Source organism: Diadema antillarum, unplaced genomic scaffold, assembly GCF_040938485.1.
Source record: "Diadema antillarum isolate AM-2024a unplaced genomic scaffold, OU_Dant_1.0 seq00001503_RagTag, whole genome shotgun sequence".
NCBI lineage: Eukaryota > Metazoa > Echinodermata > Echinoidea > Diadematoida > Diadematidae > Diadema > Diadema antillarum.
Window position 1 is genome coordinate 206727 of NW_027272237.1, and position 65774 is coordinate 272500.

A 65774-nucleotide genomic window follows, 5' to 3' on the forward strand; every position below is an offset into this window, starting at 1 on the left:
TCATCGGGGACAAGATCGCTGAAGCTTTCGCTCCCATGGTTCCGTTCGGGATGTTTGAAATAATATAGATCTAATCAAGCACTCATGGATTAGTATGAGTATTATTGTTGGTAGATTAAGACGACCATGAAGCAGAGAGATAGAGAGAGCGAGAGAGACAGAGTTTTAGGGAGACCGTAAAAAAAAAAACCCAAAAGAGACATCAAAATGAAAGGATGAGAAAATTGATTCGTCGTTCTAATGAGAGGGGTAGAGGAAACGGGCCCCGCCGGCGTCCGCCCGTGGGTTCGGGGGGCACAGACGGGGGAGTGCTCTCGAAAAATAACCCGTGGCTACGGATAGCGTCACCGCATGACTGAAGTAAGAAGTAATTAATGCAAGAAAGAAGTAGAGCAATAATTGCGACGGATATGAATTGGTTAATGCATATCGCCCGTCGCATACAGCAGTATTAACCGATTCGCGTGCTGAGGTCACCCGCAAGTGGATTTATGAAAATTGCTCTGAAAGTGAATAACGGAGCTTTCTAGACGAAATGCGAAAAAAAAGAGAAGACGATAAACTAATATAAGAATCAGACGTCTGTCAATGCGGTATACCTACGATATGTAATGCTTGTACTGTGTGTGTGTGTGTGTGTGTGTGTGTGTGGTGCGTGTGTCTACGTCTTTGTGTGTGTGTATGTGTGTGTAATGTATTTGAAAAGATGAATACGTCTATTGCTGGATAGATCTTGTAGATTTATTCATTAGATAAAGTGAGAAATGAACGTTTGACCTTAATGATTTGAATAATATCCTTACTGATGAATACTATTCAAAGTATATAGAATACATAGGAAACGTGATATTTTTTTTTTATCCTAACGACACGTGCATTTTGCCTTGGCCTAGCGTTATGTCGAAACATATTACACGGAAAAGGAAATGGCAGTGTTTAATAAGTTACTTTGATTTTCTTCATCGCTATAAATGCAAACGATCATTATGCACCTTTTGCCAGAGACCGCCTCGTTTTAGGTAATTTAAGTGTTGTATATACGAGCCGTGCGGTTGATTTGACTCATTATCTATTGACATGTCATTTGGCGTCTGAGACTAATGCATTTTACAGGTATTATCAGTTCATGCAAATCCAACCATTTCAGTTGATGGAGCAGTTGCATTAATGCGTCATTGTCACCTCGCCTTAACCGACTGCCTGCCACAGGAACGTATACTGTAATGGATCCTACGTAAAGTTTGTGGTGATGACGGCTTCAGGTATTTTGACAGTTAATGGATTAAGGGACCGAACACTTTATACGACCGAAGGAGGGAGCGTATATGGGATAGGATATATTGCGTTTCATACGTCATCAAACTTTGGTGGAGTGGTGATGACGCCAGTTGGAGTGTGATAAAGTTATCTGTGATTTTCATACACTGGATGAGCGTGACATTGTGCTGGCAAAACACATTATGTAAACTGTATGATGTAAAGTCGCCCTCGTGGCCAAAATGAATGTAATGTGCTCATATGGGAATAGCAGACCTAATAACGTTACACTGGTTTACGTTGTAGTATGGGTGCACGTGTTTGTTTGTGTGTATGTGTGTGTGTGTGTGTGTGTGTGTGCGTGTGTGTGTGCGCGTGTACGTGTGTGTATGTGTGTGTTTGTATGTGTGACAAGCTGTGTCTGCTTGTGAGTTTACCCGTTTGTGTGGTCCATGTGTACAAAAGTTGCCAAATTTTTGTGATCTCTCATCTTCATAAGATGATGACATATTGCGTATGCACAACAAAACTTAGGATTCAAACGTTTTCTCTATTCTTTCTTCTTACCGTTTGACAGGCCAGTGTAAAATGCCTGTATAGGCATTCAAATCTCTTACCCAGGGAAATTTACTCCAAATACGTATTATGAGGATTCACTTAATGCAGACATACTGTATATAGTCCGATATTCTTATAACTTCACTGATACGTTCTGCTACTGTTTCTGCACTCACGGAATATGCATACTATATATTCTTGGGGTAATTCCCTTTAGCATCTCACTATCTTTGACTTGATGCATGTAGCCTATCTCCAGGATTGATATTTATGAACATGGGTCGAGAGCTTCAAGGAAAGCGAAATTAATCTCCTTGGACATACATTGCACGAGCTAAATTAAGTTGATTTGAGTTGATTACTTTCCTTATGATTATTTATGTGACCCTGCATCACAAATCCACCAAAAAGTCACCAGACGTGGATTCTTAGTTCAGGGCGGATTCTGAAAAAGCAGACTGTGAGCTTGGAAATGACATGTACTGCAATACAAAGGGACTTTCCAAACCCATCTAAATAATGGGAAATAAGTACACACTCTGGAAAAGTGTGTACTGACAAAAAGGCTTGAAGTTTAGGGTCTAGCTGAATGCGTAATTTCACCCCGCGGTGCTCAATGCAATGAATGTAACAAGGATATAAAACTCCATGGCAACCACTATAAAGGGGTTATTCAACTTAACTTAAAGTTTGCACATCATTAAGTACATCATAGTCATGACCGATACTATCTAACTTACAAAGCAACAGCATCATCCTTTCCAAAAATATAAAAGTTTAAAGTGATAAGTGTTTGAAGAGTTTCTGGTGCCCCGAATCCTTAAATCTGAGTAAGCCTATCCAATGTCAGACCGAATCAAAGTGTTTTAGAAAAAACTGTAAGAAGATAATTTCCGTTCGTTCTATGATCCCACATTTTGGAAATATATTGAAGAAGAATTGCTCTTTCAAAAAATATCAAAAACTAAAAACTGACCAGGCTTTCCCGTTTCCATATGGTTTCATCTGTTTTGAGTCCTCACGGAAGATCAAGTCGTTCGACTCTTTGTTGATTTTTCGATGCACGGTAACACATATTGTGATCGCTGAATTGAATGATAACAACAGCTGTGATTATAATGCAAAAATCACTTACAACAATGGTCATAAACGACTATGATAAAATGCAAACACTGAAATCAGATTTAATCTCTACAGCAGATTTTTGTTCTTTTTGAATGTTATATGTCCAGGTACATTGCTTTTGCCTTGCACCGCGGCAAGTTCATTACTGAGTATAACAGGGAATAAATATATAGATGTAATAGCCAGTGTATTCTCATCAATGCGATTACTAATGTCTGTCCATACAGTGCTTTGTCCCTATTTACGTCTAAGCTGATTTGTTTGTTTGTTTGTTTCTGATAATGCTTGTTCGAAAGCGAAGATGTACGTTTTGATATGAATTTTCACCATCACTGTCAGAAAACAGCAGAGCGGCTGCAAAATCATCTCAGTGGTAAGCCTGAGCATTAAGTTTTATAGGAGTAGTCCGGATGAAAATCAGAAACCCTGGGAGACACTTACCTCTTTCTCACGCTCTCTTTCTTCATCTAACCTCTCTCCTCCCCCCCCCCTCTCTCTCTCTCTCCCAACTGCTTCGTATGTTTAAATTTCCAATCGTCCTATCCGTCTTCCGATACGATATGATGATCGATCCATCATTCGATTTATCAGGGCGCGCCTGGATAAAGGCAAGTTTCACCCGTTATTATTCGACCAACGGCGCATTGATTTACATATACGTTCCGGCCGCGGCACTGGCAAATGCCAAATCTTTAATTCGTGAAGTGTTGGTTTCGTTAAAAAAAAAGAAATCAATGACAAAAAAAAAAGGAGAAGAAATGTCTGAGAATCTTGCGCAGCCAAGGGTATTAAAAACCCTGCTGTTGTATGCGATACGCTCGTTCAATCCACAGGATTACATCTCTAGTAAAACACACACAAACATCACACTAATCTTTCACCATCTGTCATACATAATATCTTTCCAGCTGTACATTTACATAATGTTTTAATGGTCTTATACCCTGGGAAGCCTCTTAAGTATAAACACTGCTTTCCAAGAGGGCCCTGCCGTTATTATGAATTATACATTACATTATGTCATATATGATATATTATATATTATGTATTATATATTGTACATTTTATATTATATATTATATGTTATATATTACATACTATATATTATTTATTATTTAGTATATATTATACATTATATATTATATATTACATATTAAAAATAATGTATTATATTTCACATTGATATATTGTGTATGACATATATACGCAAATATATATGCAAAACATACATGCACGCACATACATCTATCATTTAATGTTTTTCTCTCACACTGTTATATTTATGAATCAAAACACCCTCAAACCGACATGAGTACGTTGGGATGGAGGTATCCATCAAAGTATACCTCCACGCGTCCACGGAGCGGCAGGTGCAGCTACAATGGCATCGCCGCGGATGCTTCATAAATGAATCATTTTGGACCCCAGATTGACAGACAAATCGATGGATCATTTTCTTCAATTCGTTTTTTTTTTCAACATACATATATAGGACAAACTCTGGATGAATGAACGGTTAAAAACGAGCGTTAAAATGTCAACGACCGTCTGTATTTTATAGACACAGCACAAAGCTAACACTGCGCATTCATAACGCCCGGACTTTTTTTTTTCTTTTTTTTAAAGAAAAGCTCCGGCACAAATGCGTTCAACTGGGAATTCAACTTGGCTGTGTGAAACTACACTGTCGTCTACAGATTACTATCGCATCGTAAAAGCTCGAGATTTGTCAAAGCGTCGAAAAGACGACCGTGTTTTGCTGCATTCTAAAAGCTTTCTCGACACAAATACGTGTATAGTTTTGTAAAGCTGCCAACCACACACGGATAAATAGATTGATTGATTGCTCAATTGTTATCCGTCGCTGCACACATCAGGATTTCATTGCAATTCACACCAAAAAAAAAAGTTTCGCTGAGATAGACCCATGATTGATGATATCAACGGGTTTAACGGACAACGAACGAGACCATAATCATGATAATGACTCAATACCTGTAAATGACGTGTTAAATTCTCTCGAATTTCACAAAGTTGACTCGTCAAAATAACTAGAGAGCCAGTCTTTGTTCACATCTCCTGTATTATATATAATATATATATATATATATATATATATATATATATATACTTATACATACGTAGCGTTTGAATGCAAAATCAGATAAACACCGTTTTCATTTTTTTTTCAAAGTGAGGTCATCATCAACTATCATCAACGTGCGTAAGTGTGTGTGTTTTTACGTGTGAGTTGTAATTTGTCACTTCTATTCAAGAAAACTTGCATCTCTGAAATATTTTTTCAAAGCAAATTATGCTGCAGGAGAGGTTTTAGTCATCTTATACAGCGGATGTGCCTATGGCGGTGATGTTCATTGTCAGTCGTCATTAATGGAGAAGTATTTTCAGTCATTTGATTTTATTGAGCCAGCCATGGAAATGTCGAGATCATGGGTAGTCCTTGTCGAAATCCCTTTTTATAAACTCAAAGCCATCAACGGCAATCATTTTTACTTCTGTCTGTGATACTGTAAGTCTACAGCTTAGTATGGAGTATCATTGATATCCATTTCCAATCATGCCGAATAAACTATTGATAAAGACGAACTATCGACGAAATTAGAAATTGCAAGATTTGTTTTATTTCCATCATTTTTTCCCTATGTTTACTCATTTTGTGGTGATTACAAGCTGATAGGGGTGATTATGACAGCGATATGCAGCCTGAACGGTTATAGGGAATCGACTGCAAGCGTTGTTTCATTTAAATCATTTGCAAGTGCCCTGGCATATACAGATGGATGTATAACGCAAAGGTTAACATCTTGCAGCTGATCAGACTAATTATTGTATATTTACTTTAGTTTTGTGTCTGTCCATGTCTGTTCATCAAAACGTAACCAATGAGGTGAAGGAAAAGCCATGATATGAAATCAAGAGATGGAGTATGTTATGTGCCCTCATTTAATACTTTACAGTTACTTTTCGAACGAAAAAACAAAAACAAACTATTACTTGCAATAGCAACTTCTTGGACATGTTGGAGCATTTCAGCCATACGGCAAAAGGCAAGTTATAGCGGGGCGCACAAACCATAGGCGCTGTGTCTCTATATGAGAAGCATAATCGTCCGCCTGTTTATCTGCAAGAGAAGCGCGTAGCGTATCGAGGTATGCCAAGAATGATGCGAAATGTGTAAGACAATCTTCCCGCCAGTATCGTGTGAACGTCTGCCAGGGCCCAAGGATCTCTCACCCGAGGCGTTCCCCGCCCGGCGATACGATTATGACGGAGTCACCGGAGACGGCGCTCAAGTTCGCTTTACACCCAATTAAACTATCCATCATTCTTTTTCTCGGCAGAGAAGTCGCAGTTCATTAGTGTGTATATGCCAATCTGTTTCCTTTTTCTCGTCTCATTTCGTTTCAAAGAGTAAACATTTTCTTAAGTTGTTATTGACAAGGAAAACTGGGGAGGGGTGTTGGTGGTGGAGTTGTCAGGGGAGGGGAGCGGTACTCAGAATGTCAGCGTGGCCACCGCTGAGTGACAGTAATCACTATTTCCTCGGGTTTTCCGCTGGAGATATGAAAGTTGTCATTTGTATTTTCTGAATACACGTAGATAATGAATAATTGAATAATGATTCCATTCCCTCGCGGTTTTTCCCCCGTGATATATTCCCCCCTGATAAGGGCAGTATCCCCTCTTTGCGATTCATCGTGAATTTATCTCGGGCTCATATGGTAGGACAAAACTGACAGTTCAGGTAATGGATGTTTATATCAAATCCTGTTTCATGTTCATAATTGCATGATATAGCAGTTGTCTTTTGTAGTCGAGCAGCATGTATGCAGAAAGAAGCTTTGAACATCACGCTAACGGAATTCAAAGACTGCTTTGTATAATATACTATTCTTGCTTTTGAATCAATTGAGGTAACATTTTTTTGCCCATTATTTGGACATCAAACGTCATCGTCATAGAGATAATTTTCAGCAGAAAAGAAGGCTCTTGCAAAAGATGGAGCTAAAATGCTTGTCTTTGTGCATATAAATGAAAGAGGAAGGAAGAGTATACCTATTCAATACAGTGTCAAAGTTGCAATCAACTTGAACCGACGGCAATATCATGTTCCATATAGGTCCATGCCCTTGCACTACGAAGTCTTTGGGGGATATGATCTTGTAGATAAGGGGAGCGGGTTAATAGTCAAGATTTTCCGTATTTTCTCAAAATGTATATGTAATGTTTTAAGAAAGATATAATCATAATCGAATGCCACATTTTTTTTTTCAAGTGCACGTACAGAACAAATAGGTAAACCTTTTAAGGTGGCGTCACACTGTCCTGAAATTGACATCAGATGATAGTAATATGAATTTTAAATGTTCAATTTCGTGCGAAGTTGGCCCCGAACATGGTCGAAAGCCAGTCAACAGCCGAAGCAAGTACGATGCCAATAGAACGTCACACGATGCCATCCGAACTACGCACGAAGGCTGCACGAAGATGTGAATCTTTATTAAGAAGTTTACCCGAACACTACCGAAAGACAAACGAATGAAACACGAAGGCTACACAAAAATTTTGCCACCGCTAGCGAAGTTGCTGCTGCAGCCTGAGAAACTCCACCAGAGGTCGTACGATGGTTTAAGATGCTCCTACTAATGACGTGATGTTTATACGATGAGAGCCGAATTTAAACATTTTCTTTATCGTGTTCCCATCTTCACTCAATTTCGGGACTGTGTGACGCCTGCATATTATTACGGAGTGACAAACTGTATCCTGTGTTCATGAATGTGCAGGACTAGACTATGCTGCCTTCTGCCTGCAGACAAGAGTTTAAACGGGATAATAATATGTCTCCAGCGGAGATAGCCGAAAATGAGTGTAATTCAAGCAATGATGTGGCCGGCGTCCTCCGCAGTCAGTGAAAATCACTTGCTCCAAGTCCTTGGGAACTTTACATTTTAATTTCTCAGTCTCACCGGGAGTCGAGGAGGGGAGGGGGTGGGGGAGGGGAAGGGATGGGGAGGGGAATATGCTCAGTGCAGCTTAACATTTCACTTTAGCATATACACATTTCTCGACATCGAAGATATTCAGATTATCTGTTAACCTGTATTATTATACGGTAAACGGAAGACACCTGCCAAACTGCTGTATTAGACGGATAAAATAATATGCCTAAGGAATTAATGAACACTTGCGTTTGTCATTCCGGAGGCGGGAATTCAATTTGACCGAAAAATTGGGACTTCTGTTTCTTAAATGTCAGGTGCAACTGCATTTTGTCAAGGATTAAGAATGCTTGTCGAAGACGGCTATGCATTTATTCATGTCGCTATGAAACCAGAATGAATTCAACCCCAACGTGCTTATGATAGAGGCAATAGGCACGGTTCATTATTTGCGTGAAAGTTAGTAACGCGCTATCAATTGATCGTTGAATGACACCGGTATGTTAATCACGACATTGGGACCATCAGACCAGTCGCTCATGCCACCGCGCTGATTAAAATTTTTCTGGGACGAATTATTCCAGTTGATTAGTGACCTGCGCTAACTTGTCTAAAATGCCAAGCACCTCTGACATTTTGTTTAACTCCTTTAGAATTAGAGAGAAGCACACCCCCTGCGACGGCTTTCAAATTGAGGTTGACTTCTTTTTCGGGAGAATCGTGTGCGTGGTTGATATCGCCGAACCCCTCCTACGCATAGCAGAGCACTTCCTTTAAAGGTAGATTCTGTCTTATCTGCAACCAATCCAGGCAACTTAATCTCTCAGTAGGCGACAACATTCATTGCTTTGCGTCCACATCAGACTTCGTTTGGACATGTGTGGCAGTTCCCCGACTTTTCGCTGATGCAATTCGGATACTGAGGACATCCTTCAGGTCGCAATCACCAGAGTTAGGATGCCTTGATTTGTTTACGTCAGTGCTTCTTTTTGAGAAAATCGACGAGAAATTGCAAACATGGAATTGCAGCATTCAAGGACGACGGCTTGTCCCTGTCGTGTCTCTTGTGAATCAAACTGTCCCGACGTGCGGTAATTACAATCTAGGCGTCTTCCTGGAAGTTTTTTTTTTATTTATTTATTCTTCTTGCTCGCGACAACTTTGAAGCTTGTCAATAACTGAGAGCAGGGTCCATTCCTTAAAAGTTAGAATGTCTCGTACTCTGAAATTTGTATTGGGTTCTCGAGCAGAAATTGACTTGATTGGAGAAGTGGGCGTTTTTGCAACTTTCGAGTCGTGGTCTTGCGACACATAACATTCCCGTGAGGATGTAGAAGTCTTGCTTTTGTTTTACGTTGTTTATTTACCGCGAGATGTCGCCACGGCACTACGAAGAAATCCATGACAATCTTTTATTTCTCATGGCATTTTTCATTTGTCGACACTTGCCGCTGTGCTATCGAGTCTCTCTCCACTCTGCCTTTTGCCTAGAAAGTTTATAAGATGCTTTCAAACAGCTTGATTCCATCTTATATAACTGCACTACCAGTACCTTGACAAGTGCATACACATAATCTCGCATAGAATCATCAGTGATATGGCGACTTCATCTGAACGCGCACTCTGTCCAAAACCTATCTGCGGGCACACACGTTTACAAATAAGAACCCATCCTCCATCCTTGCACAATTTTTTTGCACCTCCTTCAGTAACATATCTATGGTACAGTGGTGTAAATGTATATGCGACGGTATAGTCATCACTGTAAAAAATGCGACATGCGACATGTTTATGAACTAAACACAGTGTTAAGAATATAAACACTTTGTTTAACATTTAAACACCCGGTGTGTATAGCACGTTTAAAGTATTGAGAGTTAAAGTGTTTAGCTTGGAGTGTTTAGTTGGAGTGTTTATTCTGGTCACGCTATGTTAATCTCAATATGTGCATATAAAATTATGTAAAAGTGTTGGAAATGGTGTGTAAATTGCAATTTCTAGTTTCCTTTTATCACGAGAAAGTGGAAACTGTTACGACATCAAGATGCACTATGAAATAATTCATGTTTTAGGCCTTTCATGGAAATGCCTAATCACTATTAGGAAAAAGGATAACCTAAAAATATGTAATACAACTGTAAGAAATTTATATTTTGGTTTCGCATGTACAGTCCTATACTTTAACTGCTAGAAAAAAATGGGAATTGCCTTTGTTAATGATTTCGTTCATGGTTTAGGGCATTACCCAAATGTTTGTTGGTTAGGCCTAAACACTTCTACTGTCAGGGTAAACAGACGCGTTTACATTTAGAACGCCTCGTAAACACGTTCTAAACACCGCACATGTTTAACATAAACACTGTGATACTCGTACTCTACAAGTCAGCAGCGCATGGACGGCCGCGGCCACAACGCACGCAGTGGTGCCCTGTGCGTGCGCTTCTAGCGCACACTCGTGCTATGCATATTATGACCATAATCAATGCACAATTGGCGGGAAAGGAGATGTGCGCGTACGTACCTGTACGGATGGATCTGTCTGATTAGCTGGCTGGTGCTGCCCTAGCAGCGTGATGTGCGTAGGCCTACAGTACGTGCCCATTCGTTCTAGGCTTGGTACACTATACGACTCGATCGACTGCATGCACTGACTGTTGTACTGCATAAAGCTAAAGGCCAAGGAGCGGATCTAGCTAAGATGGCGTCGAAGCGATAAAGTTCTAGCCTGGCCGGCCTGCATGAAAGCGGTAAGTCTGCTAAGCGTGCTAAGTCGGTGAATAACAAGATTTATTGCAAAATTGCCCTCGTTTAATGTAAAACTGTAGTAGGCGTAGAAATAGGCTACGCCCTTAAAGATTTTGCTCGTTTGTTTTAGTTTTCTATTTCTAAATTTAATGGTTAACGTTTATAGAACGGGGAACGCTCTAACTGTATTAGTAAACGTGTTAGTGCTGTTAACGTTACAATAGGCCTACACTCTACAGATTACCGGTACCGTAGTTATGGGTAAACTCGGCCTAGCGGGTAAACTCACTGTACCGTATCTTTTACGAAGTTATGAAGTATCTTTCATGTGAATGACGATGGGTTAGTGACTATATTTTGAGTGAAATTCAGTTTTATTCCCTGTAAATTCTTCATAACTCAACAGGTGGTGAAAATTGAATGTAAAGCCCGTTAAGATGTCTTGGAAAGGGATGCCGATGACACCAAAGTGGGTGATGATGACGTCCTGACGACTGTATAAATTCTGCAAGACATTACCTCTGCTGGCAGAGAACGAGGCATGCTGCAGTCAGCAGAGTAAATCAACTGGGGATAGTACATCACTGTATACTACCCATGTGGAAAGTGGGAATCAAGTAAGTACTCAAAATTGCAGAGCCAAATCAATGAATATTATGTACTTAAAGGGCATGTAAATGATTTTCTATAAAATGCAGATTTTAGATGCTTTAAGTTCTTCTGTTTGTTTGTTTGTTTTGTTTTGTTTTGTTTTTTTTTTTTTTGGGGGGGAGGGGACCTACTCCCGACTCCTGAATCCATTCCATTACCTAAAATAAATATGGAAAATTGATTTATTGCAAATATTTTTGAAAGTGTAAATTACAGATGTGAAAATCTTCACCCAAGAGACAAAGGATACAGTAATGGTCGTAACTCTGCTTGATAATGATGATGAATAAGAAAGAAGCAACAACAACAAAAAAGACTTGACCTATGTCGAGAAAATTCAGCAAAGTAAGTAAAAACTGACGCAAGACACTAAGTGCTAATGTGACGAAGGGATTCTGTCATTCCTTTTAATTTGAACTTGCTTATGGATTCAGTCAACTTCTTCGCTACCCATTCATTTTCAGAATCTATGGGAGCAGTTAAGTCCATTGTATTGCAAAGCCAACTGATTTGTTTTCCTTGTGTAATCATTTCTTTTTACCAGCACCAGTACGTCATGGAAGAATTGATCAGGGATCACGCCAAACCTGTCTGGATTAGAATGAAAGATGCATGCGCTTACTTAACAACCCGTCTAAAAGTGCAAACATCTGAGGATTACAAGGACATCGCAAGATATACTGATATACAGTATATCTATAGGCCTACATGCCATATGAAGGAAATGAACCATGGATAACAATTTTGAATATTAATAATCTTTTTCTCGCTAGCCGTGTGATGTCCCACATCGTCATGACGGACTACAGACCTATTAGGAGGCATCCCACCTGTTAGAGCAACCTTTCTATTGTTTTTTTTTTTCTTCACTGACACTGTGCATGTAAACCTGTATACTAGAATAAAGAAAATCATATGGGGGATGATAGGGTTTTGTATGCGATAGGGCTTCAGTTCTCCGTGTGTGTGTATGCGTGTGTGTATTACATAATGACGAACCTCTAAAGAAATATGAAGGTAGGGGGCCTATATAATTCGAAGAGGAATTCAATGCTTATTTGATGAAAATTGGTTTTGAAATGGCAGGGATATCCAAAACAAAGCGATTCTATTGTCCTCTGTGCTTACGATAATGGCCACCTTCATTCTTATTGCTCATTGATATGTGTAATTGTCTTTTTTTAACAGCTGGTACGTAAAATTGTAATTTTATCTAATATGTAAAGACACTTGCTCGAAATCGTTTTGCACTATTAAGAAAAACAGTTTTATTCACTTCATTTTATTCATCAACCAATGTCCTTGTAATTCACTGTTAAGATATTACTCAAGAACTTTGTTCGATTGGCTTTCTCTTATATTCTTGTGCAAAAAGGAATATAGAAATCAAAACAAATCAAATCAAAATATCTGCCATTTCATTTTTTTCCCTCAGGTGCTTCCTATACAATCAGCAGATATTGGACGCAAATAAGAGGCCAGTAGTTGTATTTGTTCGGAATTCTTTGCAATTTTCTTTTAGACCTGATAGGAAATGCAGTATTTGGTAGTTAATATTTTCTTTCTGAGATATTCTTGAAATCGGTCACATGGAGAGAGGTATTAGAAATGTAGTACAATATGTATGGAGAATAGGGAGGAGTCTTGCAGCTGACTGACAAATTGACAACGGAGGAGTCTTGCTGATCACATTGCGTGTTCATTACAGCCTTGCATACCCTCCCGCCTCCAGTTGCAATGCATTATTTTTTCTTTGTTCATATCCTCTTGTCTTTACCAAAAATTCTGCTGCGTCAAGATTGAAAGTAGCCCTCCATACCATGATTATGTGGAGTATGATGAGACTGATTAGACTCTAATAGACTATTCATGTATACCCATTGAGTTTGACTTCGTTCTCCAAGGTTCTAGCAAGGTACAGTTGTAGAAGTTTTTTCTCACTCACCCCTTGAAATCCACTAACATTCTAATATTTCTCTCAAAATAGCAAAAGTGAAAAATCCATACAGTACTGTTAGCCTTCATGTACTTTCTGTGATCGTCGCAGTGAAAAGAACAATATCATGTATGTATTTAAGTTCCATTATTGGTACTGATCAGGGAGTGCAGATGTTCACCACAGGCTAAATACAGTGAAAACATTTTTTTTTTTTTTTTTTTTTTGGGGGGGGGGGGGGGTCTCTTTATGATGGAGTGCATCATCTATACTCCCTGATCAGTACCAATACGACCATAGTGTTGTGCATGGTAATTTGCCGTGAGCCTAATCTGGTTCGGGTACCCAAAGCACTTTGCCAATAATTGATGCAATCTTGGATTTGTTCACAGACTGCAGTTATGTTCCTGGAGGTGTTACATATATGTCAAGCTTCCGAAGCGTTGAGTTGCAATTCACAATCAACAAGTTTATTAGTTTGTTTTACAATACTAAGAATTAGTTCTGAATACAGTAGAAAGACGGCAATTCTTGAAAGTAGGCCAAGAATTACATGTGACTGAAAAGTAATTGTTAAATGCAATATTTTTTTTCTCCAAAATGAGTTGTGTGCCATTTCCTGCATATACAAACTTTACTGTCTGTATAGGAGAGAATTTCATTTACGTCTTCGTGTACAGGCCAGTGACTCCCAGGTATCTTGCATTTAACTCAGTATGGTGTCGTATAGCAAAACATGGCAATATCTCAAGGGGAAAATCCAGTCCAAATACAAGTTAGTCTGATAAGAAAGAGTAAAATATTATGAGTTCATTGGTAAAATTTTGATCGAAATCGGACGTAAAATAAGGAAGTTATGACATTTTGAAGTTTCGCTAATTTTTGAGGAAACAGTTCTTGAATGGTTAATATGAATATGCAAATGGCAACGTGGGCATGTCATTCCCTCACAACTTACTTAATTTAAAGTTTTTCATCCAAACGCAATTATTCCCGAGGCTCAAGTCCTGATATATTTAACTGATCACTTTCTGAAGTTATTCAACCAGCAATACCATAATGTTTCACATTTCATTAACATAAACATTGAATTTCATCGTTGTTTTTTTTTGTACACAATCAATGGAAAATGGTGAGGTTATGACATGGTCAACTCACTCATTTGCATATTCATATCCACTTTTAACTGCTTTGCAGAAATTAGCAAAACTTCAAAATTCTATGACTTCCTTATTTTTCATCCGATTTCATTCAAATTTTTACTGTTAAACTTGTAAGATTTTACTCTTTTTTATCAGACTATCTTATTTATTGGACTCGATTTCCCCTTTAAAGGATTTAAACTTATTATTCATCAGATATTGCCCAAGCTTTGACTGATGTTTTGATAGCTTACATTTAGAGAATTGCCTTTGACTCTTGTAGCCAAAATGTTTGTGAAAGCTAACCCAGGTCTTCCCTGGTATTATGCGATGTAAGTGTGCTGATGATTTGGTACATCACTGGGTAAATTCTATATAATGTTATGCGTTTATCTCATTCCATGCAAAAGTGGAAACAATCCACTTTACATTAATAATTACATGGGAATTAACATGCATGATGAGTAACTTGTCTCATTTAAACACGTAGAAATTAGCATGTATGAATGTATGTGTATGATGTGTAAACATGTCTCATATAAACACGTGGAAATTACCATGTATGATGTGTAAACATGTCTCATATAAACACTCAGCATGTATAAGGTGTAAACATGTCTCATATAAACACTGAGAAATTGCAATGTTTAATATGTAAACATGTCACATGTTTAGTGTATGCAATTTTGTGATCGATCTAAAAATCAGACATGTGTTCTGAGAATAAACACTCAAATGGCAAATAAACATGTCGCAGTGTTTTTAATCTGTCACAGCGAATAAACATGTCGCAGTGTTTACATCGTAAACAGTGCGTCATGTTTATTTTTTGGTTCAGTGTTTAGATCTTAAACATTGTGGGTGATTATGTGACTGTGCGGTGTTTAGTATTTAAACACTGTGAGTGATTATGGTGTAAACGTTTGGTGTTTAGGCTATAAACAGAGCAGGTGTTTAGTTTTTAAACATCAGAACCGTTTAAAACATAAACATGTGTGTGTGGTAAACACCTAGGGTGTGCTGAAAATAAACACAGCATGTGTTTAGTTCCTAAACATGTTTAATATATAAACGCGTCGCAGTGTTTTTAAACTGTCACAGAAAAGTGTTTAGTTAGGTGTTTAGAAACTAAACAAATTTTTTACAGTGATGTAACTGTATAAGATAGGGCCCGTCCAAATCAGCACTATCTCTGCGCTTTCCACATACGCTTATATGTCATTACTGTAGGGTGTAAATATTGTTACGAAATTGGTAAATTGATTGTACCTTTCATTTCTTTTGTGCAAACTTTGTATTATCTTCTTACCGTGCTTGGAGAGGGGAAAAGGAAAGAAGAATTGTTTTTTTTATTTTCTCTTTTTGACAGAAAAAAAATATTGACGTGAATGTAAGGTTATCGAAATTTTGCCACCAGTAGCGTGTCTTTTTTTCTTTTTGAGTTACCTACAATATATAGCAACGATATGAAATGTGAATAAATAACGGTTTCTTTGATTTGATTTCTATTTCTTCATACAAAATAGCATGAAGCGTATATGCTTTGACGCAAACGTAACGTGCGGAAGGGCAAGATTTCCAAGACAAAAAGCATCGGGCATTTCTAGTTTTTTTTTTTTATTGGAGAGCGACATGAAAATGTCTTGGCATCATAATACGAACACATAGCAATCTCAGGAGATACATGAACGTGACAGGAATGACGAGTGTATTGTGTCGTTAATCTACAATGTCTCCTCCGGATGATATTTATAGGTATTGGCATACGCGGCAGGAAGGGAAAAAAAATCTCGTGATGTCGTTTTTTCCCCGTTCTTCCAAGCTCAGCGGACGGGCGATCTCTGCCAGTGCTCTGAGGAGTATACTCGGAAGTTGATCATACCAGGCACGTAATGTTAACGAGCCCTATGGTAAGTCAGATTACGGATCAAATGTCGTCTCAGAGAACGATATTTTACGTGATCATTGATTTATTTGTGGTTGTTATTATTGTTGTTGAGAAAATGATGTGTCATATTTGGCTCTTGAGACGGAAGTGGGTGGCTCATATAACAAGTAAAAGCAAGGACTCCAAACCTACTGTATAGTACTAAATTCAGATACAAACAAACAACCAAACAAACACGCCAACAGAACCCAGTGGGATGGACACTGCCGGGACAAGTGGTGCCTTTAATGACAACACTCGGCCGTAAGGGATTCTCTCGCTTGGGAGACTGCTGTCCCCCTTTATGCATGTATTCATGTCGTGTGCTCATTGAGTGGAAGGAGGGCTCATGCATTAAAGGGCGGAAACCTCATTTACAACTCACCATGTGAAGTGTATAAGAGTGTGTAGAAAGCCAGGCCAATCGAGGATTAAAGCGACAGCCCACCCATCGCTGAACAGATGTTTGAGTCTTGGTCGTACGAAACACTATGCAACAGAGAACTTTATTTTTGATACAGTTTAGTCTCACGACGATCGGTTCGTTGCACCTCAAAATGAAATTGCTTATTGAGTTTTCTTTCAAAACAAGCAGCTTTGTTAGAAGAACTCAAATTTGGCGCATGGTACTTCAACAAGGATGATGACCGAATGTGACATTTAGTTAATGCGGAGGGCCTTCACAAAAAAAAAGAAGAAAAATGCGAACACTTCCCTTAAAGCGCTGTAAAGAGAACAGATCCCGTGGCTCTTGCAATATAGGCAGGTTCACACGCCACGAGATGTAGAAGACGTAATGAAAATGACAGCGTGAAGTAAAAACGGGTTTTTGTGTGTCGCTTCTCGACATATCAGCTCTATTGACCAAGCCAGTCAAGCAAAGCAGGGGGTAAAGTATGCCAAGACATTGATACTTCTTTCTTGGCGCCATCTCAACATATAGCCACCCCCCCTTCTGCCCCTAAACCAGTTCCTACTTACTACTGACGAAAAATAATGGATGCCCTATTTTGCGATTGAGAGAAGAGGGAACAAGGTTGATGTGATAAGAGTTGAAATATCATACATGGTGGCCTGATTTTGTTTTCTCTTTTTCTTCGTTTTGTAACAAAATGGGATTCCAGCTCTGCATGTAGGTGCTATACAGTTGCATCGAATGCAGAAAGTCTGTCACTCTGACGAAACAATCAATTATTCATCACGTTATCTCTTCTGATGCTGAATTCATTATCATTCAGTGAAGCATGGAAAATGCCCGCTTTTTTTCTAAAGGAGTGTATTTTCAGTGGTGACGGTTTCGTGACATTCGCACATTTCTCTCTTGACTCTATCTTCGTGTGATGCTTTGTATCCATTCATTTTATTTGCTTACTCATTCTTTTGTGTCCGCGCGCGCACACACACACACACACATATCTGAATGTGTGTGTGCGTGTGTGCGTGTGTGTGTATAATTATATGTGTTTCACTACCAGTAAAAATTGATGTAAATCACACGATGCAATATAGTAATTATAACTATACAAGAATAATATGCAATTTATTTTGTAGTGTGTGTTAACAAAATTATCGTAATATCTCCTTGGTGGGTAAAACACAAAGCTTACACGCACACACACACACACACACATATGAAACACATACACAAATACAAGAAAATAAAAGATCTTTGAGTGACTCTTTTGGCTTCCTTTTAAAAAACCTTTCAATGATAATATTCTTGACAGAACAAATTTCTCCAGAATAGTTGGCGTAGAAAAGATACTATAGAATACATTCACCAATATAGCTATGCCATAAACAGAAAAAAAAAGAAAGAGGGGGAGGGACAGAAGGAGAGGTACAGATGACTTTACGAGGAGCAAGAACAAACAAAAGGGGGAAAGGTAGGGGAGAATAGAAAGACAGAAACACAGAGAGACAGAAAAAAAAGGACAAATAGAGATGAAAGTCTTTCATGTGAAGTACAGCCGTGTGATCGGGCTTAGAAGAGATCGGTCAACAGTAGATTGAGATCTCGCGTGCTATCGGTCACCATTTCGAGCTCCGCCCCCTCGCTTCCGCCAACCAACTATAGCGCTTTTTCCCCCTCTCCGACGAGACGTGAATGGGGCGGTTTGTTAACCGATTCCCCATACTATTTGCTCTGACTAAAAGCGCGTTTTCTGTCACCGTCTGCTCGCAATATTGATGTATCGGATTCTACGCCCGCCAGCCCCCTCCCCCGCCCCCATCGCGCATGCTTCGTGGGGGAGAAGAAACGCTATGGATGACCTCATCGTCAATTTGCAGAAGAAGGAGATTATAATAATATGATTCATCCATTTGCGACTAAGAAATTTCGGTGTTTTTTTTTTTCTCAGCCCACGATTTAATTTTTTTCCTGCTCAAAAAAAAAAAAAACAACAAACAAAAATACAAGCATAGTAAGACACAGGGGCGCGCAAATACACGTACAGGCTGACTCACAAGAAGTTTATATTTTCCCCTTTTTACGCAGGGTGGAAGTAGCGAAATATATCATGCATTGTTGCCATGGCAACTAATGACATCGTGAAATGAATGCTTCTATTTCTATCATCAGTTATCATTATATCATTGTCTTCGACGTATGCATAATTGATGTTGTTTATAGAAAAAGAAGTGCTAACAGTTCTTTTACACCGGAGAACAGTCCTATATCCTAATTGACATGATTGTGATACTAATCTCATTTCCATACCCATAAATGAAATCCCAGAACAACAACACTGAGAAAAACAAACAAACAAACAAACAAACAGAAACACATACACAGAAAAAAGTGGGACTAGAATTTACAATAACATTGAAGTACAAGTGAAATCTATATAGCGCCTTTCTAACATGACGCGGGGGCTCAGAACATTTCGCGACATGTTACCAGGTCATATATGCACTTGAATCGAATCCCACACCTACATTGCACCCACTTTGCTCTTCATGGGCCACAGCCAACTCGGGCTGTCGCGCAAATGTGTTAAAATCCAACCACCTGAATTCTATACCAGTTACCCATCTGCACGTGTATAGACTACAGAGTGAAAGAAGGATGGTAGAAAGAACATCTTGCATACTCAAGGGCATATGTTGCGTTTGTCTGGTGTGGAATTGTTGTAAGTTGAACATTTTCCTGTATTGTTCCAATGTTCTACTGTGTATGTATTGTTCCTGTATTCCTTGTCCATGTTTTCCTTGTATGCTTTTTATCTGGATGTGGAAATAAAATGAAATGAAATGAAAATGAAATGAAATATGTGTCGCCGTATGGTTCGAACCCTAGTCCCTGTCATGCGCAAAAAACTAAACCAGAAAACAAGCAAGCCAGCAAACAAACAAATAAACAAATACAACCACTTTAGTTCACCTCTTATGCCTTGCACTTACGAATCGAGAGTATCTTGAATGCTCTGTTTTCACTTCCTGAGGGGTTTGTGATGACTTCCGGGGCAAATATTTTTGTTAAAAGAAAATTAATCGCTGGGGAATTTGTTAAGTTGTGATATTCGTGATTAAAGTTGTAAAAAAGAAAAAAAAAGAAAATGATAAGAAAACAAGGGATATTTAGAAACATAATAAGAATATTCCGTGTTATGTTTCAAGTTAGGTATCACTGGAAAAGATTTTGTTTTGTTCTATATATCTGATGACATTTTACGACGAAACCTTTCAAGTGCATGCAATAATCTATTATCCAATGTACATTATAATGTGTGAGGACAATAGAGTTAAAGGGGGAGGGGAGGTTTTTGCAATACAATACATGTTTTCCATATTTTGTATTAATGTTGTAAAACTATGTGTCATCGTGGAAAGATGTCGAAAACAAGGGGAACACATCTCAGTGTTATTATCATCATCATCATTATTTTTAGTGACGTCTGACAAACAGTAACTCCATTCTCTTCCACCTCAGCTGGTTGGTGAGGTGAGTGTCTTGAGGTCGATGTCACGGCGGATCACACTCTGCTTTTCAACCAAACAAGGAGCTCAATTAACGCCCGAAACCTCAGCCCTGCTTCTTCGACCCCTCCCCCTTCTGCGGTTGGCCATTTTGTCACGGACTCGACGCCCCAGCCGCGGGCATTGTATACTCCCCCACTTTGCTTACCGCTTGCTGGCTGTCTCGAAGCCTCTCTCGCGGTTTCGTTTTGTTTATGTTTTTTTTTGTGTAATTTTGTTCCACTTTGCCTTTGATTTTGTCAGTAATTTTTGTTCTGTCTTGAGCTTTTGCGTCCGGCGAATGTGTCATGATTGTAAATGATAGCGTAAAGTCATTATTTCGCGACTACCGTTGCCTCCTCGTGGGTTGAATATGATGCGATATTTTGGAAGAAAAACAAAAGGACCATATCTTTCATTTCTTCTTTTTCTTTTTTTTTATGCATTCAGTCTTGGAATGTGCATCCTAATGACGACACGTCAGCTTCTCGGAATAGCATTTATCTAAAGAGACACTCTGCCTTTCCGATCAAAGAAACACTTTTCTTTGTTTCTTTCTTTTCCTAAAGTATTTTTTGTTGTTTTTTACTGACTGCGAGATATGGTATACGCTGCTCAGCTTGTTAAGGACCGTCTTATATCAACATGCCCAGAGACTTCAACGTTACCAACAAACAGGCTTTCGATTTACTGTCTCAATCTGTTTAGTAATGACATTGTACTTATATAACCCCTAATAGGCAGTGATGTATTTTATAATAGTGTCTTACAATCACATAATGCCACATCAAATCGACTTTTCCTACAAGAGACATGGAAGACTCAAATAGACAGAACAACCAGACAAGCCTATGCCAAGATAAGAACATAAAGTTTGACTTTCAAAGAAAGGTTACAACGCTCTGCAAATAGAGAAACTTCTTCTTTTTTCTTTTTCTTTTTTGCAAAGCGAGTATGTTTCTGTCAACTTTCTTGATAGATATTTTCAATGGGCTTGGCGGATAGGCCTATCTGTAAGGGAGTAGAGTTCCACGGTGTTGTTTATTGAGAATTCCAAATGGAATCATATTTCATTCAATGAATATAAATAATTTTGAAGGTATGTACTCTGCTTAATGCAGCTTACTTGTGATCATGTACTATTTCACCCTTTTACCCCCATTTTGTAAGCAACATTATTTACGCAACACGTATACGTTACGCATAGCCTAAATACGTACCACAGTATACTGTAACGCGCCACAATTGGTAACTATATCACTGAGATTCTAGTCACGTCATATCGATATAAACTATCGTATCTATAGTCCTTTGTGAAATACTTCGTTTACAGCACCTTATATATATATATATATATATATATATATATATATATATATATATAGCTATATATATGCAGACAATATCAGCAAAGGACATCAAGGAATATCTGCTAACTGTCGCATTCTTCAGGGAGCACAACTGTCCTTGACACACCACAAAATAATGATAATCCCCACACACCTATATTCACTACAAATTCCAACTTCAAAATGAGTATATAGTGTAGTAAATTTGGCCTCTAAATTGAATAGCGTGACACATTATGCTTTCCGTATTCATATGTCTGGTCTTATAGCGATTTGCGGTGAATATTTATTGTCACGTAGCGAGAAGAAAGCATCGATAGAGACAGATATTCTAAAATATTCTGAAAGTCTTTGTAGTTAAAGTGACGTAATTGCATAGGTATCCTCCAGGTCTACAGACTTATTATTTGATTTGCTCATAATAGTCGTATCTTATTGTTAGCGTCAGTCTCTGATTCGATCCTTGTTCATTTGTTCTTTATATGCCATCCAGGGCGGATGAATAATCAAACAAAATTGCGGCTGACAATCGTACGTCTGCGCTCATGTATTTATGGTTTTTTGGGCCGTGATGATATCGTATTGGCCTTATTGAACTCTCCTCTCTCAATTCCTAATAGGAACCCATACAAGCTCGCGCCACAGTTCATGGCTTGGTCGTATTGTTTGCGTATTCAGTACGAGCTGACTAACCATCAATCAATTAGACAGAGGAAAATAGTCAGCTATTACAAGCCCCCTCGGTATTAAAAAAAAAAAGAAGTTTACACGCAGACAGGTATTCATTATTGCGATTGAGCTTGTAGCAGATATTATTATTCGTTTACACCACCTTGACCACCGACGGGTTTCGACATAGAGGATAACTCTAACAAAGAATATCTTCTGAAATTCATTTACATTTTTTAACTGAATTTACGCTATCCTCTATGTGGAGGTTTATAGTCTGACAGTCTGTCGGTTTATCGCCTTGGTCGGAGGGATTGCTCTCTGCAACGTCTGTGCGAAGGTTCAAGATTCGAGCCCTTTATTGCGGCACTTTTGTCCGCGAGCCAGCCGTTTTACATGTAGAGCTTCACAGTTACTGAGGATGTGTGCATAACTCTTTGTCCGTACATGTATAACTAAGGTGCAAACGGGCAACTAGGTAAGTACAAGTAACAAAGTTAGTACCTGGTGGCAGTTGAATGTATTATGCGGTTGTCTTAGGGAGGCTTCCTCTTTTACCTTCCTGGCTCGCCTACCTCCTTGATTGGACTGGGTCCACGTCTCGAGCTCGACATACAGCACACGATTATTTGCCTATAAATGTCTACATCATGTGTGTGTTTAACTCAGTGTGCATAGCTTATAGTGGTTTGTATGTCGTGCGCCGTATGACTCGTAGGTGAATGACTCGTGGACCTTTTTTTTTACGTATCTAGCTCGTGAGCTAGATTATTATTCGTGGATGTCGAACTCTTGAGAAAACCCCGTTGGCCAAAGCTTCTGTACGTTCTATGTATAGTGACAGCCGAGAGATAGATGGGTTTATCTTCCGCCACCCTGGTGACGGCTTGAATGAAATAAAAGTTCCGCAAGGCAGCAATGAGTGAGTGTCTCTTGTTTCTGAATGCAATATTCCGAGTGTGACCTCTTTGATGGAATGCTCTTTGTGTCCCACTCCTTTTTTTTGTAGAACAAGATGGTTGATTATCCCCCCCCCCAAAAAAAAAAGAAGAAGAAGAAGGAGAAGAAGAAGGAGAAGAATATACATAAATTTGAAAATACTCATATGCTGACCTGTACTTTTTGGCTAAGGTTTTAAAACAATTTTACAACAACCATGCATTTTAGTTAAAACTATAATTTCCATAAATCATACATTTCATTTCATTCATAAAGTATGCAATCTTGTCCACTGCAGCAACATATACGAGAGTATTGAGAAGGTGATGTGAAAACTTTTTTTCCAATGATTCTCGTGTTCCTTGACTATGATTTTTGAGAAACACCCGCCCTGACACTGCCGACTTTAGAAGGCAGCAATGTCAACATTGCCAGGGCAGGACCCGACCCGGACCCCTGTTATCCCCGAAGTAAATCAGGTGTCGCGTAGCAGCGTCTGGCTGGCAGCGGTTCGCGTTCTGACACTTCACAGGCCCGAGTATATTGACTCGCTGTCAGGCGAATAATATGCCAGTCCGCCAGCATCGTTCGTTCGAGAGCGGATCGGACAACAAGGGGGTGTCTCTCTGGTTCGGAGTATAACAATCATTCTCACAGAATGTTGGAATTGTGTATGAGTACGTGCTGTTTGTGAGATCGCCGAAGGACCTATTTTAAACCAGGTATAAACCATAATCAGAGGAATCATAATTCAGAGGAATATTTTGTGATGAATAATTAGCTGTCCCATATAAATCAGACGAACATGTATCTTTTTCTCACTTTGGTTGGTTGTTTTTATCTCTATGCGCAGGATTAATTATGTGACAGCCCTGGCACTAATTTTGGCAGAGAAATATCTGTCTTCATCGGACTTTGTTCTGTCTTCACTCCTGGTAAGTGATCATCATTTTTGTCTTGCCTAGCTGTCACTGGCTGTACGATTGTGTCTGTCTGTCTGTCTGTCTTACTTTTCTACGATCCCTCAGTTAAAAGTCCATTTCATTTCGCAAAACATGTCTTCTTAAGGCACCGTAGTATTTCCTATCTCATATATGATTTGAAGCTCCTCAGAAACAAACAAAAAAAAGTTTTCATACCAATGTCAGCTGAAGTATTCACATTTGCCGGCTTCCGTTACAGAGCTTTAGGCAGTTTTCGTGTAGGTCTTTCCCGATTAGTATTCATTTCTGTTCATTAACTACCTCTCCATAACCATGTCCTCTTCCTAATTTGTGTTGGTTGATGGTGTACTATACATGGAGTTGACAGTGTTGCAATACAGTACAATGTCAAAAACCGACATGTAAGTGTCCCAATGCGTTGTCAAGAAAACGGACATGTAAAGAAAAAGGGAATATCAACCACTTGCAAAAAAAAAATAAGGGAATTGTGCTAATAATACTGGGGGTCCTATTATTCTCTCTCTATTCGTAGTATCCTCTTCGATTCGGAGATATTTCCAATTACTGCTCTCTTTCCCTCCCCCGTCACTAATAACTTGGCACATTTTGACAACCCTCGCGCCCTGATTGCTCGAGTGTTCGCACCTGCGCGATCAATTAATTTTTGACACAATTTTCAGTGTTGGCCAGCTTAGGTTGATTATATGCTTGTGTAATCACAAGGGGATGATTTTTTTTTTTTTTTTTGGTCCAGTTCTCCTCCGAATGTATTCAACTTATTTTTTTTTCTTCTTTCTCATTTCCAACAACAGACACAATCTATCTCCATTTGTGTTTGGTTTCATAGATATGAAATTAAGAGAAATAAAGAAATATTTTATTGTTGTTGTAGTTTATATCCACTTTACTTACTCGTTATTCATTGGGAGTTATCCCCAGAATCGAAATCAGCTCATTATTGTTTGTGCATTTGAGAGGGGAAGGGGAGTCGTGTTTTTTGTTGTTGTTGTTGTTGTTGTTGTTTTTAGATAAAAGATTTCATTCACATTTAGGTCCTGTTTGTTAATTATACTAGTGTATTCTTTGACAGGAGCTTTTTTGCTCAATCAATTCTTGTTTGTTTGTATATTTCCACATCCAAGAGTAGTATATCGATGAACGTAAATATGGGAAAGAAAAAAAAAACCCAAGAATACTGGGGAAAAAGTGTGTGTGGCTGGAACTAGTAATTCGTGTATACATGCATATTACTAGGAAGCCTTCATGAACATTGAACAGCACGAACAGAAAATGTGTGAAAAGTTTGCTCTTATTTGCCAACAGCATACAACTGTCTTTTTTTATAAGTTTCGCCTAGAATTTGACGCACCCTCCATAGTAAATGTGTCTGCATAATAAGAATTTGATGTTAGTGGTAATGTTCCATCGTTTTATGCTTTGAGACAGTATTTTTGCTTTTTTATTTATTTATTTTCTCTTTTTTTTGGGGGGGGGGGAGTTCTTAGGGAGGTTATGGATGAAGGTAAAACAAGTTTGCCTTTTAATGCATTGGCCGAAAAATGCGAGTTCGTCTTGTTTTTGTCTGTTTCTATTTTTTTTTTTTTTTTGTTTTGCGTTCTTATTAAAAAATAGTATGTTTTAAACGTGTTAATGTACATGCCTTACTGCACTTGAACTTCAAAGCGTACAATTCAATGCACAGCAGGTGCTGGTAGTGAACACCTCTTTCTAATCCGGACCAGGCGAAAGGTCACGTGTACTTATCCTCTCGTGTCTGCAGAAGTGTGTGTGTGTGTGGGGGGGGGGGGGGCGATGACAAAATAAAAAGGAGTCAGGGAACCAGTTCCTTGATATTGCACGGATATTTGCTCACAACGGCTATATAGAGCCGAGATTGTTTGCTTCAAAAAAAAAAATCAGTGTTTACTCAACTGAGATCAAATTCTAGACACTCGATAGTATCGATCAATCCATCCGCTGATTGCTCCGTGATCGATGACTACATTCCTTTCTTTCAAAATGGGTGCCTAACGCTTCACTTTCTTGTATTATACTAAAGGATGTCACATAGAATTGTATCGTCGTCGTACAATGATCTGCCATAATCGCTTTTCTAGCGTCTCGCTTGCTACATTTCATCTTCCTTTTTTATTTTCCCCAGAGACATTCGAAAGAGACAAAACATATGATACAGCGCTGAAAGTGAGAGGTTTGATCGGGATGACAGTATTTCCCCTCGGAATTCTAGGTATCATATACCATGAGATCATGTGTACGAAAAGAAAGTTGTTTGAATTTCTCGCTAGAAGTCCGTTGAGGGCGCAAGTCAAATCTCACGCCACTCCACGGCTCGGCTGACGAAGAAAGCTCCTTAAACTTAATTTCGCCTAGACATTAAAAGGACAATGCAGTGCAAATGCAATGTCTTTTGTTAATCACATGAGTAACATGGAAACATGCAGGTTATACTCATTCTAGGGGATAGTGTATTCCAATGTCTTTTGTTAATTGTATTTAACAGTATTTTAGCAATGATTGACAGATGATGTCACTGACAGCATATTGGCTTTAAATGTGTTTGTGGGCGCATCCAAACAATCTGAGGAAAATTGGGGGTATGAAATTTATGGCACGATTTTACGTATCCATTTTACCACATAAGTAACGTTATGGACATCTTGAATCAACACACGTCAACATGCATTTGCATTAGGTACATAGTTCCTTTAAACATCGGGAAACTAAATGGGAACAACATTTTTTGACAGAAGGGGACTCGATCGTTGGGTTCATTTTTATATAAGTTTATATTCTAATCCCTATCATAAGGTCACAATGAGATACAGTAATTGCTTCGTCTAGTTGGAACCCTTTAATCATTTGTAAATACATATCCCATGTGTGCATTTTAGTCGGAAGCCGTTCCCTGTTATGAAAAAACAACAACAAAAAGCACATAATTTATGAGGTGTTAAATCTGCACACGAAATCAAACGAACGCAACAAACAAAACGGATCACTTTTACTGCTACGTTCTCACATCAGCTATTAGCGAGCTTTTAGATCTGCGACGCGAAAGCTAAGACGATCGGATGTTGGGGGGGGGGGGGGATGACATTCTGCGCATGCACAAGACAACCGTTTCTATTGTCCAGCTCGCCTATAATGTCTGTTTCGATTCTTTCTCTTTCTATTACAGCTTGTGAATATGAAATATCATGATTATACCGAAATGAAAATTGTCTGTCTGTGTTGGCGTAGAAGAGGGAAGCGTGAAAATATCAACTAAACTACTATAAGTTATCTGCACGCTAAATCTTGCATTTTCCCATCTATTACGAGCTTTCACTTGAAATTAAACGCCAGGTATAATAATATCAATACAAAGTCATCCAATATTCTGCAAATTACTGACAAATAGGCTCTTGAAAAGAGCTTGAATTTCAATCCAACACTATACTGTACAAGGGCAAAACCACGCAAAACGCTCACACCGGTAAACTGACAGAAACATACTGAGTAAAAGAAACAGGTATACATACACAAACACACACCCGCCTCAGACACAATGAATATCTCCGATCTTTCAGTGAGCCATACGTCCAATCTGAGCATCCCTGACCTAGCTAACACGTTCATAAAACGGTACAGATTTTGTTGTTTTTTTTTTCGGTACAGAATTTTCAGTCTGTACGCCACGACGCCTGAGGTTTGGACGAAGGATGATAGTGACCTAATCCTGTAATACATATTTTTAGCTTTTCATAACAGACGCCTTTTGTGAAGGTGGTGGAGAATAGTATTTGTTGGGTGAATGCATCTCGTTTTGAAAAAAAAAAAGAACACGGCACAGTGGTCCCCATCAATCTAACCTTCCTCTCTTTAGAATTCAAAAAAAAAAGAAAAAAAAAGAGAGATTTTGGGACGAATTCCGACAAAGCATGATATCAAAGAGACATCCTCGCGTTTTGAATTGTAACGTTAGCGCTATCTTTTGCCAGCAGTTGGTATGACAACCATGGAAAGAAATGTACCCCGCTGATACAATAATTTGCGATAAGTGTTAAACGAAAACAGTGAAGATTTGACCAGAATTTGAAAGAAAATATCATGGAAGAAAGTGACGGTCATTTCAACGCCCAAAAGTCGTACATGAGGAGGTTCTATGGAAAACCTTTTGATCTTGTCATGGGCCCAATGTCAGCTTCTCTATTTTTATTGGCCGCGGGGGAACGAAATCGCTGTAATTCATTTTGAAAGGAACATTATTACTGTCGTATGCTTCCCTTCGAATGAACATCATTATTTCTCAAAGCATCGGAGACAGAGGGAGTTAACACCTTTGGATTATAGACAGTGTGCGAGTGTTGCCTCTGCAGCTGGATAGAGCACAGTGTCCCACAGTGTGAAACACAAAGTAAAACAAGTGGCCACAAACACAGTGTGGCCACATTTGTGAACACAGTGTCGACACATTGTGAACACAGTGTGAAATCTGTTCACATTGTTAAATCAACATTGTGAACACATCGTGAATCATCAATTCACAGTTTGAAACAGAACATTGCCATGTGAACACACTGGAATAAACCACACACTGTTAAGTGGATAGTACATAGTTTTGGTTGAGATGGGGATTCAGGTTTTAACTTTATGCGATCCAAAAGCAAAGCAAAGCATAAGGGTCCTAATAAAAGGTGGGTTCCACCTTTTATTACGACTTCTTTGATTTTGGACATCTCAGTCAGTTCAAAACCGATTTTCATCAAATAATCTTTGAAGTCCTCCTAGAATTGTATTCCCTTAATATTTCATATAAGCGGTTTCTAATCATCGTGCAAAAAACTTCGAATCTTGAATTTCCATCTTAACCAAAACGATACCATTCCTTTAAATTCGAGCGTTTTGACATATTTGACTATGTGAACACATTGTGAATGGTGCGTGCAATTGCGTCTGTGTGTAAAATAGTGAGGAGAGTCCATAAGTGACGACAAAATGTTTCATGACCCCCTCCACCCCCCCCCCCCAAAAAAAAAATAAGGGGGAGGGTGGGGGTGCAGTGTTAAAACCTTTTTGTAAGAATGTGAGTTGATAAAGCGACACTATACTAATTTACTGCTGTCGCAGAACGAGATGCATTGATTTGTGTTATTTCGTTTTACGTCGTTGAATACATTCATAGTAAATAAGCCGGAAATAAGACGAACGGCTGAATGCCTGTTTGCTGCCGCATGCAATGTGTATAGGTTAAAGGAGAATGTTGGTATATTTACGCTGTCTCGTAAGAAAACGTATTTATCTTCAGTTTTATGTTCACGAATTTCCAAGTGATAAAGAAAGAGAAGGCACCATTACATTCCAAATATTGCCTATTTTGAGCCTGGAACTTCGAAAATAAATGTGAAGCTTTCTCCTGTGCAGCAGTAGGATCGCGTTATGCCCCCCCCCCTCCATTTTTGTTAACGCCGCTGGTCAAATATTTCAGGATGCATGTTCAGCCCCAACACTTTATTCAGTTGTTTTCATTAAAAACTGTGGAGAAAAGCAGCGCAGAAAGGATGTCCCGACACTAATGTTTAGTTTACCTCGGGGCACCTCCATAGTCACCGTGTGTTGCTCCTTGACAAACAGCAGTTTTCCCCCCTCTTCGCCATTAAACCGATTTCCTCTAAGGAAAGAAGTTCGTTCTCCCCGCCTTTCTGCTTTCATGTTTGAGGGCTTAACGTGACGGGGGGGGGGGGGGGGGGGGGGAGGGGGGAGGCACGCCACAAAGCGCGTTTATGTGTGTCGTCACTACAGGCCATTCTATTTCTCGTTCCGTTCATCTTTCATCTCGTTCCCTCCTTTCAAAGAGTCCGTTGTCAACGATCGAGGTTTATGCCGTGTTTTCTATACACATTCTGTCAGAGCTATACAATAAAAAGCCTCTTTTCTCCCATATTTCATGGACGACCGGTTTTAGAGCTTGTCGAAAGTCCTCAAAACCAAGGACACAAAGCAGACGACATTCACTAAAGTTGGTGCGCCAAGATAGAGACTATGATATCCTCGTTTAGATCGATTTGACAAGATTATATCACACACAACAGGGGGCAGATAAAACCTAGCCAACGGAATATTTAGGATCATGACGAGGAGTCCATTAGAGATTCAAGTGCCGAATTCGTTGTGCTATTGATGTCCCTTGTATCAAGATAGGTGAACTCACATTAACCTTGATTGCACAATACACCTAGTATTCATATTAGTACTTGCGTATATCTATTCTCAAATCTCCTTAAAATCATATTCAATACCGCATGTTCAGTTTTAGCAGTTGAGTACGCGTGCACTGCGTGCCACGTGTATCACTGCACGTCGTATACATCCCCGTCTGTGTTGGCTTTTCTTGATTACTTTCCACTCCGCGGACTGATGAACGTTTACGGAAGACACCGGTTTCCACGAGTTTGTTCATTTTAGAGTAGAGCCGCATTCAATAAAAGCGATCAGATCCGTGATCGCGCAACTGTTCGGATGCGCATCCGAGAGATTGCGTTGCCATGGTAACCGCAGCCGGTCGGAGCACAGACTACCGACGTTCACGATTTCCTCACGCAGCCAGTGCGTATCCAAACAGTGGATTATTGAATATCGGAGAGGTTTAAGGGAGGAGTGCACGACGGTGAAAGGGGTGATGAATAGAAGGGATAAAATGGACGCAGAAAGAGAGAGAGAGAGAGAGGGGGGGGGGGTGGTGAGGAAGAGACTGATGCGAGCTTGTAAGAGAAACAAAAAAAAAAAACTTGAAGGAAAACAAGAGGAAACAATACTGAACACTCTACTGGGTATCAAAATCTAGTCCCGGGACTAACAATCCAAAACATTTCTAGCTTTCTGCTTCCGACAAGTCAGTTTCTTTTCATGTAGCTTACCATTGTTGTGTGTCTTTGTCATGGTAGATCTCCCGATTATATCTCAATCATACGCTTTGAAGATGCATTTTCCCCCGCCAAACACAGTGATTCTCTCGGCCGTGTGCCTCCGGGAATCACACTAAGGCAGCACCAGCGGTGAACATATAATACCTAAGCATGTATTGAGCAACGGCGCGGTGGAGTGCAAGTAAAAGATGAGGCTGAAAGGACCGATGTTATCAGACCACAGATATTGAAAAGGTAGACAATGAATTGGAAGGTATCAACTAGATTCAGTGCAGTATTATTATGATCCCAAAATATAAACGGGAAGCGACAATTTTGACTGAAGAAGCACCAGGAGCATTAAGGAACCAATATAATAGGGAGGTGTATAACAAAAATTGGGAAAATGTGTTTGGCAGAAAATGAATGCACAGCGGTGAATCCTGTGACTAAATTGATCAACTTCTTGGCAAAGACAATACAAGGACTGTCTGTGTTTCGGAGGAAGAGGGAGAGAGGAAGATGAGAGCATGCAGCGGGGCCCCACGCCTTCTTTCGTTTCTTCCACCCTGCACGTCACTGGCGTTTCTACTTCAGTCTGAGCTAGCAGTGCCATTCGAAAGCAAAGACGATTGCTCTCAACTGCTTTTTCGATTTGAGCGCTTAATTGAACTTTCGCGAGTCTGCATTGAGTGTCGAGGAGAGCGAGGGGGAGATTTGGGGAAGAAAAAGAGATGGGGGTGGGGTGGGAAATTGGGGAGAAAGCTTTGACTACTTGTCCCCTCATCTCACCCGCGTCAAAACATCTAAGCAAATCACGTGACGAATGGGCCTATGAAGACAAAGGCGACACAAACCAATTTGATATCATTACGGAATAATTTCTTTTTCCATATTGGCCTCAGGTCAAGGATATCTGACTAGTTATTATTGGTTGCTATGTTGCTCTCTCTAGACAATCTTGTTGCAGTAATAACATGAAACAGTTACACTTATTTTCACTTCGAGCAAGAGTGTTGTTACTCCCCTTTCTCCCTTCTCCTCTCTCTCTCTCCCTCTCTCTCTCCCTTTCTCCTTTGTCTTCTTCTATTCCCTCTCGATCTCTCTCTCTCTTCCATCATTTTATATTGCGACTGACGATTTACACCCTTCATCCTGAGAATCTGGGCCATTCCTCTCGCTTTGGTTCATGTACTGGTAGCTTGTTTGGAAGGCGTTTGAAAAGGAATCAAATTTTCATGAAACTGGATGGGGTGAGGGAGAGATAAAGGGTGGAGGTAATTGAAGTCCCGAGCCCCGAGTCCGTGTGAGTTAATGGCATTTCGAACTGTTTGGATGATTTTTTTTTTTTTTTTTGGTATGTTCTCTCCCATGCCAGTCAACATCTATAGGATGATGCCACGTAGCAGAATATATCACGTACAGAATTTATCTCGAGTTAAAAAATACAAGGGATGATGAATTAATCCTCAGCTCAGCTTTCGGCTTGGATACACGCCTTTTTTTTTGGGGGGGGGGGGGGGTCGTGCGACAATTTATTAGGAAATTTATAACGAACTGCTGAAGTTAGCAACAGTCCATCAACCAGATAACTACTTTGTGAGAGGGGCCCGAACTGTCCCTCCAACACGAGAACAAAATCAACAATAAGTTCAAATCGGAGATTGTTGCCGTGGCGACATATCTTTATCATTAATGACGTTTTTCATTAAATTGTTCAGGTTTTTTTTTCATTGCCGGCTATTATGGATATGGACTGTTTTGCCGTAATTAATACATAGGACAATCATCCATATTGTCGGATTTATTTTTAAGCACATAAAAGTATATCAACGACTTTGATGTACGGCAAATCTGACAGAGTCGAACTTTTACCACATGAAACCCAGCTATCGAACTCGTAACCCTATCACAGAAGACAAATTTCGAGTGGCTACAAATCACTAGTGGTCCAAATGAACTAGAACCGAAAAACATCTCACGGTGATTGGGATAAAGATCAAATCCCAGCAATAATCACGTAACCCAAAGGGTGCCAGGTAGGTAAAATGGCAGAGGTAAAAAGAGGGGTAAAAATGGCAGAGGTAGAAATGGCAGAGGTAAAAATGGCAGGGGTAAAAATGGCAGAGGTAAAAATGGCAGGGGTAAAAATGGCAGAGGTAAAAATGGCAGAGGTAAAAATGGCAGAGGTAAAAATGGCAGAGGTAAAAATGGCAGAGGTAAAAATGGCAGAGGTAAAAAGAGGGGTAAAAATGGCAGGGGTAAAAATGGCAGAGGTAAAAATGGCAGGAGTAAAAATGGCAGAGGTAAAAATGGCAGGGATAAAAATGGCAGAGGTAGAAATGGCAGAGGTAAAAATGGCAGTGGTAAAAATGGCAGGGGTAAAAATGGCAGGGGTAAAAATGGCAGAGGTAAAAATGGCAGGGGTAAAAATGGCAGAGGTAAAAACGGCAGAGGTAAAAATGGCAGCGGTAAAAATGGCAGAGGTGAATGATTATGTGGTAAAAATGTCAGAGGTAAAGTTATCAGTGGTCGAAATGTCAGTGGTCAAAATGCTAGAGATAAAAATGCCACTGATAAAAATTTAGTCGTTGAAATGTGAGAGGACGAGGTAAAAGTGACAGAGATTTTTTTCCTTCATGTTTCTGACACCTTTCTCGCAATACGCGCATTTCGTGCCTTCTTCTCCTGAAATAAAGCACGGGGGAGACCGGGGAGAAATGGGACACGGGGAGAAATATGGGACACTCATGTAACTTGAAAAACGCTCGGCCAGTCAACAATCCAATTATATCAGTAAAAAGATGAGCCTCGGTACACCTGAAAATGGACATATTAACCACTATACAGCTCTACATGTATCTTGTCAGTAAAATATCAAACTCACTTTAGATCTGGTAGGTCCTATACTCTATTAATAAGTATTTTTAAAAGCGTGCAAACTTCTGAAAATAAAATTGCTTGATAACAGACATGCGGGTATGAAAAATGATGTTATTGGCACGGATCGTTTACTGTTTCCATTTGGTTTCCGTTACCACTAGGAGAAATTTCGAGATTTTTGTTTTTGCGCCATGTGATACTTGAACAATGTAATAAAATATTTTGCAAAAGCTTTTTTTTTTTTGCGCCGTATGATACTTGAACAATGTAATAAGATATTTTGCAAGAGCTTACTTATGTCTGCCGATACATCTGCTGTAGTTTGTTTTTTGCGTTTTGTATTTTTACTTCTACATTATGCCGTGATCAGGCCTTGTGAGATAAATAGGCTCCTACGAAACCTGAATGTGAGAAAATAATATTGAACAGGTGAAAAATTAGCGGTTTGCTTCGAATATGTCTCCTTCACTTCTTTACACTAAACAGATCAAGAAATGACAAATAATGACAATATACTAGCCTGGACGTGAGCGGAATTCGTTTGTGTAAGAGTGTGTATGTGAGAATATGTATATCTGCGTATATGTTTATACCAAAAGTGGGTTCGTGTGTGTGTGTGTGTGTGTGTGTGTCTGTGTGTCTGTGTGTGTGTGTGTGTGTGTGTGTGTGTGTGATAACTTCATTGGGCGAAACAACGTAGGATTAAACTGTTTAAGGGCTTTGCAGCATTGTTGGAACCCCCTTATAATGATAGGTAATAATAATGATAATAATAATAATAATAATAATAATAATAATAATAATAATAATAATGACAATAAAAATAATGATAATAATAACGGTAATAATGATAATACTGAATAATAAAATAATTTCCCATAGGACTACTAGGCTCTTAGCTGGTTTATTATTTCTCTGCACACAGACAGATTACGCCACTGCACTTGAATCAAACCCAGAATGCTGAGAGTGCTCTAATCTCTTTAAAACATAATTCATTCTATATTCTTCAAACCTGCAATTTGGAATTGAAAATTCGAGAAATACAGTTTGCTCTGGCTAGGTTATCATTCGAAACCTCTTCATACGTTTATATCTCAAGAAATCGCTCTCATTATACTTCTGACATTGTACTTCTGCCGTTTTTGCCTCTGCCATTTTTACCTCTTCCATTTCTACCTCTGCCATTTTTACCCCTGCCATTTTTACCTCTGCCATTTGTACCCCTGCCATTTTTACCTTTGCCATTTTTACCTCTGCCATTTTTACCTCTGCCATTTCTACCTCTGCCATTTTTAACCTCTGCCATTTTTACCTCTGCCATTTTTACCTCTGCCATTTTTACCTCTGCCATTTCTACCTCTGCCATTTGTACCCCTGCCATTTTTACCTCTGCCATTTTTACCTCTGCCATTTTTACCTCTGCCATTTTTACCCCTGCCATTTTTACCCCTGCCATTTTTTATCCTGCCATTTTTACCTCTGCCATTTTTACCTCTGCCATTTTTACCCCTGCCATTTTTACCTCTGCCATTTTTACCTCTGCCATTTTTACACCGAACCCCTCAAAGAACCAGTGTAATGATCTTTCTTTAACATGTCGTGTTTCTATTCACATCGTGTTAACGCGTTCTGAGTTTCTTCAATGCATCGTCTTTTCCAGGCCTAACTTGCCTGTAACAACCTGTCAAACGCGGTGTATTTTCCTTTCACTTTATTCCATGTCGAGTAATGAAACATCGATGAAGGCTACATAATTGGAAAGCAAAATTTTATTGCCATCTTTGCAAAGAGGGGTCAAACAACTGTCTTTTAGACTGATTAATATAATTATGATTTGGGCTAAACGGTGCGACACCGACCCACAATATCTTGTCTACTTTCGGAAGGGCAGATGGCATGGTGGCGATACGGATGGTGCATTTACACAGCGCAGACGACAATGCTATAAGACCGGCGCGCCGTTCCCTTGACCCGATAATAATGTGCCCAATTACGCAGAAACTCTTTAATGTATTAGTATTTCGGATGAACAGCACGAGAGGTTACGCCTCGAGGCGCAAAACGCATGCGATCTTTTCTTCTCCTCGAGTGAGGGGACAGATAGTTGGAAAAATAAAAGAAGAGCTGGAATCGACGTAGGAGAGGAAAGGGAGAGGAAGAGAAAGAGAGGGAGGGGGGGGGGGGGGGGACAGAAACTTACAACAAAAGCATGCATGTCTTTTATTGATGATGTACAACGAGAGGACTCTCAGCCCAAATAAGATCTCTCCCCCAAAGCATGTCCTCTTAACGCCTTCATTGTGCCGGCTCCAATGCACATTTCTGCCTTCACGCTTTTCCAGTGTATCGGAGGAGATGCTTCCAGCGATTTCTTTTACCCCGCTCTTATTTGGTAGTTGCCGCCACCATAATGATTGTATGCGCGTGATGCGGCGAGAAATTTTCGGCTAGATTAGATGGATCGCCTGAGGTGTTTGGCATGATTTGGTGTCGCCAGAAGTGCACTGACTTTCAAGTTGCCGGGGGTCAACGGAGATGTCAGATAAACAGTTGAAAACAAAGTTGCCAATTTGGAGTGTACCATGCCCGTTTGATACATACACACACACACGCACACACACACACGCGCATAAAAAAAAAATCCTTGTAAAGAAATTAATTAACTCACGCTGAGTGCAGGTAAGATTTCCTCAAGCGATCTTTCGGAATAGGAACCAAGTGACGCTCTAAAATTTACATCTACCAAGAAATTTAGAAATCGTACGCCAGCAAAATCTGTATTTACTAAGAATATGATAAACGTATGATATGCAGGTTCAGATGAAGAGCAGCGATCAAGAGACGTTTAAAGGGAAAAGTTAATCGTTATTCGTTGCGCGTTGTAACAATCCATCAATCGGCACATTTTCAGAGTGACTTCAAGTTTTGCTGCGACATAATTGTTTCTAGAGTAACACTTTCCAAAGTGAAGTAGAATGAAAGAGCAATGTCGAATTACACAGGAATACACAGAAAGACATCGCATACATGTTTCCATGGACTATAATCTTGTGCAATTTTCCATATTATATACTGTCATAAGATCGAGGTGTTACAAAGTTACCCAAAACGGAGAGGTTGATGCATGAATCACCGCATCGAATCAACTTCCGTCAGTATGGGGAAAGGCCTTCTGTCTGCTTGTGGATGATGCAGTAACAACGATTGTCTCCAAGCGTTCTGTATTATTCCAAAGCGTCTCTAAATGTTCCTTCATAGACGTGACATTAATGCTAAGCATTAACGTTATTGACACTCGTGTTACAAACGAGATGAAAATCAACAGAAGTGTAGATTGCGGGACGGGCCGTTTAAGGTCGTCACATTATTGTGTTCCAAGGACACACAAATCATAATTATTCGGTCCTGAGAACTTCAATGTTTCCTGATCAAATATTTGCCATTCTGAAGTACACGTCTTGTGTGTTTTGCGCGAAAAGTATCAATAATCACGCCAAATTTACAAAGGAATCGCTGTCATTTTTTTTCAATCATTTGTCATTGCTATGCGTCGTCACGTCGCTTTGGAAATACACTCTGGCGATCAGTGTTCACATGCTAGCAGACGATCAATTTTGCGTTTGATCGGACGATCCACCGATAGCATGGATATTCTGCGCGCGACGCGCGGTGAGCACGTCGCGCTCCCTGTGAATTTATCGCGAAGCTGAACGAACCGGTGAATGAAACCAAGGCAAAAGCTGGACGGACCACTTACGAGCGCACTTTCTCACGGATACAATTCTCACCTTACCGTCATCCAAGACGTGATGTGACACCTGTCAGCGACGCCACCGCGAATGCAGTGCATTCAAATCGAATAACGCAAGAGGGGAGGAGGAGTGGGGGTCAGGACGAACCGATCTTCTCAAAATATGAACTTCACACTCCATGCGAGAGACAACAGGGGGAAGAGGTCACCCCACTTTTCATCAATTCGGGGAAAATCTGTAAAACGTTTAAAGAAATTCAATGTCTGTAATGTTTGGAATGTAATTGCAGAGTCCCAATTTTGTTAACACATTAATAATTGATTCGGAGGTGCAGGAGTGACCTACATAACGAGTGAAGTGGTAGAAACGTTATCCTCCGGGCCGCTTTCCCCTCAAAAGGTGTCTACCGAGTGAAGGACCAGCTACGCAAGTGAGTGTGACTGCATGTGCTTGGATGTGAGTGCTGGTGTGAACATGAGTAATGTACATACTGCAACGACGTGGGTATACATCAAGTGTGTATTCAATATCTCTCATTACTCCTGTCGTTATACTTGTGAGCGCAAGGAGAAATACCTTAGCAAAAATAATGGGTATATCATCACTTCATCAGTCACCGACATGCGAGTGACGCATGTGCGTGTGAAATGAGAACAAATCGGTGCCTCCCTCTCTATTATCTTTAGCACATGAAGCTATGACTTATTAATCTAGCATTTATTCATAGTTTCGTCACTTCGCATTAAGTTACGAAACAACCATGTGAATCAGGTTGAGGATAAACTGAAATGAAACTGGAATCCACGCTGTATGTAGGCCTTTAAATGGAGATGCCTCAAAACGGTTTAAGACTTTCACTGGGTTACACTTTGTACCTCTATTTCGTGTTTGCCACACTTGAGGGTTCTTTCTATTTCGTATTTATGATGGAAAGAACTGGTCATTAAAGTTAGAGAGGCCCGAACTCCATGAGGGATTCCAGCGTGACATTTGCCTTTCGCAGAGCGTGTAAATATTTAACATTCGTTCATGGAGTGTGACGACCGACTTTTACTCTATAGAGGACATGAAATTCGCCCTGGCGAATCGTCGAATGTCACACCACTGAATACATGTCACAGACAGGTTTGCGTCATTCAAAGAGAAAGTGTAGAATAGCTGAACAATGTATTATAAAAAGCCATGAGACTTCATTCATTCATTATACACAACACACACACACACACACACACACACACACACACACACACACACACACACATATATATATATATATATATATATATATAATTCTTACAACCCTCCCCATCTCTCTCTATCTCTATCCTTTTTTCTTTCTTTCTGTCTTGAATGATATAATATGGCAGTGCAAATGTACTCAAGCAAAATAATGTTGCTTGTTCTTTGAGTTTATTTATTTTATTCATTAAGTCTTCTTTAAAAGCAGGGTAGTCCCATTCAGTGCAACAAAGGCCTGCTTTACAAGGGAGCCCTATGTTGATATACATTATACATTACATGTGCACACAATAAAAACAAGAACAAAACGAACATAGATATGATACAGCTAAAGAACAATCGGTTTGTAAGAACATAAAACACATAAGAAAGAACATAAAACGAGCGGAAAAAATAGATATCTGGATTATTCATAGCTAGTGCAAAGGGTTCATATCAAATGAGAGATTGATGTTGGCGTACACGATTCTTAAACGTTTGCAATGAGGAGGCTGTTTGAATAAAAATTGGTAACTCATTAAATGGTTTGCTTGCCGCATATGGGAAGGAGCATTTCTTATATTCAGTTCTAGGTTTGGGGATATGTAATTGGCAAGAAAGGGCATATCGAGTGGTATAAGTAGTAGGGCGTTTGGTCATAAGTTTGACTATGTACGGTGGGGCTAAATTGTGTAGCAATTTGTACACTAGGACACTATAATGATATTGAATTCTTTGTTCAATTGACTGCCATTTGAGAGCATGAGAATCGATGAGTAAGAGCTTGCGCTGACATGGAATAACCTCCATTTAATACTACGCGAGCATACTTATTTTGACAGCGTTGCAATCTGTTTAAATTTGTCTTTGTTAGTGACCCCCATACAGCACAACAGTAATCAATATGTGGAAGTATAAAATGAAAATACAGCTGATTCATGATTTTACGTGTCAAACACGATTTGACTCTTCGTATACACACAGTAGAACGAGAAATTTTCATGACTATTTCATCGATAAGGGGAGACCAGTCAACAGTTTGTCCAAAAATTACCCCAAGGTGTTTGAGTCTCGTGACAGTTTCCAAAGGCCTGCCATTCATACAAATTTGAAAAGTTAATCAAGTTAATATAGATATTGAAACCGGTCAGATCATTATGCGCAAATTCGACCAGCTGGTGATGACGTCATGCAGTCAAATAACCATTCCCTTTTGCCTAAAAAGCCTGAAAATATTTTCGTCATAAGCAGCTCTATACCCATCCCCAGAATCATTTCGCTTGCAATATGTAATTTCTTCTCTTGGAATGTGATTACAGTATAACACTGATCTATGCACCGGCTTTAAATGAAAGTTTTGTGGCAGGCACGTGATAACATCAAAATGACCATGTCCAATCATCATATCCATGTATACACTTTGATTTTTGTACCTGTGTGTGAGTGTGAATGTGAGTGTGTTGAATGTGTGTGTGTGTATGTGTGTGTGCGTGTGAGGGAGTGGGCCTGTGTTTGCCCATTTGTGGCCCAAGTTTCACATCCCTATGACAACATGATTGAGTATGGAGATGTTTTGAAAGAAGAATCGGGTATCATGGCGTTCGTGGAACCCTTTCACGTATGGACCCCGGCGTCTAAAAACTAACATCCCCAACGTTTCGGGATGGATTGCCACTCTCGTTCCCCGGAGGCAAACATAGTCATTGAAAATTCGCGAGCACGTCTGATTAAAATTGACGTCGCAGTCGCTCCCGCGCGCGTTCGTGAACGTGGGGCGGCGAAGGTCACCGCCATTCTATTTCGAGCGCAAATCCACCGGGCCGGTAGCATCGCTAATGAGAGCGAGAGACGCGGAACCACCCACCCCACCTCCCCCACAGTTTCCTCGCTTCGACCCATTCATCCCTCTACGCGCTCCGTGTCGCTACGCGCTGCGTGAGGAAGTCGTGCTGAACCCTGATATAGGTTCCAACCGGGCACGAATGTCTGCGGTGCTATCGAAGTGTTTGATGGTAAAACGAGTTATCTCCATTATTGTCAATGTGAGATATTTGCGGTTTCTGCTATAAAAACAACATGGTGAGAGATGTGGGATATATTACTCATAACTTCAAGGATATTCCATGTTATGTTACAAGTGAGGTATTACTGGAAAGGTTTTTGCTCTATAAATATTATGATTGACTTTATACTTTAAAATGTTTAAAAATGGTGACCTATAACCAGAAAGGACTCACTACAGTTCTACTTCCCAAACTTCTAATGATGTTTTAAAATAGAGCGATCTCCAACATGACCAACTCGCACAAGGATTATGGCAAATTATTACGTGTATTTCGAGAAAATTGTCATGCCAATTGTAGCAGTTATTGACATCCTGAAATTGTTTAAAGCAGGAAATAACATAACATTTTAGATCACCGTGCCAACGTATAGAACAACACAAAACTAAATCGAAAGCTAAACCTTGTTAAGGTTGACCGTATGTGAACGACCCCTAACATGACGAGACAGACCCCGGCAGCTCCTCGGTGGGAGCCCTGATGTCACCCGGTCCAGATAGCCACGGGGGATCTCACGTCGTTTTGACATATCATTGCTGCGAACATAGAAGACATAGGGTCAATGAACAAAGAAATTGGAGGGACTGAAAGAAGAAGGAAGGAAGAAAGAATTGAATATATAGTCCCAGGAAACATAATACATGTATCAGCAAGTATCAGAGACATATGGGCAGATACGAACATTTGTAGTTATTATTCATAGAAATTCAGACTTCTGCATTTTTCATCAGTTGGTAGAAACAGAAGGTCTCGTGTCGTAGCCTTAGTCCAGAAGAAGAAATGTGCCTTAAAAGAAATAAACCAAGGAGCAGGTTAGATATTGGTTTTGCAATTTAATAATGTAGGACGAAAACGTAGAATCGAACTTTAAAAAGAGTGTTCTATTCGGGTTGTATAGTTTCGCCATGGATCGATGAAGACGATGATCTTAGCTATTTTTTTTAATTCGTCAAAAAGAAAATATTTAGCTTCACACTTTCAATAGTATCATATCGGTATCAATATCACAACACGTTGAGCAGCTCGATCTCGCCGTTAGCACGTCAATCTCCCGCACCTCTGCAATACTCTTATAGTAGGTAGTTACCTGTGTTCACGTGACTGTATCGAATGATTGGCAGTGTGTGTCACCATGTCGGTTCATTGTGTTACGTCACGGTGAACCACGGTGGTGTTACAATACAATACAATACAATCGGATCATTAATAGCGCTCTTACACAGTCAATGACTGGTTTCACAGCACCTCACAACAAAATTCAGTCACAGATTAGCGTTAAAAAGGAAAGTCTTACGATTCTTCTTGGAGACATCAAGGGATGGGGACATGCGGACGAACCGAGGTAGTTCGTTCCACAATCGCGGTGCAGCCGTCACAAAAGCATTGTCCCCCGCTCTACTGTTGGTTTTGGGTACATGGAGTAAGGTGCTATCTGCACTTGAACGCAGTCCAGGTCGAGCAGAACAGTATGGAATGATTAGAGATCTGAGATAAGTAGAAGTGTTGCAGATGACTGGGAGTTTGTAACTTTTTCTATAAGAACGAGGGAGTGACATCTGAAGTAATTCACTGATATAGGAGAAAAACATTTCTCATTATGACTGATACAGAGGTGACCCCAACTCCAACTTCATTCCACCTGCATTCGATGTATATAGTATGGTTGTAAAGCTCGCCGCGGGTGAACGACAGTGTTACTTTCACTCTTTCTTTCCATCTAAAAAAAAAACCAACAACAACAACGATTTAACCTTTCTTTATCAAATTAATTTGTTGCCATATAGCTTTTCGAGATGATACTACAGCCAAAAGTTGTGTTTTACGTGATCAAAACACGCAAACATTCCTAAACCTCCCAAATTACGAGCTTATAGAGCGTAATCGCGCGTGCGTAGTTGTTGTAGGCGTAATTCTCCGCACGCTATAGAGGGAGACGAGCGATTCAGCATGAACTGGGTTAATTCTATCAGCCCAGAGTTACCCAGGCAAACGTGGGATGCATCGCTTTTGCGCGGGTTTCTTTGCGGCGAATAAAGGTATCATCTCGTTTATTCCGCGAGTTAAATCGGTCAACTTGACTATCTTGACATACGCGAACTGCCAAGTTTATTTCCAGCGGCCTGTACAAACAGGCTCGAAATTTACACTACAGCCTTCGATCAAGTCTTAACATTTAAAATACTGTTCTAACGTTTCCATCATGGGAAACCGACACAATAATCACGATGTTTAAGCTCTCTCCCTCGTTTTTTTTTTCTCTCTCTTTCTTTCTTCTTGTCTGCCATTAGTGTATGTGTGTATGTGTGTATGTGTGTGTGTGTGTGTGAATATAAGCCTAAACGCACAAACATGTAAACGAGATGCAAGTAACGACGATGTATTATCATTGACTTTTACTTTTCTCTCCTCATTTTCTTCCTTCTGCAGGATCAGGTATCAAGGCTTTATACCTTCCCGCTAGCGACTTGAGATGGCGTTAAACATGTGCTCTCATCTCACCTTCTTCGTGCCCATAGCAACGCAGACGGGATGAGCATCGTGTGCGTCACTGCGACCACCCTACGTGTTTCGGCGAGCGTTATCTGAGGATACAGCCAACAGCGGATGATGTCACGCCTGTCGCATGATCGGTCGGAGCAGCGGTGAACGGAGTGAGGGAGAGTTTTGCGTGCAGATAGCAATGGTTATAGCCAAACGCAAAGGAAATCATGTCAGAGGAGGAAGCCATGTCATTAGGACTTCCCGCCAAATGCCAGCGAAAAGTCGCCCTCACTAGTCGTTCAGCAATGGGCCTGCTCCTCTTCACGCTCACCCTGTCTCTGTGCTTGATGGTGCTGAGTTACCCGGAAGCAGTTCCCGTGCAGAATCAAGTCGTCCGCGAGGTCATTCCCAAGGAATACCTCAACACGTGCCACCGCAGAAAAGCGGACGGGACGCGCGCCCTTTTGCCCTCGAAATACCTGACTATGAACGACTGCGCTCAGCGTTTACCTCGTGCGATTGTCCTCGGCGCGAAGAAGTGCGGAACGGGCGCGCTGCGCGTATTCCTCGACACTCATCCCTCCGTGGTGTTTTCGAAGAAAGCCGAACCGCGATATTTCACGCAGAATTACCACAAGGGCGTGGACTGGTACCGTGAGACAATGCGGCATACGTCACCCAGTCAGATTGGAATTGAGAAATCGCCTGGCTATCTATTCTCCAAGCAGGCAGCCAAGCGCATCAAAGCAGACCTACCGTCCTCCACGAAACTGATCGTGATTCTCTGCAACCCGACGCGGAGGACCATCTCCGACTTCACGTTCGAGCAGCTCAACGCGATCAAGGAGAAGAGGAAAGTCGGCACCGAGGAGGCCAAGGTGATCGCCCGCCAGACCTACCGACCCAACAAGTTCGAGAGGGCCGTTCTCACCTCCTCAGGCCGCATCAGGACCGACCTGGACATAATCCTCCACAGCATGTACGACAAGTTCATCCTTACCTGGCTGGAGACGTTCCCGCGATCACGGTTCCTCTTTGTCGACGGTGACAACTTCACGCAGAACCCCGTCCCCGTCCTGAACGAGATCGAACGCTTCCTCGACATCCCGCCCTACTTTAACAACAGCAAATTCTACTTCGACGAGGAGAAGGGCTTTTACTGTCTTTCCGAGCCGTTCAGGCAATGCTTGAAATCGACCAAGGGCCTGGAGCATCCGCCCGTGGACAAGGCCGTCCTGAGAAAACTCCACCAACTCTTTCGAGCCCACGACTTCACAACGAGTATACTGACGCTGAAAAATTTTACGTGGATGAGAGATGGTAAAGGTGCTCCATCATAACATATATGAAATAATTCAACGCCAATGGGTGAGATATTTCAATGTATGTGTGCGTATGAGAGAGAGAGAGAGAGAGAGAGAGAGAGGGTACTAGACATAGAGAAAGACAATCAAAATATCTATACATTAACATGATCACAAAATAATGATACGCGAGGAAGCAAAGAAAGGGGAATGACAACTACGTCAAGTTTAGACGAAATGAAATGTAGTTACGTTTTTTAGAATAGCAATGACACATCGAGAATACAATCAATCAAACGATGCAGTATTCAGTTGCTGAATTCAAATATTTGTGCAAACGCACAGAATTTATCACTGTGTTGCAACAGTGATAAAGAAATATTGTTATGTATTTGCCATATGATGTTGCTGAGGTCTTGCACGTACTCTACTCTATCATACTTTCTTTCATCTGTGTACAGGAATCTACGCAATAACCATACAGTAGTTGTATAGCGGGAGAAGTTGTCAGTTAATGCCATGCCGATGTAGACGGACCGAATATCTGCGGAACATTCAGTTCGAATTGCCCCCACGCACATTTAATTTCGAGAGCATTACGCCCCCACTGGCAACATTCTGGGAATGAATTATAGATATTATTTATAGTAGCAATTTAGTTTTTTCGCAGTGTCTGTGAGACGCATGGCGCTTTAGGGCAAGATGCTTGTATCCATAAAAGGAGGAGGCGGAGAAAGGGGGAGAAAAGCTTCCATTTCTTGGGCAATGATATTACAAGAAATGTGTTTGTGCTACAGACTTGCGTCTATATCTTGCCGTATGGTGAAAAACCGAATTTTCTTTCTCTGTTTGATGCAACGTAATCATGGTAATGTTCTGGTTGAACTTGAAACGCTCTTTCTTGGTTGAATTCCTTTTGCTTTTTATTGTTACTGTCTTTATTTTTTTTATTATGGCTAGCATGAATACATTGATTATTATCATTACTTATTGTTATTAATATTTTTATCATCATAATGATATCGATTGCGCATATGATGATGGTAATGCTGAATATAATGATCATTACTCTCATATTGATATTTGTCATGGTCAATATTCATCAAAGATTAGAAAGAGAGTGACAGAAAGAGAGAGAGAGAGAGGGGGGGGGGGTAGAGAGGGAGAGAGCGACGCACATGAGAATGCCTGTCGCATGGCGTCTTTTCATTGTTTTCATTGTAAAATTTAGTGTAACTGCACTCTAATATATTTCCCCTAAACAATTCTTTTTAAGAAGTGCTTTCAATCAATCGTGTAGATGAGTCTGACGGATATATATAGGCCTACTTGATATTTTCGTGAGTCTAAAAAGTGGTGATCCATGTCACGTCGCCGCAATTCGATAAAATCTAGTACATCAGATCACCGTGCACTTTTCAGATGCGCTATATAGAGGAGAGAGATGAATTACATTGGGTATGAAAGAATAACGAAACAGATTGTGGCTGACCGAGACGATGATATGAAACTTTCTCTCTCCCATCTCTGTCTCTCTCTCTCTCTAGACAATATCTCCCACTCCTCCCTCTCTCTCTTTCTCTCTCTCCCTCCATCTCTTCTATCTCTCCCAGTTTGGATGTATTCCTGCCTCTCTTCTCTCTTTTATCCCCTTTTTTCTCTCTTGATTGGTCTGTCCTTATATTCTCTTTCTTTTCCTCTTTCTCTATCTGTCTCTTTTCTCTCCTCACCCTCCCTCCTTCTTTCTTCACCTTTCTCTTTCTCTTTCTTGAATTCCCCATTCTGCCTCATATTACGGATTGATCTCATCAATTTCGAGAGTATATGATGTTTGGAACGGCCCACAAAATTCATTACTCTGAGCAATAACCCACATTTAGGTAAACAGGAAACAAACAAGGCGACCTTTCAGGATTTTCAATGTAATTGGTATCTTAACCGCTTGACATTTTGTGAGAACTTAGATTAAAAAAATAGACAGAGATATATTTTCATTTCAGTCGGTCAGAGCTGCTGGTGAATGAATGAACTACAGGAAATTACTCTTACTATAATTCTGGATTCTGTAAGAACAGAAACAGTAGACGGAATAAATGAAAGAAGAAACATTGGCTTTATATGGCATAGTAATCTATGTTGCTTGCCATAATTTGAAAGAGCATCACAACGATTTGATTATTCATGTTGAGATGAACGCAGAATTGCTGTGGAAGCTGGTGAGATTCTGAAATTTTATCATTCTTCTACAATGTCACTTACTTAAATTTGATTAGTGTACACGTTTCGAATTTGTAGCGTGCATTTTCGTCATTCATATAGACCGATGAAATGGTTTAGAATTGTGTTGGGGTATATTTTCTGAGTGTTATATAAACATGCATTTAGGATTTTTATCTGTAAGACAATGTAACTTACGCCGCTGAGGTGACTTATAGCCATTTTGCTCTCAAATCAGCAAGGCAGATTGAACAGACAAAGAGAGAACCTAGTTGTCTGAACTGAAGATAACAAATATCTATGAAATCACGATTATCCCGGTAGTACGGTCCAAATCTAGGGGCATAGTCTAGCCGTGCCTCTCCCACAAAAGAGACAAATGAAATGAAGAAGAATGAAATAAGATAATGTGGAATGAAATAGCAAATAAAAGGGTGTACGCTTAAAATACAAAGTATTCGAAGTCACGCCTAAACTACGTACGAAGTGGTCATTGGAATTCCGCCGTGCAGGGAGTCCGGGGGTGTGAATTATGGACGGGATAATATTGATCCAAGAATATTGCTCTTAAAAATACCTGTTTAAGTGTTTTGCTGCGGACAGATTTTGATGGTGTGATGCCTGGTTGCCTCGCCTCCCCTGGACATGTGGAAATACAAAGTCGTTTCCGGATACCAGCCCCGTGTTTGAGTGATGGACCTCTTCGAACCAACGACCTTTGAATAATGTTGTAGTAGTAGTCGTTGTTGTTGCTGTTTTTTTTTTGTTGAGAATGATAAGCTGTCGTAGGACCAGAATGGGTTCATTGGCAGCATCGTATAGGTCTAGTGCAGAAAACAACAACAAAAAAGCAAAACAAAACAAAAACAAAAAACGACAACAGCAGCAACAACAACAACGAGAAGAACAACGTTAGCACCACCACAACAAATAATGATTATGATAATGATGATGATGATGATGATAATAATAATAATGATAATGACAATAATAGTAATAATAATAATAATAATAATAATAATAATAGTGATAATAATAATAATAATAATAATAATAATAATAGTGATAATAATAATAAATGATAATAATACTACTAATAATGAAAATAACGAAAGTTGCAAATCGGTATATGCTGGCTGGTTTCTGCATTGGTTCCTACATCCGAAGTGATTCACATTGAGAAGATGTTTAGCGGCAATGAGGAAAACCCAGCCATGAAGCCAGGCAACCACCAAACGAAGAAAATCTTTTTCTAATTGATAGTTATATTGATTTTAGATAATTTGATGACGCACAATCAACGCAAGGATATTATTTGCATAACGTTTATATAACATTAATGCATCTTTAGCTTAAAATGTATCTAAAATGTCACACAGGGTATTCATGTCTTTGTTGCCTCATAACTGATATTAACTGCGTTTGTTGTTGTTTTTTTCCAAAACCGTAACTAATAATACAATAATACAATAACGTATCTTGACTGATATGAACTTTGATCGGAGTATAACGCGAGTCAAGAAATGTAATATACTTGAATTATATATGTCAATGATCATGAAAATGATTGTCTAATAATATCAATGTCTTCGTTGTTTATGTCATGACTATAATCGAATACGAAGAAGTATTGATTGCCTTTTTCTACTATTTAAGCTTGCCAAGCTGATAGGGGCTGAGAGTATCTACAAGTGCTGTCTGTATATATTTGTTCTGTCATTTTCATATATTTCATGTATTTTGTTCCAATAAATGAAGTACGGATGAGAGATGGATAGTTTGTGTTTCGTGTCTGCTTTGTTCTACATCTCTGTAACGTGGTCTTCCTATTCATTTGCCCGTTATAGTAATAAGCCAGTTCACAGTACTTGTCAGCAATGACCTATAGAACCACAGATATGTAGGGCCTACATATATGAATAAATGAATAATGATATATGTATGTATATATATGTAACGACAACAAATAGAGCCGGGACTCGCTATGTTGGTTACTGGTGTTCTTTATTAATCGCAGGTTCTGCTCATAACAAGCCCTGAAAGATGTAAACATTATGTACAAGGGATAATGAGTACATTGTATTATCAATGAATACATTTGACATTTGACATTATTTGTAAATGAAGTTCATCAATATAGCATGCACAGTCTTAATTTGATAGTTGTGTTCATTCTTAATCTTTATCCTTCTTTAAATGGTGCATTTACATGTAGATCGACATTTATTAATATAATTTCTGCAACTTGTAATTGGCACATAGTCGTTGATTATATTGACATTTCAACAGTGAATGGTTAAATTCTGATAGTTTACGCTATGCTCATTGAGTCTCGTTTCATTTGCATGATTATAGCTATTCTGTTGCAGGTTTACATATTTACAATAGCAAATCTCTAATTCGCATTAGTTCTCTATACAGAGTTAAGTTTATGTCGAAAGTACTGGCACAGACTCCAATGTGAAAGCGTTTGCATTGGCTTCACTGTAGCTCTAGTTTCCTGCAACAGGTGTTCTATGTGAAAGCTCCTAGGTCGTAAATGTGTCAAGAATGCTCTCTCGCTGACCAGAGAGGATTGAATGACCTTAGGTCCAAAGTCCGCTCACTAGGTTAAAGTGAATTTGCTCTATTTTCTAGAATCTTGACGTCACAGTGTTTCTTGCTAGAATGAATTGTTCTACAATGCTCTTGAATTCATAAACGTCTTATTAACTAACTTGAGCAAGTAATCATATCACAATAATGCATCTAAGCAAACTAATTAGCACATGCAATTAGCAGATACCACAAAATAAAGGAGTTAGCATGATTGCAACTCAATCCAGCAAAGGAAAGATTGATATCTCAGTATTCTCTTATACAACCTAACAATAACATAATAAAGCAAGATTCCATTTGCTCAAGGTACAAACAGTATACATTCAATACTGGACATATAAGTTCCCTATAGACTTATACTGCTAAACGCTCATATCATCTTCAATAGGCAAGATATGGAAATAAAGTGAAGAAGAGTGAAGGAGAAGAAAAGGAGGAGAGAGAGAGAGAGAGGGGAGGGGGAGTCTCCTAGTGCATACACCAATATGGCTAGAATATTACATTCACGAGTGTCTACTCAGCAATGTAATCACGCACATACACAATGGCATCGATCAAAATGTTGTGAAAGCAGCAATGAACATACATCTCCAAATTGTCATGTCTATCTTTTAACCAGCTTTCCAACAAGTTCTTCTTCTTTATCAACTCAACTTAACTTCATGTCCACTCACATAATGTAGGAGCTCGATAACCGATAAACAATGTCATATCAACCAATCTGAGTCTGAGGCAGGTTTGAGCCATACATTTCAGAAGTCAGATATATATGAACGACAATGAAATCTCATGATGTGCCCATGCACATTCGCATCACACTGTTCAACATAACAGAGGATCCCTATTTCAACTCAAATTTGAAATAGCAACATTGTTATCACTGATCTATAGCGCAAGTAGCAGCTCATAGATAATCCTAACACTATCTGGACAACACACTAGACTCGAACTAGACTTCACAGTTTAAGCTTGACAAAGAAGATAACTTACCCCTGCCGGAGACGAAGATAGCTGACTCTCACGAATTCTGCTCACAATATGTCTCGATGCCTTCCCGTTGTCAAAGATTCCAATATGAAGTGAGGAGAGGAAAACTTTCTCTATTTATTGGGTTTAGGACCCTTCCCAAAGATATATTTTAACTTTAAATTCCAATCCACCGACGCACAATCCTACGTCACTTTTACTGCCACTTTGTTTGGGTAGGGGCTATGTCTAGCTATGAGGTCATAGCTTGACCCAAGGAGGGCAGAGAGTGGACACTATGCCCAAATTTGGCAAGTAAAAGTGGAGAATGTGACCGGAAGGATTGGACTTCCTGAATGACGCAGGGTGACTCATTTTCCAGAAAATATATTTCTATGTTACTTTTTGTATTCATTTTGATTCTCAGAAATCTTTCTTTCTCTTTGTTTTAGCAAAAACCACAATGTTACATATATATATATATATATATATATATATATATATATATATATATATTTATATATATATATAAACATTTATTATTATTCATTTATTAAGCTTGCCAAGCTGATATATATATATACATATATAGTTTGTTATGATTCCATATAATCATTAATATCTTATAAGCACGATAGTTATATTAATGATGTGATAATAATCATAATAATGATAATTAGAATAATATTATTAATAATAATATTAATATTAATAATAATTATTATTATTGTTATTATTATTATTATCATTATTATTATCATTATTATAATGATATTGCGAAGTTTCTATAGGAATGATCTCAGGTTCGCAGAGCAATATGAACTAAATGTAAGAGAGGCAAACAAACTGACAAACAACAAGTCTTAAAGGGATAGTACAGTATTGGTGGAGATGAGAATTTGTCTTTTTACTTTTTGCGAGATACCAAGAAAACACTTATTATATAGTACAGAGCATACTATTTTAAGAGGAATAAAAAGTTTATTTGATGAAAATCGAGTTTGGAATGACTGAAACATCCAAAAGCAAAGTAAAACAAAGCGATTGTAATAAAGTGTGGGTCCCACACTTTATTAGAATCGCTCTTTTTTGGATATCTCAGCCATTTCAAAACCAATTTTCATCAAATAAACGTTGAATTCCTCATAGAATTACAAGCTCTTTCATATTTCATAAGAGGTTTCTCATTATCTCACCAAAAAAAAAAATGTTAGAAACCTGAAATTAGGTCTCAACCAAAACTATACGATCCCTTTAAGGGAACCCAAACCCAAAGAGAAATGTGGATTCAGTGAAAGCAGTAACATTAGTAGAATACATCAGTGAAAGTTTGAGGAAAATCAGACAATCGATGCAAAAGTTATGAAATTTTTATGTTTTGGTGTTGGAACCGTTGGATGAAGAGACTACTTGAGTTTATGACATCATTGTGTGGACAACAATTATAAAGAAAAATAATTAAGAAAATTCAACATGCTTGCACTTTTCTAGCATAATGAAAGAGCACTTGACTAACAGCTTTCAGAAAGCAGGGGGAATAATTACTACCCTTAACATATGTGAGTATCATTAAGTTGGTGGAGCGCGTAATTTTCACGAAAAATTATTTTTTTGTGGAATTCTCTTTCACTCAGTCCACATTTCTCTGTGGGTTTTGGTTTCCTTTAACTGTAAATCTTATACAATATGATGGGGATACAGGATCAAAAAGGACTGACAATAACGTAAATCAAATCATAATTTAAAAAAAAAAGGTATCTGGCAAGCCTATAGAAATGTGCTGCAACAAACATGACTATGGTCCTAGATATAGAAAGAAAGAGATAGAGAGAGAGAGAGAGAGAGGGGGGGGGGGAATATATGTAGATAGAATGAAATATAGGAGCTTATAAGGATAATTACCTTGATTGCGGGTAGTCTGCCAGAAAGGCAATCAACAAATTGCAATATCGGCTCTCGGCATTTTTTTTTTCAGGCAGACTCACCCCTACACACCCTTTCACAGATGTGTTTGAGCTGTTGTCGCAAGATCCATGCCACCCCCCCCCCCCCCCCCTCCTCCAGGAGCTTTGTGTGACGAAGAAAGACCCGACTCCCCTCATTTTTCATTTCAATTTGATTCCCGCCAACATATCCATGCCAGAATTGAAATAGATCAACGAAAGAGAATGCTTGGTAGCTAAAGGTGAGCCGCCAGCGGTCGGAGGAGAAGTCTACAAAACTGATTCGTCAACCTTGCTACCAGGGACGGGGGGGGGGGGGGGGGGGGGGGGGGGGCAGGGGGGCAAACCCTGCCTGTGTGCATTAGATACATCACCATTATGATAATTAGGTGACACAGGTTTGTATAGATTTAATTCTTGTTAGGGAAAATGATCAGAATTATTCCTGCATCGTGATTTGTGACGACAAGAGTATTTCTAATCTAGGTGAAATAAACATTCATCTATGCGGGATAATGAAAATCCAAGTCACTGTCGGCAGCATATGACATCAACTCGTGCCGCAACACGTTTATGGAAAATCGACGAGAATTCAATGTGCAGGGAAATTGTTGTGTTGCAGTGGGGTGGCAAATGCCTCAAAGATAGGTTTATTAAAGACAAATATAGTTGTCAGGTCGGTTCCTGGGGTCATCCCGTTCACATTCTGCAACTTTCTCAAATCTCGCATACATTTTCACTACCAGCAGAGCGCAACATTATATGTATATATAATACGTGTGTGTGTGTGTATGTGTGTGTGTGTGTGTGTGTGTGTGTGTATTTGCATATTGCAACAAGAAATGGGGAAACAGAATCACCGACTGTTGATCAAATCTCCCAGCGGTCTGATGAGAACATCCCAGTCCGAAGTGTGCCGATGTAAAGAACACTCTGATTAGCAATGTTTACCCCTTCATGGAGCCGTCAATCTCCCTGCAATACGCTTTTCAACTTTATTCGCAAAGCGGTTTGTAATGAAAACAAAAGCATTTACGCACAATGTATGCATGACGACGCTCCGCGAGTAGAGTCGGAAGTCTGAAAAATGTATGCAACCTTTGATGGAGAATCAACTTGCTATAGCATAACATTTTGAACGAAAACCAAACCAGTAAAATCAATGACAAGAAGAAGAAGAAGAAGAAGAAGGAGAAGAAGAAGAAGAAGAAGAAGAAGAAGAAGAAGAAGGAGAAGAAGAAGAAGAAGAAGAAGAAGAAGGAGGAGAAGAAGAAGAAGAAGAAGAAGAAGAAGAATATGATGATGATGATGATGAAACAACTTATGGAGTACAGAAGCATTTTTTCTTCGCCGTAACAATGTTCATCCAGGTTACAGTTCGTGATTCCGAAGGTTCGTTATTCCGAAGGTTCTTTAGTCCAAAGGTTCGTTATTCCGAAGGTTCGTTATCCCGAAGATTCATTATTCCGAAGGTTCTTTTATCCGAAAATGTGATAAGGTTTGTTATTGCGAAGGTTCATTAATCCGAAAATGAAATAAGGTTCGTTATTCCGAAGGTTCGTTAATCCGAAACTGAAACAAAGCTCGTTATTCCGAAGGTTCGACCCTATTTCATTTTCGGATAAACGAGCCTTCGGAATAGCGAACCCAATTTCATTTTCGGATTGGAATAACGCCACAAATGTTCGGATTAACGAACCCTTTTTCATTTTCGGATTAACGAACCTCTAGGTATAGGGAATTTGTGTGTTTCGGATTAACGAACCTTCGGAATAACGAATTATGTGTTCATTCGGAATAACGAACAGCACCCGTTCATCCACACTAACGTCGGTAATGTGCCCAAGATCACATGTTTTCATGTATTCTCTACAGTACTTCAAAGTCAATTACAAGTACAGTTGTTGTAGTGGATTACGGGGAAGTGTGTGTGGCAATTATGTGTGTATAACGTATACGTGTGTGTGTGTGCGTGTGTGTGAGAGAGAGAGAGAGAGAGAATGCGTGCTCGCTTTTTTGTTTGTTTGTTATGTTCAGTGCATGGCTTGTACGATAGTTCGTGTTGACGAATGACGTTGATGTGTCTTAAATCTAGTCATAAGACGATGACTGATGTAAAATTAAGAGGAATTTCTTGAATTTAAGCGGAATTAATTGACGTCAATTTCTATGCCATATAATTCATCAACAAATCCCATAATGCATTAATGACAAGAAGTCTCATTCACCAATTATTTTGTAAATCATATATTGCGCACCATTTCTTTTAAGGGGCTCGAATGATTTATCATGTGCACTCACTAGGTTTGGAACATGGTCCACGAGGCTATTAGGACTACTTTTCACACTAAATAGTAGAAAAACATAATTATATTTAGAATCTAGCGAATAAATCAAACTCACCGAAAAAAGACAACATGAATACTCATATGATTTCCCCACAAGACTTCACAAATCATTTTATTGCATACATTAATAAACAGATCCGATTTCAAAGGGCAATGACATACTCTGACCCCCCCCCCCAGAAAAAAAAAATACATCAGAAGACAACGATGCCAGAAATAACCCACGTTTCTCTGCACTTCATGGACGTGCTCATTTAAATTTCGATTGATTGTGGCTCCCACGACAGCAACGATCTCAACCGCAAACCACAAGTTGGAGGCTTGTGAGAGGCACAGCGTTCAACATCGTACATCAACGAGCGAAGAGGGCGCTAAATAAGTTTGAGCAAAAGGTTGACATTGAAAATCAGTGAGTGGAAACGACGTGCTCGTCAATCGAAGACTGATCCTACAATATGTCAGATAAAGGAGGTGGCTCTCTCCCACGGCCCTGATCTGATGCTCAGTAAAATGCCACGCTTTGGTATTTACTTCTTTCTTTACTAACTTTTGGACGTAGAGTAAAGGGCTGATTTCACGGAGCACGCGAACGATTTGCGAAGGATGCGAATGTCGAAATAAAAATGGCAAAGAACAACTTTCATTCGCATTTTAGCCTGCAAAAGATCTCCAAACCGAGTCGGGGGCTCGGAAGCGTCGTCAACTGTTTGCAGGCGTCGGTTCTATATCGGCGGTAATTAAAACAATTAAGGCAAGTGCCGAAATATGTCTCACCCACAAATGTATACCACAACACATTTGTAAAAATCTAACTTTGATTGTTATAAAGTGGAATCAAGGCAAAGTGGTAGTACAACAAGAGCTTTGTAAAACAAGAATTATTTGCAAAGAAAATGGCCCCAAAAATAACATGGAACAGTATATTTCAATAATTGTGAAGATATCATATGGTTGACAAAAATGGTGTACATACAATTTGATTGAGAAAGAATATTTCATTTCATTTCATTTATAGGGTTTTCACACAAATCATGACAGTGTTGTGTTTACAATACCCATCAATGACAACGTAAAGTGACACATAAATTATAAGTTATAAGTTCAGTATATACAAAAAGCATTTACATAGCACAAAATCAATTGAAATTATTTTCAAGGGTACATTCATGACGGATAAATAAAATTGTGTGCGAAGGGAACCCACATAGAAGCAGATGCTTGTAGGAGTAGGTTCCCCGAAAGAAAAACAACACAGGCTGTTACACTCACACACACACTCACACACACACCTGGACAAGCGTGCGTGCACTCACACACACGCAACAAGGAGAAGAGAATGAGAAAGAGGAAGAGGAGAAATCGCCAACTAGACCGTCATAGAGACAATATAAATGACGGTACCTGCAGCTGCAAGAGGAAAGAATAGAAATGAAAGAAAAGAATTAAAAATAAAACCATGTTTAGACCTGTTCTACAAGAACATTACAAAAACATGACAGAAAAAAGAGAAAAAAATATTCTGTTAGGTATAATCACAGTCGAACTTAACATTGGCCCCGGGAAAGTTTGTTGACCCCTGTATGTGACCTTTGACCTTGTGGTGATCTTCAACTCCCCAAGAGGCATCTACCACCAAAGTTTGGTCGCGAACAGTCCTGCCGAGCAAAAGTTATAAGCCATAATCGAAACGCGCCGTAAAAACTTAACATTGGCCCCTAAAAATTCGTTGACCCTTGTTTGTGACCTTTGGCCTTGTGGTGATCTTGAACTCCCCAAGAGACATCTACCACCAAAGTTTGGTGGCAAACAGTCCTACTGAGCAAAAGTTATGAACCATAATCGAAACACGCAGTAAAAACTTAAAATTGGCCCCTAAAAGTTCATTTACCCCTGTTTGTGACCTTTGACCTTCTGGTGACCTTTAACTCCCCAAGGGACACCTACCATTTAAGTTTGGTCACAAACGGACATACCAATCAAAAGTTATGAGCCATAATCGAAACGCGCCGTAAAAACTTACCATTGGGCCCCTAAAAGTTTGTCGACCCAATGCTGTGACCTTTGACCTTGTGGTGACCTTCAACTCCTCAATGGACACCTACAATCCAAGTTTGGTCACAAATGGACATACCAATCAAAAGTTATGAGCCATAATCGAAACGCGCCGTAAAAACTTAACATTGGCCCCTTAAAGTTCGTTGACGCCTGCCTATGACCTTTGACCTTAAGGTGACCTTCCTGTTTGGTAACATGTGTAACTTTGCATAACACTCTTCTCTCCAAGTTGGATTGACATTGAAGCACTCAGTACAAGGTAATTAAAGTTTTTGTAGCGTTACGGACGGACGACGGACGGACAGACGCCGCAGGCGTTCCCTTGGTCTCCCATCACCATCGGTGGGCTCGACAAAAAACCGGATATTTCTTACGAACATTTTCCGCACTCTAGATAGTGATTTGCTCTTGATTAAATTTGTTCTAGAAAATGTCTTGAAGGCCTTGTCATGATCTTCATGAAACCCCAAACAGATCCCGACAATTTGAAGAATGTCTCGCGTATGTTTCTCGAAATCCGCGAAGTTCTTCCGATCATTATAAGACATATCGCAAACTTTTCGAGACACTCTTACGATCGAACGTCGGACTTTGCCATTTTTTTTTTTTACATTCACATCCTTCGCAAATTAATTTCGTTTATGATGTTAGTAAATACATGCAATTCTCTGAGTTTGATTACGCTTAGACGCCTTAGAAAAGTTCAATATTTTTCTCCTTCACTGCCTCATAATTCCTTTATTCTTCTAGTTGATTTGAAGCAATATAGGCCTACTGGTCTATTATGTAACTGCTCCTATATACTTCTACTACAACTTTTACTACTTCTTCTTCTTCTGCTACTACTACTACTACTACTTTACTTCTGACTACTACTATACTACTACTGCTACTACTTGTACATGTGCTGGTGTTACTCTATAATTAGATACTGGGCCTAAGGGAGCAAGATGGCTCAGTCTGTGGCGTTTCTGCCTTACAATCAAATGACTCAGGTTCGAGCGCGGGTTCAAACCCCATGCGAGTCTTTCTGAGCAATGCTGTGTGTTGTGAACAATTGTGTGTGTTTTGCCTCTAGCAGAGACAAAACACTATGTTTCCCGGATAGGACACACTAGTAAAAGGGATCGAGGTTCAGGGTGTGAGAGTGTCACAACTCATGCAAAAAGATCCCTCTTCATTCACAAATCGCATAGAACATGGTGCATAACCCTGTGAAGTGGTCCGCCCCATGCAAGTACAACTGTACATACTGGACCCCATGGAAGACCAGTTAGTGCAGCTGAATATGGACTATCCAGACATCTTTTCAGTTGAAAAAAAATGGAAACAAACAACAAACGAAAATTAAATGCTGCTTTTGTTTTTTTACAAGTACTTAACCATTTTTGCGACCGTGCTAATTAAAGTTTAGACAAATATTTTCTGTCCCTAAATCTGTTATAGGTATAATAATGGTGCTCTTCACTTTTTTGCGGTTTGGTTCCCATATGTGGTGTCCCAGAGTGTCCAACCAAGGAGCTTCACAGCTCCTTTGTTCAACAATTAATATAGTGTATAATGAAAACAAAAGACATTGTTACATTCTTTCGATCAAAACGTAGCCAAAACGAGGACACCTAGTTTCACTGAAGGCCAAGCCTTTCAGTCGCCCTATAGTATGCATTAAGAGTAAATCGAAAAGAAGTAAACGTACGTGGCGTACCCGGCTAATACGCAGCTAACTCGACACGCCTCATGCACCCCTTCCAGCGGCCATGGCCTGTACGTTGCACCGGGATGGGACGGGTAAACGGCCGCTGTACTATCCGTCGACGCCGAGGGTTGGCGCAGCTATCATACACACTAAAAAATAGGAGAGCAAATATGTACCCCTAGAGGTACAGATGCTTGTCGCTATACAAGGAACCCTAGCGGTACTTATATGTACCCCATACAGGGGTACATATAAGTACCCCTGCCTTGGGTACTTATATGTACCTCTAGGGTACAGATTGTGTACCCCTGTATGGGGTACAGATGAGTACCCCTGCATAGGGTACAGATGAGTACCTCTAGGGTTCCTTGTATAGCGACAAGCATCTGTACCCTTACCGGTACATATTTGCACTCCTTTTTTCGTGTGTATGTGACTGTCTAAGTAAACAATATGACACACACACACAAACACGTACACAAACACGCACACAAACACAGGCATGCAATCTATGAGAGTAAGTTTACAGCATACAACTGTATGTATAAGACATGCTAAGGTGTTTTTCCTTGATATATACAAATTACACGCTTTATTTCCTGGAAACTATAACAAAGCAAAAGCATCCACGTGTTGATATTGCACTACAAACACAGAGGACTATACAAACGAATAAGGTTGTTGCATGAAAAAATAATACATGTACATGATGTAGTAGTGCACTGTACCAATATGTTGCCATTTTTGTGAATTTGTGAATCATTTTTGGTTTGCAAATTTGACAAGCAAAATTCTCACCAAGCGCTATACTGGGGTATAATATTTAGTGCATTTAAGAGGGTCTCAGTGTCAATTTACGAAAACAAAATCTTGTGACAATACCTGTGACCTTCTCATTCACAAAAATAAATATGTATGCAAAGACGAACAGCTTATGCAGTACATGTAGTTGAGACTGTTTATCTTTGGCACAATGTACAACAGTGTAGGTGCCTACAGGAATACATAGAATTGCACAACCAAAAAAATATGTCATAAATACACTCAAATACTAAGATTACACAGCCATGAAATCCATATAATGCTTTAAATTCACATTTTCATAATTTCTCATCAATCATAAAGTTGGCTTGAAGAACACCTTTCACTTGTCCACACATTGAACATCCTACATTATCATATCAAACGAAATATCACTTGATTTAATTTGTTGGTAAATCACTTCAGTTACTTAACTTATAGAAACAGCTGTTCATAATCTTCAAATCACAGGTAAATCTGTGACAGAAAAACACTGTAGCACTAATAGGTAAATATGGAACGAAATTTGGCATCAAAATAGCAAAATGAAATAAGTATATCAGAATTGCTCTGAATTAAGAAGGGTTTTGTTTTTGAATTTTGAAATGGCCTTTTTAATCCTTTACCTTTGAATTTCAAGAGATATGGAATAAAACTAGAAATGTTGCTATGGTAAGTGGTATGTATCCACCATAATGCATGCTTCTCCCAATAGGTCTATGTTACGTCTGGATGAGTGACGACAGTTTCACATAAGTGGCAAAATAGTAAAATGACAAATGTCACAAATGTCACAAATGTGTTGAGTGTTTACTTTCCTTAAACTAATTTTAATTGGATAATAGCTAAGAGAGAGACTTATAGTCTAAGAAAGCAGGTATTTGGGGATTGAAGAAAGTTCTTTGCTTTCATAATGCACATGAACCGATTTTATGTCCCATGTGTATATCCACTTCTTCGCAGTAACAGATACCTACTGTCAATACACGGTAAATGTCTACCTTTGCTCATCAAGTTTCCTCTTACTCTGTCACGATGAAAACTACGTTCAACTTGATGCATTATAACAAAATGTACAGTGAGTTTTGATTCAACCAAAGTGATACCCCTTGCTCTTCACACAAGAAACACATTTGTATCTCTGAAAAAGTAAACAGATTATGCACCAATGACAAATGGGTAGGCCATAGATATGAATTGGATGGTGGTAGTAGACATACTGCATGTACATGTATTATTATCGCACTGTTTGCACCATCAATTATATTTCAAAGTAAGATATTTCTTCCTATAGAACACAATTTCATACACTTGTGCATTTAGTGAAAGAGATTATCTTCATCATGTAAAAGCACACTGGTCATATCATAATGCATCAAATCCATGTAGTGAGTGCTTGTTTTGCACGGTGCATAAATACAGCTTTATATCCAACTGGAGAGAAGATGTGTGAACCCGCTGAAAAGTCCCGAGTATACTGAGGCAAATGTCTATGGAAAATGCGTGTTGTATCAAACTCAAAACGTCCTCAATGGGTTAACATGGTCTTCTCTATCAGTTCACCACTGAAGAGTAACTTTTGGACGAGGATCACATAAATTAGTTTTGACCATCAGGCTAAATCTAATGGCAATCTCCTTATAGTACTCCCATCGGTTGAGGTAATCTCACTATGCACAACACCGCCCACTGGCACTGGTAAAACAGTCCAGGACTCAATCACCGTTGGACCAGTAATTTTTCAGGAATGGACCAGTAAAAATGGACAAACTGGGTTACCTACTGGTCAAACAGATGGATATGGCCAGTGAAACAAAAAATGGGTTAGTGTGCAGCCATGTCATGCAAACCATTCAATTGTCTACTCATGTCTTGCACACCACAGGTACTATGTATATCAATCTGTTCGAACATACATAACACACTGCTGAAATGTAATGAATGCTCTCAGGGAAATGAATAACTTACAATGTAGCTGAATATCGCTAGATCCACGCAAGGTCAACTAAAGCAAGGTTGGTTGCACTTCATATTCATTCTAAATAAGAAAATATAGATTTAGAAACAGCAGTGGCAATTACAGGAATATTAATGAAAGTAAAGCTCATGCTCGTGTATTTGATGTAGATTACTGGGAAACATGTAAGATCCTATTGTACATAGAAGCTATGTGGAAGTTTGTGTTTTGCTTTTGTGTGAGCTTGGAGATCTAACTTCAACATAAGTAAAGAGAGGGCAGGTGTAGAACCCAAAGTAACCAAATCCTCACCATGTTACTAGCAATGTAAAAACCTCAAGAGTGATTCAATTTTCCATTAACATCTGAACCTTTAGAATTTCTTGTCTCTCCTTTGGCTGTAACACATACACTGCAGTCAACCTATAATTTTGTATGGTAAGCACTCAGGATTAGTATCATTTTTAGTGAACTGCTTCAGTTGCCAATATTCCTGTATCAAGTTAGTAGGCTCTGCCTGCAAAGAATATGTACACTACAAACACATTATTGTCAAATTTTTCAATTGATACTGCATCTGGTGCATATGTACATGAGTACCTCAAACGGGCAAGGCAAACTATGATTTGCAATGAATTCAAGCAACATATTAAAAGATTTCCTTGCTCGTAACTATGATGGAAATCACATTTTAACCTTACAGTGTTAAGAGGCCAGAGACGTACAATCACTGTAAGCAGCAAAACAAGAACCGTATTGAAGGATATTCTTATAACTTCAAGTTAACACACATGAGACATTAAAGCTCTAAATGAGAATTTGTTGCCTAAATTCAGCTGAGGTAAAAGGTTTCTGTCCTATCAATGGGCCAGAAGAAGTAAAACCACCGTGAATTTATCGGGATATAACGTTATCAACTTTCTTATCTTAAGAACGAGATGCTGGAAATATTCAAAGCAATTTCCAGAATTGACCTGAATATATGGGATATTTAAGTTGATCAATCTTTGTACCTTGAATGGTAATTACTTGGAATATCCTAATCTTGTGAGAGAGGTTTGGATGAAATATTGGTGCGCTCTTCGTGTTGGGCTATTCCAGCCCAAATGTGCACTACACAGCCAAAGTTGAAGCAATCCCTGCAGAAATGTTGGTGCAGGTGCAGAGAACTGTTCCTTCCACCTCCACGAGAAGGCCATCTGGTGCAAAAGGAATCCCACATATTACTAATAGTGACTTTCTGATTTTGTGACACAGCCACCTTTCTTGTACAAGAGTGGTTCCAGATTGCTACAGTCCGTTTGTCACATCTGGGATGATATCGCCCATTTTGATATTCAGTGCACGTCGTTCACTACGTACTGCTACGACGTCATGGCTCCCTTTCCTCCAACAGGCTGGCGAGTGGTTGCACTAAGCGATGACATCACTCATGTTCTGAATATAGGTGGCAATGAAATCCTTGGCAGACGCGTTTGCGATTCAGGCCTGGGATGTACTGGAGAACATGAAAGTATGCACAATTCCTCAAAACAACGTCATTACCTCGATGTCGACAGTCAGGAGGTGAAATGGATTTGGATTTGGTCCTGCAGGTTCCTGGACAAATAGTGAGAAATGAATTTACAACAAATTTGTTAATAACAACAAACAAACTTTTCTTCACATTTTATCTAGTGCCATCAAAAGTGCAACATTCAAAAACATTATATTATCAGTTAGTTTCAAACCCCGGTTGACATTGAAAATATTACTACATGTATTATCTATGCTCAAAGTAACCATCACCTTTTATATTATTTGAGGTTGATGTGAAAAAAAGAAGAAGCAGCATAATTGCAAAACTTATCAAATTCGCTTAAATGATATCTATCAACCTTTCTTTTTTTCTTTTTCTTTTTTTGGGGGGGGGGGCAAACAATTAACTTACAACTCTATAAACATTTACTTTCCACAAAACATTTGGAATGTACCAAAAGCTCTTCTTATTTTGTGACAAAATATCCAATCAAATATGGACTCATTCCCTTTCAAATCATATTTCACTTACACAAACCTGTGGTATTACAGCCAGGGTCTTCCATGATGGGTGCCCTTTTGATGAGAGTCCTTCCAGCTTCAGAGTATTGTAAGGGTGAAGAGAACCTAAGTGTGAATCTATGGACAGGAAAAAAAAGAAAACAGGAAAAATGGGGACAGTTTACCTTATTTGAGATAAAGGAATTGGTCACTTTATCTGATTGATAATTCATAGGAATTACCATCATGTCATATACATCCTACTGTACATATACAGTGGTCTCCCGTTAATAACGAAGTCCTCGGGACCGGCAATTTTCTTTCTTTATATCGGAATTTCATTATAACCGAACAAAGAAACAATATACATAGAGTGGATGAGATTGCAGCCCAAATTTTTACTTCGTTATAACCGGATAGCACTGTAATAGGAAAATCATTGCTTACGATACTTGCAAAGTCATTCTTTCTGCAAAGGTCTTGTAAGAATAACAGTAATTCACAGCCTGTCATGGACCGCACATACCACGTATCTTGCCACTTGTTCACTGATGCTACATCCAGCAGTCATGGGGCCATCATGTCACTGCCACACAATCAGTAGTAGCCCTACCCAAAAATGGACATGCATCTTCTGGTGTTACAAGTCACAATTTATCAAATGATAGTATGACCCAGGGCTGAAGTCATGTAACTACGTGTACATCATGTAGTATTGTGCTCTGCATGGTTCTTTCCCGTTTTAACTACAGTACTTATGTGTCATTAAAAGACTTACCATTACCAAGTATGCTTGATAACGTCCTTGAAGAGTTCTTGAATAATCTTTGCTCTCCACTGACTTCCAGATGGTTAGAAGAGATGCATTCCTCTCCTTTGTCACATCCATTCACAAGTGACATGAAGTAATCCACAGCTTGGTAGTGAAACAACTGCATTAGGAGCTGCTTGTCTAAATAACAATAACAACAAAAAAAGAAATGTGTAAATGGTAGCACTAATGTGAGGTTTAGGTCTTACATCAGTTTATTGTACCGTGGTTAAGTATTTATTGCCTTGTAAATTCAGAAAGGGAAAATGTTTGGGTCACACCTGCTTCCAATAAGAATAAAAGTTTGTGAAGGTAGGAATACACTGATGAATATTGCAAGTGACATCAACAATAGGTTCATAAATTTTACTGGAATGGGTAAACTGCCAAGTGTCTCGAGTATTGATGACATGATCTAAATAGCAGTAGCAACACAGCTAGACTGGGATGTTCTACACTGTCTTCTCAAAAAGGCCATCATAAATCCATAAAAAGAACATCTAAAACTACAGTGAATATTGGTAACTATACACAGCCCTGTCACTGTACAGAAGTCACAACAGGCATGCTTCACATGACGTCTGGTTGGGCTAGGGATGGGGAGACATTATGAGTACACTCTATGATTTTTAGGACAGTATCAGCTTTTAAGTCAATGAACTTATATTCCCTTTTACATGCCATGTTACAATTGTGTTGACTGTATCCATGGGAATGAAGGCCTATCAATGCATACGCAGAATGAAATTTCATTGAATGGAAGATCTTTACACTCTTGGCACAGTCAGCATTTGGATTTATATTTCAATTACAAATATATCATCCAGTCATCAGACTCTGTATATCTTAGAAGTTAGACTATTAATACATTGTATTAGAGATCTACTCCGTAAAGGGGAGGGGTCTTTACAAAATCAAATGGGAGATGGAGGCTCCCCCCCCCCCCCCATATTTAACTTATTATTTCTTTGTTTTGGTTCAATCTAATAAAGAGGGAGCAGGTGCCCGGTGCACCCCCCTCTGGATCCGCCCTTTCAATGGTAAATTAAATTCAAACGGCCACGCGTTGTATGTGTATGACGCGTAAACCAAAGGTATCCTGTATGTTGGATGTCACACACTGGGCTATCGAAACGCAATTTTATGAGGGTTACAAGGAACTCTTTCTGTAGAGGGATGCAACTGTCTAACCTTACCATCTAAAGCAGCCCAGTAACAGCACAAACCATTGCTGCCTTTCAAGATGCTCCCCTTCCACTCAAACCAGCGATTGGAAGAATACATTTTAAAAAGCCTCCTGTTGGGAGACAGGATGCTGCAATTCATGAGTATTTTTTGACTCGCACATGGAACACATGTTTTGGTGCCCATGTTTTAATCGTATATCTTGCTTGGTATAACTTGCGCACCATCACATACAGTGACATACACTAGAGCTCTACTGCCACTGCACAACCCTAACCCCTGGGCGCTCCTTGTACGGTACACATTTATTCTCGCGTTGGGGCTGGTCGTAGTTAGCACTACTATTCAGTACAGTGCAGTGTGTACGCTATGCGTATGGGCAGCTGGTCGCAGTTACGTGTAG

General features: G+C 39.5%; 1 protein-coding gene and 1 long non-coding RNA gene across 2 annotated transcripts; one reads left to right on the forward strand and one right to left on the reverse strand.

The window, feature by feature from the left end:
- Positions 1 to 24115: 24115 nt before the first annotated feature.
- Positions 24116 to 45350, forward strand: LOC139710127 (heparan sulfate glucosamine 3-O-sulfotransferase 1-like). Its single transcript, XM_071622060.1, has 2 exons — positions 24116 to 24157; positions 43418 to 45350. Exon 2 carries the CDS (start codon positions 43699 to 43701, stop codon positions 44809 to 44811), a length of 1113 nt encoding a protein of 370 aa, XP_071478161.1. The 5' UTR covers positions 24116 to 24157; positions 43418 to 43698; the 3' UTR covers positions 44812 to 45350.
- Positions 45351 to 62742: 17392 nt separating this feature from the next.
- Positions 62743 to 64437, reverse strand: LOC139710129 (uncharacterized). The gene is made up of 3 exons (XR_011709434.1): positions 64154 to 64437; positions 63413 to 63513; positions 62743 to 62955 (listed from the first exon to the last, which is right to left on the reverse strand). It is a non-coding gene; the product is annotated as an uncharacterized lncRNA (long non-coding RNA).
- Between the last annotated feature and the right edge of the window lie 1337 nt (positions 64438 to 65774).

Coding starts and splice junctions, on each gene's coding strand:
- LOC139710127 (XM_071622060.1), top strand. CDS start 43,699: ATGTCAGAGGAGGAAGCCATGTCATTAGGACTTCCCGCCAAATGCCAG.